Below are 72,089 nucleotides of genomic sequence, written 5' to 3'. Positions count from 1 at the left end.
TACAATTGTTTCCATTCCTAGTATGCAAGTAATAAGTGCAAGGATTTTTGAGACCAAGCCTCAACCTAGCACAAAATTTTTGGGTAAAGGAAAAGAGAAGGAGGAGGATATAGATCTTGATGAGGATATTGTCATTCCTAAATGGGACATCTCAAATTTAAATTCTAATCAAGAAAACTTTTGGAGAACTTCTTCAAAAGAAAGCCAACTAGTAAAGGCTTAGCGATGAGAGAAACAAAGAGTTGAAAATCATTGAGGATGCTAAGAAAATTATAGCAAAGGCTCTAGGAATAAATTTTGATACTTCTCAACCAATTTTGTATCAGTTGGTAGAGGCAGTCGAGAAATATAATGAATATTTGGATGGACAAGATAAATTATTGCAAAAAGTTGAGAAAAAGTTTTGAGAATAGAGTTTTAGAACTTATTGCTCAACAATTTTCCATTCATCAAGTAGAGCTATCTACTATTTTAGGCTCTTTAGAAACCTCTTGCATTAATGTATCTTTACATTTTGGCAAATTATGTGATACATCAATTTTCACAAAAGGGATAAGAGATAAATTATCAAAAATTGATGAAGATCTAAAGGAAAGTGCATAGAAATTGTAACTTGACCTAAGTTATAGCTCTACTCACTTCAATAAGACCATATTTTTGACAAATAAGCAAGCAAAATTGGTCAAAGAAGAAGCATGAATCAAATGAACACTGATAGATATTCAGAATATGATTCTCCCTAACATGGATGCACTGTAGAAGCACATTCCACATTCGAAAATGTTCATCCATCACAATAATTTCTCCATTATAGACCACATGATTGAATTGTTAGTAGAAGTGTAGGTTGCATTGCACACATTAAAGGTCTTGCAAGAGAATTGAGACAAGATTTTGGAGCTTATCCTAAAGGTACATTCAGATTTCTTGTTAGATTTTGGCATTACTGTGTAAAAATATAGCATAAATATTTGGCATTAATGTAAAAAAGGGGGAGAAACTATAAGAAGATATAAAAGGGGGAAAATATTGGATAATATGTAAAAAGAGAAAGGGGAATAAAATTTAAAGAAAATTATAGATTGTAGAGAAAATAGATATTGTATGTATAGTATACTATAAACTATGTATGGGGGAGCATTACCATGTACAAAAAAATATATCTCTTACAAAATCAATTTTAAAAAATCTCAAAAATAGTATACTCTACCGAGTTGGAGACATAAGGTGATGAGTTAAGATGTTCTTGAACATTCTTGAATTCATTTTTTAGTGATAAGTGTTTTTCTCTCTAATGCCAAAGGGGGAGATTGTTGGCATTCCAATCATTTTTGTTATTAGTGACATACACTTACTCAGATTATAAGTTCATACTAAGTATATTGTATAGTTAATAGTGTTAACCAAGCATTTTAGTTGCTAACTGAGTTCTATAGTTGCTAACAAGTCCTTTGGATAGATTTCAATTTGCATTGAGCAGTTACTATTATGGTGATGATCAGTAGTGTAAATCAAGCATCTCAGTGTATGCCAAGTTTACTAGTGCAAAAAAAGTTGTATAGTGCTTACTAAGTTCATAGTTGATGTGATGTGAGTCTAGTATTAACCAAGCTACTCAGTGTTAACCAAGTGCCTCATTTTATACTAAGCTCAAAGTGATAACACTGACCAAGCTATGCAATGAGAATCAAGTGATTTAATTTATATGTTGAGTTTCATAGTATTCACCAATTGACCAGTGCAGACTGAGTTCAAGACTACTTGGAAGTGATTTGTATGGACGAAGCTTCTACATCTACTAAGTGCATGATGATGTTGAGCAATAATAGTGGATGCTAAGTATCAAAACCTCATTGAGCTAGTCTTTAGAACCTAAGTTTCTACACTTTGGCTAACTTTGTAATATTTGTGTAAATTTTTATTGTGTTTGACTTTGTAATTTTGTAATTGGATTGGTATATATGTAATGTATTGTATCACATCTAATGTAATGGTATGGAATGAATATACTAAGTAGAGAAGAGAAAATTACAAAGACTACAATAGTATAAAGAGTAGCAAAGATTTATCAGTCACAGCATGGTGATTTGTACACTCAGATAAATATAATTCATCAAACCAAGTTGCATATCAAAGATCAACTACTACTTTATCCTAATAGTGGCTCAGTCAAATCCTTTAATAAGGTAGACCTAATAGTCTTATGTAAATCTCTTTACCAAGTGCATACTTCATTGTATCTTTGTAAATCCTTTTGCAAGGTGGACCTAACAGTCCTTATTGCTCCTAATAGGGTAGATCATCAAAACTGATCATTGTAAGTGTTAATAGGCCAACTTTATATTGCAGTACTAAAGCTTGTGGGTATCATCCCTACCCCAATTTTACTTTCTATTTGGAAGGTTTCTAGGTCACCAAAATTGTGTGTCAAAAGTGTTATATATGCTTTAATGTTTTTAGTTTCTCATTCACATAATTAGATCAGAATATACATGCAGGATTAATTCCAAATTAAGGATAAATTTTTATTGGTTACTAATTCACCCCTCCCCCTCAGTAACTTAGCCTTTCATAATATTTTCAATAGTAGGAACTAAGTATAAAGAGACTAGTGCACATGAACTATCTCAAATAAAAAATTCACAAATGAATGCTAATATAGGGAACAAAAAAGAAAGTTTCAAGAACCTTGTGGAACATAGGTAATTGAATTGAAGAATCCCATATTTCCCAACCTTTTAGTAGAAACTAATGCAAATTAGGAATGGGGGATAATTGCAAAAATATATCAAGGAGTAGAAAAGGTAAAGAATGCTAAGACACAAGTTTTGAAAAAAAGGTTTAAAATCTTGAAAATGAAGGATACTCAAACTATAGATCACTTCATGTCTCAAGCTATGAATGTAGTGAATCAACTAGGATCTTATGGTGAATATGTCATAGATAGAAAATTTGTGGAGAAAATCCTTAGAAGTCATCCACAGTCATATAATACTATGGTAACTATAATTGAAGAATGTAAAGATCTATCTACATACTCCATTGAAGAGTTGACTATTTAAATGTTGAACCATGAGTCTAGATTACAAAATATAAATGAATCTTTGGAGATTACCCTAAAAACACAAGACACAATTAGTATAGGAAGAGGTAGAGGAAATAGAGGCACATGAAGAAGAGGAAGATGTTCATTTCAATTTGATAGTAGCCATGGTGCTAAAAGTCAAGAAAAGAAACCTCTATTATAGTCACAAAACCAAAGAGGAAGAGAAAGAAGAAATAGAAGAAGAGGAAGATTTGATAAATCAAACATACAATGCTATTATTACAAAAAAAATGGGCATTTTGAGATTGAGTATAGTAATAAATTAGGAGACTGTAATAGAGGAAGAGATAATGTGTCCAACATAGAAGAGGAAACTCATTCAATGTTTCTATTTTTCTCAGCAATAAAAGATAACAACAAATAAGACACATGGTTCTCGGATAGCTGCTATAAAAATTACTTGAAAAGTAACAAAAATCTTTTTACTAGCTTTGATGAAATAGTCAAGACCAAGATAAAGTTGGGAGATGATCATTTGGTTCATGCTGTAGGAAGAGGTATGGTCATAGTTGTAAATAAGAAAAATGAAAAGAAAGATATCCATAATGTTCATTATGTTGAGAATTTAAAGCATAATCTATTGAGTGTATGAAAAATAAGTGAGAATGGGTTTAAAGTTAGTTTCAATGAACTTACTTTCATTATCCTAGACATGACCCCAAGTAAAATGGTCATTGCTAGAGTCCAAAATGACAAGAAATAGATTGTATCTGCTAAATCTTATAAGTAGCAAACAAGATATTGGTTATGAACAATATATTAAAAATTCTTTTGAGACATGGTTATGGAATCTTAGATATGGCCATCTAGCTTTTAATAACATAGATATGTTGCAAAAAAGATCAATGGTTGTAGGTCTGCTAGAAATAGATGTTCACCATAATTGTTGTGAGAGCTGCATAATTGTCAAGCATAAAAGGAATGTCTTTCCAAATGTTGCAACTTGTAGAGCCAGAGACCCTATAGAGTTGGTTCATACTGACAGTTTTGGCCCCATGAAAACTAAGTCTATAGGGGGGAGATTTTATTTCTGGACTTTTATTGATGATTGAAGTAGGGTGATATAAGTATATTACATCAAGAACAAATAATACAGATTTTAGATATTTAAAAAATGTAAGGCATGGATAGAAAGTTAGAGTGGTAGGAGCATTAAATTCTTAAGGTCTAAAGGAGGAGGTGAATATAATTCCAAAGGATTTCCTATATATTATAGAGAACAAGGAATTTATAGACAATTTACTGCCTAATATACTCCGTAGAAAAATGGAGTAGAAGATAGAAAAAAAAAAAACAAATATGAACATGGAAAGAAGCATGCTGGAAGCTAAAACTTTACCAAATGAATAGTTGAATAAGGAATTTTCATGTTCAATCTACATTTTGAATAGATCATCCATACAAATTATAAAGGATAAGATACCCCTAGAAGAATAGAGTGGAGTAAAACTAGATGTATCAAATTTGAGAATTTTTTGAAGTGTAGATTATACACATGTGCCCAAGGAGCTAAGGAATAAACTTGATTATTGAAGTAATAAATGTACATTCATAGGTTATAGTGATGAATCAAAAGCCTAAAAAATTTACAATCTAATCACTAAGAATATAATGATTTTGAGAGATGTCAAATTTCTTGAAGATAAGTCATTGTATGAAAAAGATAACAAAGCAGATCATAGTCAACCCACTCCACATATTTTTGAACCAAAAAAAGTGGATTAGCCAAGAGAAAGACTACCTAGATTAGAGGTTCCAGTAGAATCATGAGATAGTAAGTGGCAATAAGTGCATAATCCTTCTTCTAGTAGTGATTCAGACACTACACTAGCACAAGTAAGGAACCAAATGAGTAGAATAAATAGAGAAATATATGAACAATAGGGAAAAAATGGACACATATTATTTTCTTCTTTGTTGTCTAGTCAACATGTATGCCTTGAAGAAGTGACTAAGAAGAAAGAGTGGGTAGAATTAATCAATAATGAAATTGGGGCCATAGAGAAACATGACACATGGGAGTTAGTATACTTACCACAAGACAAAACAAGAATATGATTTAAATGAGCCTATAAGACAAAGCTTAATGAGAAAGGATAAATTGAGAAGCACAAGACAAGGTTAGTAGCCAAAAGTTATGTACAACAACCCGGTATAGACTATGAAGTAACATTTTCACCAATGGAAAGATTAGACATAACCAATCTATATTAGCAATAAAATAAAAATACCGATGGTCAATTCATTAGTTAGACGTGAAATTAACATTTCTAAATAGAATTCTAAATAAAGAAGTCTATCTTGATCAGCCACATGGGTTTGAGATCAAAGGATAAGAACAAAAGGTATATAAGCTAAGAAAGGCTCTATATGGATTGAAACAAGCACCAAGGGCATGGTACAATGGGATAGATTCCTATATACTAAAAAAAGGGTTCAAGCATAGAAACAATGAGCCAACATTGTACACCAAAAGAAACTTACAGGGTGAAATTTTAATTGTATGTATGATTTATTGTACATTGGTAATTTACATCTTGAAGAATTTAGGCTTGACCTGGAAAGAGAATTTTAAATGACCAATCTTGGTTACATAAAATACTTTCTTTCTTTAGGGATTGAATAGTTGGAAAATAGCATTTTCATCATCCAAAAGAAAAATTCCCAAGATGTGTTGAAAAAATTTAGAATGAATACTTGCAAGCCAATCAGAATGCCTATTATTCTAGGTACAAAATTGAGTGAAAATGATGAAGGTGCAGAAGTAGATTCCACTTTATACAAGTAATTGGTGGGCAACCTAATGTACTTGATAGAAACAAGCCCACAAATTATGTTTTTAGTTTTCCTTCTCTCTTGGTTTCTGCAATTACCAAAGACATCACATTTGATGGTAGGAAAAAGAATACTAAGGTATATGGAAGGAACAATGCAAAATGGTATTTTGTATGCAAGTAATAAAGACAACCAACTAATTGGATTCATATATAGTGACTTTGTTGGAAGTGTAGATGACAAAAGGAGCATGCCAGGTTATGTATTTTATTTGGGTATAAGTATAGTTTCATGGGCATCCAAGAAGAAGCTAATTGTCACCATTTCATCTGCAAAGGTAGAGTATGTAGTAGCCACATCAAAAACTTGTGAAGCATTATGGATGAAGAGATTGTTGTTGAGTGATCTTGAACCAACATTATAGAAAGAATCAATTACATTTTTTTGTGACAACTTAGCAATTGCACTTTCTTGAAATCAAGTCTTTCATCAGAAGAGAAAGCACATTGACACTTGATATCATTTCATCAAAGAGATGGTCAACAATGGAGAAATTAACCTAAAGCATTGAAAATAATAGGATCAATTGGTGAACATTTTCACAAAGCCTTGGCCAAAGAAAATCTCAAATTTCAAAAGAAGCAATTAGGAATTGTTAGTATTGAGAATGTTGTAATGCAAATAGAGTCAAAATTAAGGGGAGGTGTGATGCCTACCCCTAGTTTAGTTTTATCTTTCTTGTAAGCTTCCATGAGTACACCTAGGTCTAGGACGAGTAGATGTAATGCCTACCCCTAGTTGACTTTCCTTCTCATATTGACAGATTCGTTTAGGCTAGTTTTTTTATTGTATTTTATGATTATCGATACTTGGTTACGAGATTTGATTAGATGTGTTTTATACTCAGTTGTTTATATGTGATGAATCACTAGTTATTTAGTGTGTTTATGATTATTTTGATGATGATATATGTATGTTCAAATAGTGATCTTAGTTATTTCATGATGTTAGTTAGAGAAATGATTTATATGCAGTTCTATGGTTACTTACCCCATAGTTGCATGTGTATGTTTTCTTTATATTTGATGTTCTTGATGTGGTTAAGGAAGGGAGTCATAGTCACCTGCTAGTCAAGATCTACACGATGTACCACTTCTCGCCATTTCCTGTTTAGTTTAGAATATATGTGTTTCTAAATATGTGGATTTTATGTAGATTGTAGGTACCAATTATCAACTTCCCTGAATTATCAGGATGAGTGTGCCCTATCGTAGTATTTCAATGGTATAAGTGGGGAGATAACTCTTGAGTCCAAGTCCTAACCTAAGCCAATTGTCTTAGAAAATAGGACAAGTATTTGAGCTAATTTCACCTTTCCAAATTCGTCAAGTGACCTGAATTCCTAATTTTGACCTTGGAGTTTGTTTTGGTATTCTGTACTTTATGATGGGTTTTTGTATTTTGTCTTATGGGCCTGTGATGATTTCTTGCTATAATTAAATAAAATTAAAAGATATTTAATGATTTAATTTAATAGAAATTTTATAAGGTAAAATCCACCATTTAATTATATTTAATTACTTGAGAAATTAATTAAATAATAGATTTAAATTTAAAAGAATAAATTAAAGTTCAAATTTTGGCATATTTATATTTATTTAATTTAATAATTATTATTTAAGAGTTTAATTTTAATAATAAACTTTAAATAATATTATTAATTGAGTAATAAATATTATTTAACTAAAAAGAAAATACTAAAATATGTGAATATTTGATTAATTAAAAACTAATTAAATTTATGCTTTAAATCGAAAGTCTAAAATTAGAAGTCTAAATTTAGAGGTTTAAATTTAGAGGTCCAAACTTTAAAAATTGGTTAAAGAGAAATTAGAATATGATGTTATCTAATTACATTATTAAATATGCATTTGAGTTTAAAATATTTATTTTAGAAGTCTAATTTAAGAAGTTGGATAAAAATAGAATTAAAAGATTAAAAGATTAAAGATTTAATATTGTTTTATTATGATTATTTAAGTAACAGTTATTAAATTAGAGTTATATTTAAATAATAAGCTTTAATTATTCTTATTCATTTAAATATTAAACTATGATTTAAATAGTGCTTGCACTAATTAATAAAGTGGGGGAAAAGAAAATATAAAAGAATATGTTAATTAATAAGTTTTTTAAATGTGCATGAAAGAATTCAATTTAAAAGATTTAATTAATGTTCTAATTTTGGCGTATTTATATTTATTTAGTTTAATAATAATTTATTTGGGAGTTTTATTTTTAATAAACTATAAATAAAATTATTAGTTAAATTAATAAATATTATATTAAAAATGTTGCATGATTTAATAAGGGGGAGAAAACTTTAATTTAATAAAGTTTATTTTAATTAAATTGCATAAAGTGTGTGCATGAAAATTAAAATATAATAATTAAAGACAAAGAGTTTTTGCATGATTGCATGATCAAAGCCCTGATTTGGGGGAAAAAACTCTTGATTAAGGAAATCATAGCTCATTTCTAGATACACATGTTTGGAGGAGCCAATTTTTGAAAAGAGGATTTTCAAAGGAAAAGGAAGATTCTTGCATGTTTGTGCATTCATTGTTTTAGCATCAAATCTAGGTAGGATCCCGTGGGTTTGTGCAGTAGTTGCTTGTTCTTTGAATTCATGTCTTCTCTCTGTCTGTTGTGTTTTCTTTTTAGAATTTCTTTGGGTTGAGACCCTTGTTTGAGAAAGTTGATTTCCATTATAGAATTATCTTTGATTTAATCTGAAACCTTGTTTTGAATTTATTGTTCTTGTGTTTCAAATTCTTGTGTCTTGAACATAAAAAATGAAAACTAAAACATTGTAGTGAAATTAAAAACTTTATAAATAGTAATATTTGGAAAAGAAAATCGACACCCTGGTTGTTTTTTAATCTTTGTCTTTGAAAATGAAGAACAAAACTTTAAAACCTATAAGTGAAAATTAAACCTTTGTGTTTTCATAACCTAAGGTATTGAGAAAGTTATATTGTATGAGCTTTATCTGATGTGTGATTTACTAGTGTTGGGGTTTTTGAGTTTGACTTAGCATTGACCAATCAAGATGTTTACTAGAGGCTTGGGAGTTTTGTTCTATGATTTCATGATAATGTTTTGGTTACGATCTTTTATACCTAACCATGGTGATGTGTCATGTGTGTGCTATGACATGAGTATGATCAGATATTTTGATGTGCTTTCTAGCTCTTGTGTAGAATTGAGGTGGATGATGTGTCTTTCCTAATATAACCTTCGAGTCTTCGAATAGTTATCCTTGATTGCTTCCTAGTTTCTTGTATAGGACTAAGGTCATTATATGATTTATTTTTGGTGATTTCATGTTATGACATGGATTTGGTTTATGTGCACTTAATTTTTTATCAGTCTTGTTAAGATGATCATATTGGTGGAATCTATGATCATGATCAATGATGTTTTAGTTCTTTCCAATTGCTTGTTTAAGAATTGATGTGTGGTTTATGGTCATTTGAGATCTTTTTCTTTTGCTGAGCTTAGGGTAAGTTTTTTGTATGTCATGTTGGGAAGTGGCTTGCAATGGAGGCCTAAGGACCTAAAGAGGCTGATAGTTAACCCATTGTAGGTTATTTTAAAAAGTGATAACATTTCATTAAATGAGTTTAAAATGAATTAATAAGATATTAGTACCACAAAAAGAAACTTGGGGGTTTGAAGTATTAAAAGACTAATGTGGTAACCTTAGAGTTGACTTGTTAGTGTGTCTTATTTGTACGAAAGGATACTTATGCCATATAGAGTTACTAGGGGGTCCAACATATTAAAAGACTAGACCGGTCAACCTTAGAGTTGGCTCATGCAATGACACTTGTCCACTTGCATAGTAGATTTTCTATGTGTCTTTGTTGCCTCTAGGATTAATTGATACTTGTGTCTTGGTACCCTTTGAGATAGTTTATTTTCAGGTGATTCCTTGAACCTAGATGTTGGTTTTGACTTTTGAGTTTCTTATCCTATTTGGGACTTAAATTTATCTCCTCAACATTATGGGAGTGGACCATTTTGGATTTCATGAAGTTGGGTGGTAATGGATTTTCTTATACCACTGAGACCTGACAGTTCAATTTCATGGCTGAAGTTCCATGTTCTGTATTTCTTTTCATTATATTCTTGTGTACTATGATGAATGGTTATACCTACTATATTGTATTTTATTTCATGGATCTTACAAGATGATGTATATTATTTCAGCCTCTCATTCCCTATGACTTGTATAGTGGATGACTGTGCATTTTGTTTACTGCTAAGTGGCATCCTATAATTGTATATTAATTAAATAGATTCATACTTGTAGTTATTCCATGATGTGGAATTGTTATGTATAAGATTTATTATTAATTAAATATAAATGTGATTCAACGTCATGGAACCCTAAGAGATGCAATCTTTTTTTTATGGTAAGTGCTTATGTGTATGTTATTACTTTTGCTATATTTTGTATATAATGTTATTAAGTTGTTATCTTTCAAAAAAAAATGTTTGACAAACTTACAAAAGTTTAGGTTAATTTATTTTGGGTTCCTTGGTGGGGCATTATAGGGTGTGTTAAATTGATGCAGGAGCATCCTAGGTGTAAGAGAAATCTTGCATCACCCAAAAATGTTTTATTTTTGTTTCTTCAATAAGGGTTGTCTTAGTGTAGAACTATTGTTTTTGGAGGCTTTCTAATTACTAAGTCAGTCATATGAGCTCATAATGTGCTAATTTAAGAGGTGGATGTTCATCTTGCATATATCAACCTACCAGTTGAGGCTTCATGCTATATCATGAGTATTCATGGATTTATTGTAGATTTATGGTGTGTAATTTTGGTATAAAAACTTCATCCTCACTATTGAAAGCCTAAAAATTTCCCCATGAGGCCTGAAAACTTGATGGATAGGCGCTTGTGTCAAATTCAAGCTTGTAGATTAGAAGCTAAGGATTCTTAAAAGTGGTTATAAGAGCCAATTAGAGAAACATTTTGAAAGTTATGGCCTTCTAAAGATGGGAAAACCAAAAGTTCCAAAATAAATGTCACAAATATATTAGGCCAACTCTATATGTATTGTTAGGATCTTTTGACCTTAGATATTAAGTTTGAGTGTCTAGAACCTTCCCAGGAAACATTAAATTGCCTATTTAAGAAATGCTTGTGCATTGTTTAGGACAACTCTAGCTGATAGTTGGTAGCTTTTTCTTTCAGATTAGTGTAATGAAGGCACCCATGTGGGTTAGCTTATTGTAATCCATAAAATTATATAATTGTGTATTTGCAACAATAATAAGAAGCCCATAATTTTTTGTGAAAAAAATGTTGTTATTTCTTTATTTCTGTTATGTGTTTAAGGTATTAGAGGGAGCACCCTTCATCATAAATGTAATTGTTGGATCTATTTTTTGTTGTTGTTGACTTTGTCTATTAATCCTGTCAATTCACGTCATGTTAACTATACACATTTTAATTCTTTGAAAGTTAATGTATTTAATATGCTAGGTAAACATCATGATTTCCTACCCAAATTTGAGTCTCAAGTCATGGCACCCTTTTAATAATTTATCTTAGATCCTTTAGATTTATTATGTAAGTAGACCAATGAGGAAGTAATAGATATAACATTTTTTCATGTGGTTTCATGTTTTTATCTATGCTTCCTCTTCTCTAAAAATATCAGATAAACTAAATGTGGTTACTATAATGATGGAGATTAGAACCTGTGGTCCCTCCTACATGACACAAAGAGGCCACTTGCCTTAAAATATCTTTTTTGTAGGTATATTCTATATATGAAACACACATGTTTGGTTTAGCTTATGTTTTCCAACAATCCTAGTATCTAGTTGCACTAAGGATTATAAATTTTTCCTTTTTAAAGTAATAAATTAGTTTCTAATGTAGCTAGTACCTAAGATTTCACAATTAAAAAATACACTAATTCAATATCTATAGTCAACCATATATCACATTGAAAATCAAAACACAATACATACTCAAAAAAATTAAAGTTAGTTTATCAAAAGTCATAGTAGACTAATAAAAAATTAGTTGGAACATAATGATATTTCAAATTTTTTATTTTATGTCTAAATATGTAAAGATATACATAACATTTTATTGCATATAAATGTCACCCTCATTACTTGCATACAAATCTTATTTTTATTTTGTCATTAGAAGAAGATTCTTTCATATTGCTACTCCTTTTTCTCATCTTGTATTTCTTTTTAATTTCTTTCTTTTCATTGAGCCCATCTTGGTGAACATCTAATCTATTGGGTGGTGGGTGCTGACAAATATTTCCATCTTTTTAGAGGAAGTTTGATTCTAAAAATATATTACGGACCTTGGAGAATACCAAAATGGGTAAGAAATGAAATTAATTTGATGGAATATTAGGGACTCAACAACCCAAGAAATTTTTTTTTTTTTAAATCTACTATCAAAGATCATAAGGTAGATATAGTTCTCATTTAGGAAGTTAAGATGAGTAATTTTTTTTAAAATGACCTACTATTTATGACGGGAAGGTAAATATTTTGATAGGAAAACCACTAGTGCATTAGGGGGGATTTCTACTGTACAGAACCCTAATAACCTCAATGGTGTGGAGCTCCATTGCCACCCATATGTCATTGTGGTTTCCTTCAAGGAGGTGGTGAATAATTGGGTGTTATTGAACTTTTGCACTCTAAACACAAGGGTAGGGTGCCTCCACCTTTGGAAAGAAGCCTCTAGATGCATGAAGAACTCAAAGAAATCCCATTTCATATGTGTGGGAGATTTCAATGACCCCTTATCTCCCTCATAAATGAAGGGAAGGATGGATGATTTCTTGAACAACATGTAGGATCTTGAGGGTTTCATAAGTATAAATGACCTCATGGATGTTGAGCTATAGGGAGTCCAATTCACCTAGTCTAATAATAGGATGGGAAACAAACATATCTAGTAAGTCATGATAGAGTGATTATTTTTGTGTGATGGGATATACTATGGTGTACTTCCCTACAGGGATTTTTGAGATCTACATTTGACCACTCTATGCTCTTGTTTACCTTGTGTATCAAAAATTTCCATAAGAAGATACCCTTATGCTCTGAAATAATGTGGAATTTATACCCTCAACTTAGAGACCATATTAATTACTGGTGGAATACTATAATATAGGTGACAACTATATTCCATATAGCTAGAAATATTGGAACAATAAGAAGGGAGGTTATCAAGTGGATTAAAAACTACTTTGGAGATGTCTTCAAATAGAAAAATGAAATTGAAAGTAACCTAGAGGAACTACAAGGGAGTATGGAAGAAGGAGACCTCTTATTGGCTACCCATGAAGAGGAATAGGGGCGGACGAGGGAATGATACCAAGTATTAGGAAGAGAAGAAAACTTCTAGAAATAAAGATGTGGGGTTTAATGGCTCTTAGAGAGAGATAGAAACATGGCCCTTTTTCACCATTCAAATTCTAAGCATAAGAAAAGAATCACTATCATTAAGCTGGTCAACAATGAAAATGAATAGCTTAATGAAGAGGAGGAAATAGGTAGGTGGACTGCCAGTTATTTTCATGATACATACAATCCCTCAATAAAACATGCTAGCTCCTAGATTGAGACAAACTTCCTAGAAGTCCTACACCTAGTTGTTGATGATAGAACTATCTAGGACTTGATAAGGAAGGTGGTTGGTGAAGAAGTCAAGAGGGTTGTCTTCTCCATTAGAGCCATAAAAATCATTGAATTGGATGATTTTACTCTAGTATTCTTCCATGATTTTTGGGAGATCATCATGTATGATCTTGTTAAATGCGTTGTGGGATTTCATTTGAATTGGTAAGATCCTTAGAAATTTGAATGAGACTTTCATAGTCTTATTTTTGAAAATTAATGATTCCACCTAGGTGGAATACTTTAGACTAATAAGTCTTTGTAACACTACATACAATATATTATCCAAAGTGATGATTAACATAATAAAATATATTCTAGATACTACTAGTAGCTTGACTCAAAATGGATTTGATCATGGGAGGGAGATCTTAAATACTATGATCACCTCCCATGAGATCATGCACTCCATGGAAAAATGTGGTAATCCTACTATGGTACTAAAGCTTGGTATTTCGAAGGCTTATGATAAGGTGAGGAGTGAATTTCCTATTAAAATCCTTAGAAAATTTGAATTTCAAAGTATTTTACCACATTGATTAGAAAAATAACAAATACTGTCTACTTCTTTATTCTTCTCAATGGTTGCCTTGATCCTCATTTCCTAATGGAGTAGGGGCTCCGATAGAGAGACTAGTTGTTACCTTATCTCTTCATCATGGTTGTTGAGATCCTTGCTAGGTACCTTTTGACCTTGTTTTCATGGCACAAAATCATGGAGATTGATGAGACCAAAATTTTCTTTTATTTTATGATAGTTTTAAGATACTTTTTTCATACTCTATTTTATCTTTGTCAAAATATTTGTGGACCTATGTTTACCATGTTGGAAATCTAATTGAAAAGTTCATTGTTGTTGAAGATCAAAGAGGGAGATTGTTGTAAAAGAAAATTTTCAGTCATTTTTTTGTCATTGATGTCAAACTTGCTATTTGTAGGGATGATATTTTCTTATAAGATCCAAACACTATCACTTAGTTGATTGATGAAGAGGATTTGATCAACAAGATGTAAATAGAGCACCTAAAGGAAAGATTAAGTTATGATGTTGTAATGAAATGCAAGGATTAGTTAAGATAATGGTTTAGTAATGTATTGATCACATCCTCAAAGATACAGAGGTTGGCCACACTTAGATACATTGGAGGAAGAAGTTGTAACAAGGTTGATTGTAAAGCTTAGACTAAAATCTTTAGTGGGTACGAAGCAAGTTAGTTGAAGCCAAGAAAATTCTCAGTAGGAGTCGAGTAACAGACATTCCTAGTGTGTGTCGAGTGAAGATTATGTGTCAAGCATCAAAAAAAATTTAGTTGATGTTGAGTGATCTTCAAGTGCTGTGCATCAGGAAAAACATAGTTGATGTTAAGTAACACAGCTTGTGTCAAGCACCAATATTTCAATAGTGCAAAGCTATTACATTATTTCAAATGATGAAGATTTTCCAAATGTAAGCTAGCATAGTGGTTGCATTGAATTTTGTGAATGATTTGGAAGATAAGGATGATGAGTTCTTGGCACAGAATTTTATGTAAACCATTTTTGGGTGAATTCTAAAGGATTATTTGAGAAGTTTCTAGAGGAAATTGAATGTGGGTTAGATACAATGAATCCTACCTAATCCATGCAAATTGAAATTGAAAAATGGAAGAATTGAGGGGGAAAAGGAACTCCAAGATTTCTATTTAAGAATTCATAAACCAAGAAGCAAAGAGCTACTAATATTGTTGCTGCTAAAGTGCCAAATCTACGAAGTGGTTGAAAGGGTGTCAAGAAGAAGACATCTAGGAGAAGGAAGAGCATAGAGGTTTTGCTTCTATGAGTGGTCATGAAGAGATGACTATATTTTTACATTGAGTATGGAGACTCAAGGAGACAAAGCTTGAAAGAAAAGGAAAACTATTAAGTGTTGCAGAGATTGAAGGCAAGCAAGGGTATGAGCTGAGAAGTGATATGAGATCTACAAGATAAGTTGTATGTTGTAATCAGGTCAAGATTTTCTAATACTCTTTAGCAATTGTATTAGATTTGAAAATCCTATGGACTTAGGTTGGCCTAACAGCCATTTGTAAATCCTTTAACAGGGTAGCAAATGTTCCAAGTGAATGTTATAAAGTCCTCTAACAAGGCCCACTTCTAACAGGGTGGTTAAATCCTCTAACAAGGTCACATTTAATAGTGTGTTGTAAGCCTTTAACAAGGTAGGCCTTTCACATGGCATCACTTTAGAAGGGTGAAAATTGAGTAGCATGTTACTGCTGGTTTTTCCCAAATTGGGTTTCCACATAAATCACTGTGTCATGTGTTGATTTTTTGTGTGTTTTACTTGCATGTTGATTTATAGTAACTTTTTGATTAGATAAGTTAAAGCCTAGATGGATGGTTGAATGATTTCACTATACTTAGTGAAAAGTTTGAATAGCACATTTGGATCTTGAATAACTGATTCACCTCCACCACTCAATTATTCTAAGGCAATTCTAACAATTGGTATTAGAGCCATCTATTAATTTAGTTTCAAGGTACTAGAAGTAGGAAGATCAAGATGTCCAAGAGAGAAGTTCCCAAGCCCAACAAAGACAACTTTTCTGCATGGTAGAGTTTGATGAAATTTCACCTTGGATCAATAGGTGACTCTGTACAAACTTCAATTGGAATAGAGCATGTAACTCCAACAGGACCCCTCACTACAAATGACTTAAACAAAAAGAAGGAGCATAACCAAGCAATGTTGGAAATTGCATATGCACTTAGCTATGCTAAATATGACAACATCAAAGACTATAACACTACATTCAAAATGTGGAAAAACTTATTAGATATCTATGAAGGTGATCAGAATGTCCAAAGAACAAAGAGAGAAAGCCTAAGAGGGAAGTTTGATGACATGAAGATGGAGGAAGGTAAAAATGTTGCTCAATATGCTGCAATAATAAAAGAAGTGGTGAGTACAATAAGAAGTTTAGGTGGACAACTGGAAGAAGAAACATCCATCAACAAATACTTAAGAAATCTACTCCCTATATATGCTATAAGAGTTTTAGCCATCCAAGAGTTGAGGTGTGCACAAGGGAACACACTAATCTTTGAAGGAATAGTTGGAAGACTTACTACATTTGAGCTATCCAATTTTGACACTACGGACCTGGGAACCTTTAATCTTCTTTCAAGGCCAAGATGACAATAAAAGATACTGAGGAGGACACATCAAGCAAGAGAAGAAGAAAAGGAAAACATGCATCCAGTGATAGCAGCATAGATGAGGAAGATGTGGAACAGTTAGAAGCACTACTAGCCAAGAGATTCCATAGAGGTAAAGGAAAATTCAAAGGTAAGCTCCCTATCATATGTTTCAATTGCAATGAAGTATGTCGTATAGCTACAAGATGTCCACAAAAGAAAAACTATAAAGAAGGAAACAAGTTCAGGAACCAAAGAGAAGATGACAACAAAGATTACAAGGAGAAAGGCAAGAGATGCTACATTGTTGAAGAAGACTCTGACGAAAATGATGATGAAGTAGTCTATGTAGCCATGAAGAATGAATTAAAAAAAGATGAAAATGAAGCAACAACATTAGTTACCTGTGTGAACAAGAATGACAAGTGGATCATAGATAGTGGATGCTCACATCACATGACAAGAGACAAAAGTAAGTTCATTACCTTTACTCAATACGATGGAAATAGTGTTATATTTGGTAATGATGTTCCTTGTCAAATCAAAGAAAAAGGCTCTATCAAGCTTATAGAGAAAACTTCATGTGATAATGCATACTATGTTGAAGGATTGTACTACAACTTATTGAGTGTATCACAATTAGGAAATGTAGGTTGGAAAGTTGAATTTGAAAACAAAACTGCCAAGATTTATGACACTAATGGAAATATGATAGGAAAAGGTGAACAAACTAGGAGTAATCTATTTTACCTAGATTTGGAAGAAGCAATGTGTCTTTTTGTTAGACTTGATGATGTGTAGTTATGGCATAAAAGGTTGTGTCATGTTAACTTTGATAATTTGATTAGTATTAGCAAGAAAAAGAAAGTCAGAGGATTACCCAAGTTGAAGAAACCTAAAAACACAATGTGTAAACAATGTCAACTAGGGAAAATGACTAAGTCTAGTTTCAAAAGAAAAACATGCACTTCCAAAGAAGTACTAGAGTTAGTTCATGCAGATTTATGTGGCCCAATAGAAGTGCAAAGCTACCTAGGAGATAGATACATAATGCTATTTGTAGATTATTATTCTAGGATGATGACTATTATGTTTTTAAAGAAAAAATATGATGCATTCTAAATGTTCAAGTGGTATTTGGTTTGAGTTGAGAAGGAAATAGGAAAGAACCTAAAATTCCTAAGGTCAGATAGAGGAGGTGAGCTCACATCAAGAGAGTTTAAAACATTTTGCAATGAAAAATGTATCAAAAGGAAAAAATCAACACCAAGAACTCCACCATAGAATGGTATTGTTGAAAAGAGAAATAGGTCAGTGATTGATTGTACTAGAACCTTGATGATGGAGAAAAATGTTGCACTAAAATAGTAGAGAGAAGCTATAAGTACTGCAGTCTACACACTGAATAGAGTTCAAGTCAAGAAAGGTACAAATGTAACACCCTTTGAATTGTGGTATGGTCATTCACCTAATGCTAAACATTTCAAAGTGTTTGGTTGTAAATGGTATATTCCAAAAGACACTAGAAATGGCAAGTTTGATGCAAAAAGTGATGAAGGCATATTTCTTGGGTACTCCACCAGAAGTAAGGCATATAAGTGCTTGAATACTAGCACTAACAAACTTGTGGAGAGTGAAAATGTAAATTTTGATGAGCATGTAGAAGTTCAAGTTGATGAGACAAAGAAAATAGAGGATTATAGATCCTTTGTATACTTCTACGAAGGAATGACAGTTGAAGACAATGTTGCAAATCAAGTTGGGAATCAACAAAAAACTTCAGTAATTGCTGAGTCTCAACCAATGAATGTCAAGTTACATTCAGAAGCTGAGCTGCCAAATTTAGAAAATGCACATACTGATTTTGAAAATAGTATGCAAGAAAGAAATGATGAAATGTCAGATGAAGAAGAATGAAATGACTCTAAAGCTGAAGGATCAAATATGGAAAGAAGGACTAAACCTAGATTAGCTAATTATGTAAGGAGACATCACCCTGTAGATCAAATCATTGGTGATAAGGATGCTAAACCAATGACAAGGAATAGACTGAGGAATGAATCATGTTTATAGAGCAAGGTTGAACCCAAAATAGACAAAGATGCACTACAAGATGATGACTAGTATAAGGCCATGAAAGAAGAGATAGATCAAATTAAGAAGAAAAAAACATGGTCTCTAGTTCCCAAACCAGCTGATAAGAATATGATTGGTACCAAATGGGTGTTTAGAAACAAACTTGATGAGAATGGTGAAATAACAAGAAATAAAGGCAGATTAGTTTGCAAAGGCTATGCACAAGAAGAAGGGTTGGATTACGGAGAGACATTTTCCCCTTTTGCAAGAATGGAAGGAGTAAGAACATTACTTGCATATGCTGAATATAAAGGTTTCAAAGTCTACTAGATGGATGTGAAGTCTACTTTTCTGAATGGTAGACTGGAAGAGGAAGTCTACATAGAACAACTAGAGGGATTTGCTGATGAGAAGAATAAGGACATGGTCTGCAAGGTGCACAAAGCACTTTATGGATTAAAGCAAGTACCTAGAGCATGGTATGAAAGGTTGCACAAATATCTTGTAAAGATAGGATTTGAAAGAACAGATGACAACAAAAATTTGTACATCAAAGCTAAGGAAGGTAAAGATATTTTCATATCAGAAATCTTTGTTGATGACATAATATTTGGAGGAAAAGATGTTTTATGCAAAGATTTTGTTGATCAAATGAAGCATGAATTTGAGATGTCAATGTTTGGAGAAATCAAATGCTTTGTTGGATTACAAGTACATCAGTTGAAGCATGGAATATTTGTGACCCACTCCAAATAGATCAAGGAAGTACTCAAAACATTTGGGTTAGAAGTCTCAAAACCAGTTAGCACAACAATGGCAATAGGCCCTAAACTATCCAAGAATGATGAATCTATTGAAGTAAATCAGACATTGTATAGGTCAATGATTGGAAAGCTACAATATGTTGTACATAGTATACTAGACGTTGCATACACTATTGGAATAGTAGCGAGATTTTCTACCAATCTAAAAAAAAAACACTTAATGACAGTGAAGAGTATATTGAGATACCTAAAAGGAACTGATGACTTTGGTCTATACTACAAGAGGAATGAGAAGTTTGAACTGAAAGCTTACACTAATGTAGATTGGGGAGGTAACATTGAGGATAGAAAAAGCACTAGTGGAGGAGCACTTTTCTTAAGAAAGAGGTTGATTACATGGACAAGAAAAAAGAAAAATTGCACCTCACAGTCTACTATTGAAGCTGAATATGTGGTAGCTGCTATAAATTGCACCAATATTGTGTGGATCAAAGATTTATTGCAAGGTATGAAGGAAGAAGTAATTGATCCTATGCCACTTTACTGTGACAATACAAGTGCTATCAATATATCAAAGAACCTAGTAATGCATGTTAACACTAAGCATATTGCAATCAAATATCACTATGCAAGAGTGTTAGGATAAACCATGGATAGAAATAAAAAAACTACATGCAAATATAACCAATAACATAAAATAATAGATCACACAGAGATTAACACAAGGCACTAAGATTTAACATGGTTCACCCAATCCCTGGGCTACATCCACCAAACAACAAGTCCAATATTATTACAATCTAGTGATTAAAACCTGATTACAATCTGTAATCCCTTAAAGCTCAATACCACCGCAAGAACCAATTTTGCATCACACTATAATGAAAATACCCAACCCTAAACCCTTTTATACAAGTATTAAACCACTTTAGGGTTATAACATGTCAGCCATAAATTAGCCATATATATTTGTTCATCCAAATCACCATGAAGAAAGGTTGTTTTAATATCCAACTACTCTAAATGAAAATCTTCAGTAGCCACAAGACTTAAAACAGTACGGATAGAAGTCATTTTAACAACAGGAGAAAATATCTCATCAAAATTAATTTCCTTTTTCTGTGCAAATCCTTTTACTACTAACCTAGCCTTAAATCTTTTCTTACCTCCTTCCTCTTCTTTCAACCTATAAACTCACTTATTTTGTAAAGCCTTTTTACTTGCAGGCAAGTTGTATAGATCCCATGTCTTATTCTTCAGCAAAGAGTCCATTTCATCTTTCATTGCAAACTCCCACTGAATCTTAGTATCCACCTGCACAGCTTCATCATAACTTTCAGGTTCACCAACATTAGTAAGTAAAATAGAATACAAAGAGGGAGAAAATCTTTGTGGAGGTCTTATTTGCTTCATTGACCATCTAACATTCACTGGTGTGTGTGGTATTTTTTGTTGTAGTTGTTGCACATCATGAGGAATGGATGGAACATTAGCTTTTGAAGTATCATCCAACACTACATAATCATCTTCTTTCTTCTCATGTTGCTGCAACAGATCTTTGTACAACACTTTCTCATTGAATATAACATCTTGACTTCTAAAATTTTTATGATTTTCAAAATCCCAAAGCTTATAACCAAATTCATTAATTCCATATCCAACAAAGACACATTTCTTTGATTTAGCTTCTAGCTTGGTTCTATTTTCAGAGTCTATATGAACAAATGCTTCACAACTGAAGGTCTTCAGAAAAGAATAACTCACCTTCTTACCAGTCCATGCCTCCTCTGGAATACCATAGCCCAAAGGAGTAGAGGGACCTCTATTAATCAAATATACTATAGTATTGACAGCCTCTACCCACATGTGTAAGGGCAACCTAGCATGCAACCTCATGCTCCTTGCGTGCTCCATTATAGTCTTGTTCATGCGTCTAGCCACTCCATTTTCCTGTGGAGTCCTTGGAACAATTTTTTGTCTATGAATATCAATAGTGGAGCAGCAATCTTCAAATTCATGATTGCAATACTCACCACCATTATCGGATCTGAGACATTTTAATTTCTTACCAGTCTCGTTTTCAACCAAGCATTCCCATTTCTTAAAAGTTTGATAAATAAGATTTCTGTCTAAGGAAATAAACCCATACTTTTCTAGTTGTGTCATTAATAAATGTAACATAATAATGAGAGCCACCAAGGGAAGATACCTAAGTTGGTCCCCATACATTTTTATGCACAAGTTCTAATTTCTACTTTTTGTTTTCCTTCCCAGTCTTTACAAAACTTACTCTCTCTTTTTTTCCATACACACAACTTCCACAGAAATCCATATTAACACATTTCAGACCTGGTAAATCTTTCTTTGAATGAAGTACTTTCATACCTTTTTCACTCATGTGCCCAAGTCTATTGTCCCATAGTGTTGTATCAGAATCTATAACAGCTATTTGTTCTTCCTGCTCAATTGTAGCAATTGTTCCTAAACATTCATTTTTCTCTGAAACAATCAAAGTAGAAGGAACAATATGACCTGTACAAAGATATAAGGTGCCTAATTTCACACCTTTTGCTACTACAAGGGAACTTTTTAAAACCTTCCAATTTTTATCATTAAAAGTAACTACACAACCCTCACCACTGAGTTGTCCCACTAAAATTAAATTCCTACTCAGCTTTGGAACATGTCTTACCTTATGCAGTAGCCAATGATTCCCATTCTACAACTTAATCTTAATTTTTCCCTTTCTAATAATTTGACAGGGTTCATTATCCCCTAAATAAACAAGCCCAAAATCCCTTTGGACATAATCAATGAAATAACCTCTATGAGATGTAGAATGAAATGAAGCACCAGAATCTAAAACCGATGAATCATCTACACTTTCTAAAGATAAAAGCAAAGCATCCTCTTTGGATTTTTTACTTACCATATTTGCCTCCTTGTCTCCATCTGATTTATCTCCTTCATTTTTCTTTTGATTCCAAAAATCTTTCTTTTTGTGCCCTAGTTTTCCATAGTACCACCAATCATTTGGTCCTCTTGATTGAGACCTCTTCCCCTTTGACTTTCCTTTTGATTTTCCATGATTTCTAGAGTTACTGCCTCTCTTAGTCATTCTGCCCCTGCTTTGTGCATTCAAAGCACTTCCTGATGTAGATCCACCTAAGGATTTCCTATGAGTTTCCTCACTCAAAACAACATCGATCACATCATCATATTTTAGGGTACTAGATCCAGGAACAGAATTACTCGCCGCCATTACCAAGCCATTCCAACTTTCAGTCAAAGAACACAAAATCAAGAGAGCCCTACTTTCTTCATCAAAATTGATACCCACAGAAGATAACTGACTAGTAATAGTATTAAACTCATTTAAATGATCTACAATAGATCCACCTTCTACCATTTTCATATTAAATAAATATTTCATGAGAAATACCTTGTTTGAAGTGGAGGGCTTTTCATATAGTGTCACTAGGGTTTTCATCAAATCCTTTGTCGTCTTTGCTTTTTTAATATTAAATGTCACTGATGGTGCCAACCATAACTGAATGCTTCTGAGTGCCTTTCTGTCCAAAAGATCCTATTCAGCCTCTAACATAGTTCCCTAATTATTGGCTTTGCCTTCCAACACCTTCCATAAATCCTTCTGATATAGATAGTCTTCCATTTGCATCTTCCATAACTAGAAGTTCTGCACATTAAACCTATCAACCCTCAGCTTACCCTCATCTTCCATCACTGCCACTCAACTGTGAGACTCCCACTTAATCATGAGACTTTCCTGCAAAGGATAACTCAAAGACAACCTCGATCTGATACCACTTGTTAGGATAAACCACGAACAAAAATAAAAAAACTACATACAAATATAACCAATAATAAAAAATAATAGATCACATAGAAATGAACACAAGGCACTAAGATTTAACGTGGTTCACCCAATCCTTGGGCTACGTCCAGCAAACAACAAGTCCAATATTATTACAATCCAATGATTACAACTTGATTACAATCTGTAATCCCTCATAGCTCAATACTGCCGCAAGAACCAATTTCGCATCACACTATAATGAAAATACCCAACCCTAAACCCTTTTATACAAGTATTAAACCACTTTAGGGTTATAACATGTCGGCCATAAATTAGCCATAACTTTAGTGGCAAATCTACGAATAGTACCAATTTTTTTTTTTCAACCCCACTAATTATGAAGTATGTACAATACTTTCCTGATCAACCACCACAATCTAACAAAGAGAGCTGATGGAAGACAAACAAGTGAAGATGGAATATGTTAGCTCAAAGGAATATATTATTGATATCTTCACAAAAGCACTACATAAAGATGTTTTTGAGTATCTTAGAGGTAATGTAGGGGTGATACCCTTAGCTAAGGCTACTTGAACCAAAAAGAAAGAATGTCTTACATCAAATAAGCTAAATGTTGAAGATTCTACACATTGGTGCAGAGGATGTTTACTTTAGGATCCATGCCTAAAGTATTAGAAGTGCTGAAACTTCAAATCAATCACAAGCAAGGTGACAGAGGGAGACATTAAATGAACATGTAAGAGCTACATCTACATATTAAGATGCTAATATGTCTTTGGAATTGTTGTCAAAGAGGGAGAAGTGAACAACTAAACAACAACTATTGAAGATAAAGGACCAAAAAAGAAGAGGAAGTTTTCAGAGGTTGATCAGAACAACAAAAGATGAATAATACAGAGGGAGAAAGATAAAGATAAAGGATACAACAACAAAGAGGGAGAAGTGAAATGAAACAATTAGAATAGTAGAAGGAGATGTGATGTTAGAATTTACTTTTGGGCATTTGACTTACTGTTCTAACCTAGTAAGCTTTTGGTAGAATAGTTTCCTTGATCCTTGTTTCCTAATGGAGTAGGGGCTCTGACAGAGAGACCAGTTGATACCTTATCTCTTCATCATGGTTGTCGAGATCCTTGCTAGGTACCTTTTGACCTTTTTTTCATGGTACAAAATCATGGAGATTGATGAGACCAAAATTTTCTTTTATTTTATGATAGTTTTAAGATACTTTGTTAATACTCTGTTTTATCTTTCTCAAAACATTCATGGACTATGTTTACCATGTTGGAAATCTGATTGAAAAGCTCATTGTTGTTGAAGATCAAAGACAAAGATTGTTGTAAAAGAATGTTTTCAATCATTGTTTTGCCATTGATGTCAAACCTACTATTTGTAGGGATGATATTTTCTTATAAGATACAAGCACTATCACTTAGTTAATTGATGAAGAGGATTTGATTAACAAGATGTAACAAGAGCACCTAAAAGAAAGGCTGAGTTATGATATTGTCATGAAATGCAAGGATTAATTAAGACAATGGCTAAGTAATGTATTGATGACATACTCAAAGATATAGAGGTTGGCCACACTTAGATACATTAGAGGAAGAAGTTGTAACAAGATTGATTGCAAAGCTTAGAATAAAATCTTTAGTGGTTGCCGAGCAAGTTAGTTGAAGCCGAGAAAATTCTCAGTAGGAGCCAAGTAACAGACATTTCTAGTGTGTGCTAAGTGATCTTCAAGTCCCGAGTGAATATCAGGTGCCAAGCATAAAAAAAAATTAGTTGATACCAAGTGATCTTCAAGTGCCAAGCAGCAGGGAAAACATAGTTGATGCCAAGTAACATAGTATGTGCCAAGCACCAGTATTTCAATAGTGTCAAGTTGTTACATTATTTCAAATGATGAAGATTTGCCAAATGTAAGCTGACATAGTGGTTGCATTGAATTTTGTGAACAAGTTGGAGGATAAGGATGACGATTTGTTGGCATAGAATCTTATGTAAACTATTTTTGGGTGAATTCTAAAGGATTATTCAAGAAGTTTCTAGAGGAAATAGAATGTGGGTTAGATACAATGAATCCTACCTAATCCATGCAAACTGAAATTGAAAAATGGAAGAATAGAGTAGGAAAAGGAACTCCAAGATTTCTATTTAAGAATTCATAAACCAAGAAGCAAAGAGTTGTTGATATTGTTGCTGCTAAAGTGCCAAATCTGCAAAGTGGTTGAAAGGGTGTCAAGAAGTAGACATCTAGGAGAATGAAGAGCATAGAGGTTCTACTTCTACAAGTGGTCATAAAGAGATGACTACACTGGTACATTGAGTATGGAGACTCAAGGAGAAAAATCTTGAAATAAAAGGCAAGTTGTTAAGTGTTGCAGAGATTGAAGGCTAGGAAAGGGTATGAGCTAAGAAGTGATTTGAGATCTACAAGATAAGTTGTATATTGTAATCAGGTCAAGATTTTCTAATACTATCTAGCAATTGTATTAGATTTGAAAATCCTATGGACTTAGGTTGGCCTAATAGCCATTTCTAAATCCTTTAATAGGGTGGCATTCTAGGTGAATGTTCTAAAGTCCTCTAACCAGGCCCACTTCTAACATGGTGGTTAAATCCTCTAACAAGGTCACATTTAAAAGTGTGTTGTAAGCCTTTAATAAGGTAGGCCTTTCATAGGGCATCACTTCAAAAGGGTGAAAATTGAGTAACATGTTACTGGTGGTTTTTCCCAAATTGGGTTGCCAGGTAAATCACTATGTCATGTGTTGATTTCTTGTGTGTTTTACTTGCATATTGATTTATAGTAACTTGTTGATTATATAAGTTAAAGATTGGATGAATGGTTGAATGATTTCACTATACTTAGTGAAAGGTTTGAATAGGACATTTGGACCTTGAATAACTGATTCACCTCCCACTCTTAGTTATTCTAAAGCAATTCTAACATACCAAACCTATGATAAACCTATAGGTAGAAACTATGCCATCTTTCACTAATATTGTATATACTATGCAATATTTCATATAGTTATCAAAATGTGTGTTCTTATATTTGAATTTAATTTGATAAATGTTTATTTGCAAAAATGTCTTTATATTGAAACCATCCTATTAATGAAGACTAAAAGATGATTGGAGGAATTCAAAAATCAAGCACCAACAACATTCAAGGAGAAGAGAATGCTAAGGAGTAGCCATGGCGGATGAAAGTTACAATGGTTCCAAAAGACATGATAGCAAGTAAGGAGGAGCTATTAAGACTTATTACCTTCTCTACATTTATTCTTTGGTGAATGGATGTTCAGACTTTATTATTCCTACCTTAAGCCATTATTCCCTCTTCCTGCCTTCAGTTGTTATCCTCCTATTTTCTCTCTTGTGGATTTAAAGCTAGGTCATTTACTTTTTTGTTATGGAATAAGTGTTCATTTCCTATATATAGTAATTGACTTGAGTGTGTTTATTTTTTAACCAGTTAGAAGAAATAGTTTAAGAAAATAGACTATTAACTTTTACAGTTGTGTTTTTAAAGTTCTGTGTTATGTAATGAATTTCTGAAATCCAATGAAATAGTTTTTGGCTTCTCTTTTTTTTTAGTAGTTTAGTGAAGCCAACCAAGGGGTCCCACTTGCAAGGTGGATTAAATTAGGATAGAATGGATTTATTTCCAAGCATTCTTAGTTTCATAGTTAGAAGTTGTAAGTTCCTTCTTGTAGCATATGTGAGAATAGTTATAGTGGATGAACCAAGTTGGAATATTTGTCATCCTTTCATTATATTTTCAGCATTTATAGAGGTAAGTGTGTTAGTTTCCTATAGAAATACTATAAGTTCTTTTCGTTCCATTTTACTTTCCTACAGGATAAGCTTAGTGACTCATTAAGAGACCTAGTGCACATATTCTGCCAACCATTTCAAGTATACGTCCCTAGGTTGACAAGATTAAATGCACCTCATAGTGGGTGAAATAATCCTTAGTTCTAATATATTATTCCTAAGCATGGCCTAGAGTATGACTATGATACACCTATTGTGAGGCGGATCATTTTTGGCATCGTTGCCAGGGATGGTGTCAAGCTAGGAGCATTTTTAAGTCATAGTTCTTAAATTTTTTTTTTTTTGGAAATCTCCAGTTTGAAGTTTCTTTCACCAGTGTTAAAAGTTTAATTTCATGCATCGAAGAGGAAGATGACGAGATGAATATGGTAGATTTCTTCCACAAGAGTTTGTTAATTTAAATGAAGAAATTGAAGAAGAAAAAGTTGAGTTACATTTTGAAGATGCAAGCCCTATTTTTCCCACAACATCATCATCAAGATTTGAACCAATAGATATAAACGGTCTTCAACCCTTCACTAAAGTCTTGGCTAGTTTTCTTGATAACACTACTTTGAATCCACTAGTTGTTAATCATCCAGTACCCAATGTCACTTTTCAGAAACAACCTCATAATTTGATACCTCTAGTCATTGCATAGCCTACTTTTCCATTTCCTCTTCCAAGTCTTGTAACCAATGCTAATCTTAAGAACATACCTCCCACTGCTCTTCCAAAATTCTATGGCCTTGCAACTAAAGACCTTGATACTTTCTTGTTTGAATTTGATATCCTTTGTCATAGTTTTGACTACAACACATATGCCAATAAGCTTAAATTTTTTCTAGCAACATTGAAAGAATCAACTCTATGATGGTTCCTAGGCTTAGGAGCCAATGCAGTAGGAAGTTGGGATGAGATGCAAGCTAGAATATTGCAAAGCATCTAGTTCAAGAGGGGATGATATGTTCAAGATATCAAAAAAAGAGGAAGACACATTAGAAGATTATGTTTCATGTTTTTCATATACGTTGCAGAAGAACCCTCAGCACACTTTGTCTAAAGATTCACAAAAGCTAGTTTTTCTGAGAGGTGTGAATGATAACTATTTAGAAGCATTAGACTTGATGGCTAGTGGTGACATATATCAAGCTTCCTAAGATGACCTCAAGAAGATCTGTCAAAACTATTCAAGGTCAACCATGACGAAAGGTTGAGGACCTCGTTCTACAGTCACTAAAGGAATTAGTCAAGGCATTTCAAAGCTTGAGATATCTAAACTATTGTCAAATTTCAAACAAGATATCATCAATGATGTCACTACACATTTGGACACAATAACTGCAAAGAAGAAGCAAGTTGAAGTTGAGTTATAACTAGTTAAATACTGCCCTCATTGCTGGAAGTAGAAGAAGGATTACCAATGTAAATTGGCTGCAAGCATAGAGAACCAACATCTTCCAACTAAGTACGTCAAGATAGACAAAGATGATCAGCAAGTATTCTTTTTTCCTCAACACTAACCATGGGCCCAACATCAAGGTATGCCTTAGGACCCCTTGAAAAATTCAAATTCATATGGTAATCAATGGCAAAACCATAATCCCCAAGTTCCTCCACAAAATCAACCCAATTGGAACAATGCTAGGAAAAACAATCAACAACAATCCCAATGGCCTTGGAATTATCAACCACCTTGGCCTAACCAATGGAGTAACCAATGAAAAAACCAATAGAACTACTGGAAAAACTAGTAGAGTCAATGGTAGCCAGCCCAAATGAATTGGCAGTCTACAAACTAATGGAGAGGATCTCAACAATGACCTAACCAAAATACTAGTGCTCTACAATTACCACCTCCAGTTTAGAAACCTGCTCTAATGCCACCACCTACAAATCCTAGACCTTAAAAGAAAACACAATTTCCTACACAACCTCAACCAAAACCAAATAGCCAACAACCATAGCAGCACATGTATAGTGCTCATGCTTAGTAGTATCTTGCTTACACCCTGAATGTTGCTAATATACATCTAAGATCTGATACAACTTTACCAATGCCTAAACTACCTCTTATAACTGCAATACCTAACTCTCCTACAACAACAGAACCCTTAGTTGTTGAAATTTTTGACTCAATCAATGTTACTATGTCAACCCCATCTCAACTAATAGTAGAACCTCCCTTTCTAGAAAAGTTGATACAAAAGAAACTTTAACAAATAGAGGAACAACCTTTTAATATTGTTGATCAATTGAAAAACATGCATGTCCAAATACCTCTGTTTCAAGCCATCAAAGATGTTCTAGTTTATGGAAAAGATATTAGGGAAGCCTACTTGAAGAAACCTAGAAGGAATAAAAAGGATCCCACCATAATCCATGTTGTGGGACAACTAGCTGACATCATGCTAGGGAAATTAATTACACCAAAATATTCTGATATAGGAAGTCCAGTAGTGAATGTCAATATAAATGGTCAGTTTGTTAAAAATAATTTAATAGATCTTGGAGCTGCTATAAATGTTATGACCAAGGATACCATGAAGAAGTTGAAAATTGAAGGACTAAGGGATACACCAACAGTTTTGCAACTTGCAGATAATTCTACTGTTACCCCTGATGGGATGATAGAAAAAATAGTTGTAACCTTAGATTCTCTAGAATACCCTATAGACTTCATGATTTTATCCCCCAAAGTTAATCTATCTAGTTACCTTGTCATCTTAGGAAGACCATGGTTAGCCACAAATGATGCATACATAAGTTCCAAATTAGGGAATATGACCATAACAAATGGCCAAGCAACAAAGAAATTTGATTTATATCCTCCAACCCAACCATTACTAGACTTAAGTACATCTATTTGGCCAGATCTAGGGGATGAAGAAGAAGAGTTAAACTCTATAGTACAGTGCATGATGTTGCATAGATAGTCTTTTCTAAAATTACAAGAGGAAGATTTAGTAACTCAAAGTATCCTCACCAACAGTTGTGTGGTAGAAAAAAGACATATATGAAAGTTTTGTAGTAGAATTAATAACATATGAGGAATGTGATAAGAATTGTACTTTGACTAAAGGTCATAATCTCCATGTTAATCCTAAGTTAACACCCACACAGATGGAACCGTTAAAAGAATTGCTTCAAAAGAATGAAAAAACCTTTGCATGGGATTATAGTGATATGAAAGGGTTGAGTCCTCCATTGTGCACTCATAGGATATGCATAAATGGAGGTTGTCTACCATTTTTTCAACCCTGGAGAAGGATAAATCAAAGCCTTAGAGAGATAGTTAAAACTAAATTGCAAAAGTTACTTGATGTTGGTTGTATTTATCCTATATCTGATAGAAGATGGGTGTCACCCCTAGTCATAGTGCCTAATAAGGGAGGAAAATGAAGAATTTGTGTAGATTACAGAGAGTTGAACAAAGCTACCAAAAAGGATCACTTTCCTTTACCATTCACAAATCAAGTTCTGGACACACAAGCTAGAAAGAAGTATTTCTCTTTTCTAAATGGGTATAGTGGTTATAATCAAAGTAGTATTGCTCCTAAAGGTCAAGACAAAACCACGTTTACATGTCCATGGGGTACTTTTGCATACTCTATTTTACCATTTGGTCTATGTAATGCTCTTGCAACATTCTAAAGAGCTGTTATTAGCATCTTTGCTGATATATCACATGATTACATAGAAATCTGCATGGATGACTTCACAACATTTGGAGTCACTTTTTAGGAAGAAATGGTGAATCTTGAAAAGATTTTGGTTAGATTTCAAGAACATAATTTGGCACTTAATTGTGAAAATTATTTCATGCTTATGCAGGAAGGTGTAGTACTTGGTCATTTCATATCCACTATAGGAATACAAGTGGATCTAGCTAAGATAGAGGTAATTCAAACATTGCCCATACCTAAAAAGTTAAAAGATGTATGATCTTTTCTAGGTCATGTTGGATATTATAGATGTTTCATAAAAGATTTCAGCAAAATAGCTAATCCCTTGTATAAGTTAGTCACAAAAAGAAGTTGAATTTAGTTGGACATCCAAATGTGATAAAGCCTTGCTACAGCTTAAGAAACTTCTGACTACAACCTCAGTTTACAAGGCCCTGATTGGAATGTACCTTTTCATATATATACAGATGCCTCTGATTATGCCATAGGTGCAGTCCTAGCATAGCAATCCAAAAATCGTAAAAATGCAATCTATTATATCAATAAGAGCCTTCACAGACCAGAGCTAAACTACACTATGACTAAAAAAGAATTGCTAGTAGTAGTATATGTCCTCAACAAATTTTGGCATTACATAACTGGCTATTCCATATTTGTTCATATTGATCATGTAGAAATTAAATATCTCATGAACAAACCTACTATAACAAGTAGGTTAGCAAGATGGTTACTATTGTTACAAGAATTTGATATTACTATTATTGATGAGCCTGGAAAAGCCAATGTTGTAGCTGATTATTTATCAAGAATCCATCATGATGATACTAACACTACTTTGGTAGATGTTGTATTTTTGAATGAACATTTGTTTCATATTGCTGCTCAAACTCCATGGTATGGAGACATTGCTAACTACATTGTAGCCAATAAGATACCAACACATTTTTCTAACAAGGAAAAGAAGCTTCTTGTGGAGAAAAGTTTTTGTTTCTTCTGGATAGATAATCTCTTGTTTTACACTGGACTTAATCAAGTTATGAGAAGATGTGTGAGAGAAGATGAGACATATGACATTCTAAATAAATGTCATAATGAACCATGTGGAGGACACTTTGTAGCAAAAAGAATAGCTTTCAAAATCTTGATAATTGGTTATTATTGGCCTACACTTCACAAGGATACAATCAACTATACAAGGAAATGTGACAAGTGTCAAAGGATGGATCAGCCAACAAGAATAGATGAAATACCTCTTAATCCTCAAATGGCATTAGCACCATTTGAAAAATGGGGCATGGACTTCATTGGACCAATTGATCCTCCATCTAATGGAAAATTGTATATTCTTGTGTACACTAAACACCTAACAAAATAGGTTGAAGTTAAAGCTATGAAGCATGCTTGTGATGAAAAAGTTGCTGAATTTTTGTATGAAAAGATCTTTACTTGCTATAGTGTACCCAAGGAGCTAGTCACTGACCAAGGTGCACAATTCACCTCTAATATGATCTCAGAGTTGATAAAATAGTATAATATTAGGCACCAAAAATCCAATCCTTATCACCCTCAACCTAATGGAAAATCAAAGGTCACAAACTGTGATTTGGAGAATATCTTAACAAAAATAGTCCATTTGCACTGTAGGGATTGGACCAGCAAATTACAAGAAGCTCTTTGGGCTTACAGAACAACTTGGAAGACTACTATAGGATTCACACCATTTGAGCTCTTATATGGTAAGGTAGCAATGCTTCCAATTGAATTTGAACATAAAACTCTAAGGACAACATTCGCATTGGATATTGAACTTCTTGTAGCACAAAGAGAACGTCTTCTGCATCTTAACTCTTTAGATGAGATGCACAAAGCTGATTTGGAACATACTGAACTAATACAGAAATAAATGAAACAATGGCATGATTATCATATTATCAATAAACAATTTCAAGTTGGTGATTGGGAACTCCTATATGATTCCAAATTCAAAGATATGCCAAGAAAGCTACAAACAAGATGGCTAGGACCATATGAGATTTGTCATGTCTTTTATAATGGAGATGTTCAACTTACTACCATTGATCTGGTACCCTTCAAATTGTTAGTCAATGGTCACAGATTGAAATTATACAAGCAACCCCAAACAAAAGCAAACTTCCTATAGCAGTTTCAACATCTGGATTCAAATACAAATCATGTAACTCTTCCTCAAGCCGAAGGTGTCAACCTTTCGACTGTCACTCTTCAGTATTAGTCTCTTTGTTCATGCTCATAATAAAGACTTTATGTTCACATAAATTTCACTTTTCTATTCACTTTTTCTTTCCATCTCAACTCTCTACCTTCCACCCATCCACCTCATCTCCTTTCTTTATCTTCCATCCATCCACTTTCCATGTCATCAATTTTTCATGCTTTCAATAAACCCCACGAGATGCTAACGGACACTATCAATGATGATATCACTTCTACCACCTTTATGGAACCTGGGATAATTAGATCAACAAATATAACATTTTCAAATTCTTATTCACTTATAGTCCATGGATTTCATTAATTATATTTAATATTGCATAATTTATATGATGGTGGCATTATGCCAGTCCCCTACCTGTACGAGGTCTAACAAGTGAGGAAATTTGTCCAAATTTAGTAGGGGGCAGGGGAGGTCACCAATATCCAATGGCATTTCTATTTATCCATAAAGATTTTTCCAAATCTTTGCATTCCCTTCATTAATGAAAATTAATTTCCATAAGTACACAAGTAAGGTGTCATACTCCCTATTTTTTGAATAATTTTTTATCTCAAGCTGTGATGTGACTTATGTTTAATTTTTTTGTGATCCAAGCCCTGTTTTCAAATGATTCTCACACATATTCATGATTTGTCTTCATTAAAAGCCTTATTATTGGGCATAACAATTTTTTATGACATTAATTACATGTTAAAACAAAAGAAGTGTGAGTTGAGTTTGTAAAATAACAAAGCAGTTTGAAGCTTGAATTCAAAAGGTGGAAAATAGAGTAAATAGAGAAAGTGTTAAGAGAATGGGTGGATAGTTGCAAAGGAAGGAACTAGTGGAACACACTACGTTTATCTCAGAGGTAGAAGGCATGAGAAAGTTTAATGCATATAGATGGCTAGGGTATTTTTTGAGTCTGACCACATTTGATGAGGAGGCAACCATAGAATTTACAAGGACATTCAATGAGGTTGAAGCTTTTGTTTGGGGTTTAAAGGTGATTGCAATAGAGGAATGCATTGCTAAAGTGACTGGGTTGCCTGTAGTTAGAGAACATTATCGCAACACGCATGATGTGAGATCAACAAGAGCTCAATTTACCGGACTGCTTGATCCTCAAATGGACATTACAAAGCAAAGTTGCAAGAGAATGTCACTGCCGCCACCATACAATGAATTATCCATGCACATAATTAGGTATTTTACATGTGAAGTTAGATTATCATACTTGCATGCACACCATTTCAAATTACTTAGTTTTGTAAGGCATAATCTTGTAGTAAATATTCCAAATTTTTTGTATAATATGCTTTGTATTAGTGTGGAAGAGACTCAGAAAGGAAAAGATAATTCTATTATTCATCATCCTTTAATCAAGTTATTGATAGAGAGGTCACTTAAGGATGTATCTCCCATGACATGGGAACAATTTGTGCAAGCCAAAACTCTGCAACCCCAAGATACCCCTAGTGAACAACCTGGTGAGGAAAATGTAACTCCAACTAGTGAGCTTGCTAAACAAAATATCCAAGACGCTATAGTTGAAAAGACCCAAAAAAATGTGCAAGAAACTATCTCTATCCAATAAAATTTGCCTTTACTTGTTCAAGAGACTCTAAAACCTACTACTAGCAGAGCTAAAAGGAAACAAAAATCGTAGGAAGAAATCTCAGTTCAGGAAAAGGAAGAGTCGAACCCTACTATTGTAAGACAAAATAGAACAAAGAAAAGTTCTAAAACAACCACTCCTGTAGTAGAGAAACCCAAAGGATATATGAAGACTTATTACCTTATCTATATTTATTCTTTGGTGATTGAATGTTTAGTATTTATTATTCCTACCTTAAGCCGTTATTCCCTCTTCTTGCCTTCAGTTGTTATCCTCTTATTTTCTCTCTTGCAGATTTAAAGCTAGGTCATTTACTTTTTTTTTATGGAATAAGTGTTGATTTCCTATATATATAGGAATCGACTTAAGTGTGTTAAGTTTTTAACCAGTTAGAAGAAATAGTTTAAGAAAATAGATTGTTAACTTTTACAGTTATGTTTTTATAGTTTTGTGTTATATAATGAATTTTTGAAATCTAATGAAATAGTTTTTGGCTTCTCTTTGGTGTTAGTAGTTTAGTGAATCCAACCAAGGGGGCCCTCTTCAAAGGTGGATTAGATTAGGATAGAAAAGATTTATTTCCAAGCATTCTTAGTTTCCTAATTAGAAGTTGTAAGTTCCTTCCTGTAGCATCACTCTTTGTGAATGTTCCTATAGGATATGTGAGAATAGTTATAGTGGATGAACCAAGTTGGAATATTTGTCATCCTTTCATTATATTTCAAAAATTTATAGAGTTTAATGTGTTAGTTTCTTGGAACAATATTTTAAGTTCTTTTTGTTGCATTTTACTTTCCTACAGCATAAGCTTAGTGCCTCATTAAGAGACCTAGTGCACATACTATGCCGACCACTTTAAGTATATATCCCTGGTTTGACAAGATTAAATGAACCTTATATTGAGAAAAATAGTCCTTAGTTTGAATATATTATTCCTAAGCATGGCCTAGAGCATGATTATGATAAACCTATTGTAAGGAAAATCAGAGATTAAACTTACTTTGACCCTCCCTCCTAATGTTCTACAATAGTTTTTTGATGACAACCTTCTCTACAAAATGTATTCCATAAGGGAGATGAAGGCTTGGAAAAAGGCTCTGGATGGGTATGTAAAAGTATCAGGGAAACACATCAATTATCATAAAAGTGAGCTATACTTTTGCAATACTAAGATGACTCTTCAAAAAAGAATTAATAGCTAGTTCCAATGCCAGGTAGGAAACCTTTCCAATACCTATTTGGGTCTTCCCCACATGGTCAAAGAGGTGACCCCCCAATTCTAGAATATGATGGTCAAGAGGATGTAGTTGACATTGGCAAGTTAGAAGGGGGAGGTCCTAAGTAATGTGGGTAAACTTCAATTACTTTCAGCCTCTTTACAAGGTATTCCTATCTATTTTTTATCCCTATTTAAGATATCTAGCAAGTTTAGAGATACCATTGAGAAGATATAGAAAAACTTCCTATGGATGGGATAAGAGGAAAAGAAAAAGCTAATCTTGGTTAGTTAGGATAAGGTGTCTAAACTGTAGTCTCAAGGAGGCTTGAACCTTAGAAGAATTAGAGATCCTAGTAAATCCCTCATGATGAAACTTGGTTGGAGGCCAGCCCATAATTGTGCCCCTTAGTGTCATATTATGACTGCTAATTACTTGAACTCCTGCCCCTTTACTTAGGCTATCTTTAGTGATGTGGTGCTTGTGGGGTCAAGGATATGGAAAAATATAATAAGAATAAGGGAAGACTTGAGAAGGGGCATAAGATGAATTATTGGTGATGAAAAATATACCCAATTCTGGAAGGATAGATGGATCAAAGAAGTTCTCTTAGTTGGAGAAAAGTTTTTTGCACTAAAAAGGAGGGGGGAGATTGAGATGGGAGAAATGGTGAAACACTACATCTATCACAACTAGTGGAAGACCTTTAATACTGCTAACTTCATCAAGATGGATAAAGTCTTACCTAAATAATTTTAATTTCTCTCTTGAAGGAGATATGTATTCCCTCCCTTTGGACGATAGATAAAATAAAATGGGATAAAAATTCAAGTGGTGAATTTAGTTTGAAACTTACTTATTTTTCCTTGGGTGGTGTGGAGGAATCTTTGGAATGGAAGAATGTTTGGCATTCCCACTATCTCTAATAAATTAACTACTTCTAGTGGTCAGTCATGCATAATAGAATTCTCACCATTAACAACCTTAAGAGGCCTAGCTTTTGGATGTGGAATAGGTGTGTGTTGTGTTTTTGAGAAGAAGAGTCTATCCCTCACCTTTTCATTTATTGCCCTTACTCTATTTAGGTTTGGTAGACTATGCTTAGCCACCTTCAAATTTCATGGTTCTTTTATAATATTGTCTCCCAATTTATCCTTGGATAATAGATCTCCTTGCACCACCCCCTAATCAAAATAGTATAGAATGTCATTCCCTTGTATGTATGCTAGAATATATGGAAAGAACAAAATAATCACATCTTTAGAAAAACAAGTACACACTTGGGGATCGTTATACATAAATGTATGGGAGAAATAATTGAGGGGCCCTAAATTGAAAATAGAAGCCTCATCCTCACCCCCACACAAGTCAAGTTGGACTAGGTGAATGTTTGGACCATAAACCAGGTTATTGATAGAGTTGATAATTCTAAGGTCAAGGAGAGATTACAAACTAAATGGAAGCCATCACCCCTAAACTTGTTGAAATTGAACTTTTATGGGTCAAAGTGTGCTAATGGGGCTGTTATAAGATGGGTAATTTGAGATGCTAAAGGTGTTTGTATTAGGGTATACTCTAGAAAATGTGGTAGCATTTCAAGAAATGAGGTGGAAGCTCTTATGGAGAGTGGAGTTAGCCAGTAGCATGGGAATTAAAAATTTGATTGCAAATGGAGATTCTATGATAGCCATTAAAGCTAGAAAGGGGGATATGCGAATAAGTTGCAATTCTATGTCAATCATTAAAAATGCCCACTATATTATGAATGGTGTTGATGATGTCAAAATGCAACACATATATAAGGAGAGAAACTAGGTGGTAGATAGTCTAGTAGGATACAAACATGAAGTCGTTACTACTCATGTCTAGCACAATCAGGAAGCTCTTTCAATAGCAATCAAATCACTCATCCATAGTGTGTTCTTTAAATGATGGTGTACAACATGGTGTATGATATAGAGTGTCTTTTCACAATGGGCCTAGTTAGGGCGAGTTTCATGATCACTAAATATTTCGCTTGTTTAATGGGCCACATTATGATGATGATAAATATAGAGGAGACTTTTATTTATTTTATCATTGCCTCTACTGAACAGTTAGTAGTTATTATTCATTATGGAAATTGGAAAGCCAAATCAATGCAATATTGGGGAGGATATTTTACATCATCGAAGATGTTAGGGTGGATTTACAAATCTTGAGACTAGGTTTCAAAAGGAAATCAAGGATATAATGTGATCTAGAAATTTAAGTTTTATTCTAACTTAATATATTGATGACTGTTGAGTCATTTTAGTCCCTTTCATTTTACTTTCAAAAAAAATTATTGATTGTCAAATTTTTTTTATATGAATAATTTAATTTAAAAAATTAAATTTTAATAAAATTTCACTATAATTTGCAACATATTAAATATTAAAAAAAACTCAAAAGTAAACCATTTAATATTCCAATCTATAAGGAAAAAAATTCAATTAAAATTGGGATACAAAATATAGATTAATAAAAACAAATTAATCAAAGGTTAAGAACTCTTCTTGACTTTGTGTTCTTCCATATTTGATATATTTCATTCCATTTTACATCATTTATTTCACATCTATTTAATGATACTCTCATTAATGCATCTAGTGTATCCAAACCTAGATTTGATTTTCTGACATCTTTGATGATATTTGTTTTGAAAATCCTCTTTCACAATCCATGGTACTTGCAAGAATAGTAAGAACAGCTTGCCATAAGTTCATCATATGAGGATAACTTCTATGCCAATACTCTGTATTGTGAAAGACTCTCCATGCATCTTTCATTTTAAAAGCTTCACAACTTGAATGCAATGCATCAACAAAACAATTTATCTCCCTTTTGCAACTAGTAAAATCAAATGTAGATTCAAGATCATCAACATTGTTTGAATTAGTATGTTTCAAATGTTGAAGAAGCTTATCAAGCCAACGCTTTGACATATTATCTCTAGTCTAACAATCTGATGGATAATAAGAAGGGCTGAAAAGTTTTGTTACATTTAAAAGAGGAAGATCTAGAAATCTTTCATTCAAACAATCAATGAGAGATTGAATATAACCCTTTGTTAGATGTTGACAACTTTCTTGTGTTCCTTCAACATGAGGTTTCATGAAATTCTTCCCTGCATCCCCATACTGAAACCCCTCATCTAGAATAGGAATATATAGTAATTCATGCTTATAAATTACAACATCTTCTTCTTTAACTTCAATAAATCCAAATTGAGAATCAATTAAGAACTTTGAAAGATAATTTGTACCTTCTACAAATGTACCACTTCTCAAAAACCATCTATATAAATTTCCTATAGCTTCATCAAGAGCCAAACCAATAACTGTGATGTCTACATTTTCTTCTTGAAAAACCTTATTCAATTTATTTAGCTCTCCCAAAACATCAGCAAGCATGTGTAAACAATACTAAATAGAGAAAATCCTTGCCTTTTTATATAATGATGAACACTTCTTATCTTTTTTCCACCAAGTTAAAATGGTTGGCATAAGCTTCACAAGTCTTATTATGACTTCTCTTTTGGATAACCATATGATTGCATGGATATGTAAAACACTCAAAATATCAATCTGCATAATTTTAAGTAAATCATTTAGCTCATTATTTCTTTGTGGTGAATTTTGGATCCATGAATGCACTTTATTTGCAATTTTTTCAACACACAATAACTTTGGTATCCTTTTGAAAGCATCAGCCACTACTAATAATTCACGATGAGCTATGTAGTGTATTGAAATAAGATTTGGATCTTTTTTTTTCATAAGAGAAACAAATTCATTTTCATGACCAACCATTGTAGAAGCCCCATTAGTTGAGAAAACTATTAACTTTGTTAATGGAAGCTCTCTATCATTCATTAATTGGTTCACAACATCATATATAGTTTTCACTCTACCATCTGGTGCATTCATTATCTCCATAAACTTAGAAACTAGTATCCCATTACCCTCCAAAGTCAAATATGTTGCATAAACAATAGGATGTTTCTCTAAACTTTGATCAATACTTTATTCAATCATTAGTGAGAAAAAAAAGACTTTTCAACATCTCATGCATTTGAATTTTCTCAAGATATTTTGATATGCAAAAAAGAAACTCATCGGCACCCTTACGATTTGCGTATGCAAAGTAATCTTGATTTTTTGACATATTGGGGTTTTTCAAATCCATGAGAAATTTACATATTTTCTTATATTTAGCTAAAGATAAATCTTCTTGAAAAAAAAAAAAGTTGTTTTCATTGTGGTTATTATTCTGTCTCTATTAACATCTTCAATCTCTAAAACATGATTAGGAATAGACTTTATCTTATTTTCTATTGCATTAATCCATCTTGCTTGAGCATTTTTGTGTATCCATGATTTTCATAAGTAATCAAAGAATCACATTGAAAATTAGTACATCCATCCCCTACACCCCATGATCCTAGCATCCTATACTTCTCACAATAATTGCATTTCATTACTATATTACCATCATTATGAAAATGATTTAGCTACACAAATTTTTCTAGCCATTCCATTCAAAATTTTCTTTTAACTTGAACTTTTTCCTTCCCTTGATTAGAAATATTTGACCTATCTTCAATTTCATCATTAAAACTAAATCCTTCCCTAGTTTGATTTGTTTTTTCATTTAAATCCTCATCTAAAGAAGTCCCAAAAAATTCTTTGAAAGTTTCTTTCAAATTTTTATTGTGAGATTGTTCATCTTGATTTAGTAATGAAATACAAGAAACATCTAAAATTTTTTTCCAGGCCACCTGTACATTTCTCCAATAGTTGCTTGTTTCCTTCTCTTTGAAGACATTTTTTTATATACCTGCAAAAATATATATAACATTAGTAACTATGTATCAAAATAAGAGTTCTGAAAACTACATACAGTTTACCTTATGTGATTCAATATAATGAAGAGAAGAATTTTGAAAAGTACATAAATTTACCTTATGTGATTCAATTGATGAAGAAGAATTTTGAAGCTACAAATAAAATAGAAATACAATTGTTTGACAAAAAATAATATTATTGGTGATATGATTATATAGACACAAATTGAAATAAGTATAATTTAGTAAAATATAAATAAATCTCATATTTACAACAAGTTTCTAATTTTTTCATATTTATTTTGAAAATAATTCTAAAAACAATAATAAAAAATAATTACAAGTCAATCATATGTCAAGCCATCTAGTCATAAGGCTTTTCAGTGCCTGAAAGCTAAGATTGCTAAGAAGAAGAATCCTCCTTCTTCTTCTCAAACAAGGGTGAAGAAAGTTTGGAAAAAGAAGCCTACTAAACAGGTCTAGAAGGGCCTTTCTCCAGTGACCTAGAAAGTAGCAGATGCTCCAAAGATGACTAACCAAGAGCCTCAGGGCATGGCAAGAATAGCAGGGGAGTTAGTCAAATCAGGACAGAGTTCCTCTTTACCTTTAGATGCCTCTCAACAAATTGAGGATGACCAAGTTGAGGAAAGGATCCTCATGCCTGGAGAAGCGGAAGGTAAGGCTACCTTGCAGAAAGGTTTTTAGGAGTCTAGGATGGATGATTTCCCCGGGGAGGAAGAGCCTGAACTGGGTTCCATAGGGGAGGAAAAGGAAAGAGAAAATAAGGAAATTATCATCTTTCAGGACCTAGAGGAAAAGTTGGTTTCCATAAGAAAAAGAGCGAACAGAATAGGAAAAAAGGAGGACTTGGTGAAAGATCTGGACCAAAGGTTAGATCTTCTTAGCACCCCAAAGAATGGTCACAAGGCTTCTAGATCCTTGAAGTTTGAAAAGAAGGGAGAGTCACCCAGGTAGAAACAAATCAGAGACCCATATATGGCCTCTCTTGTAGTGACCAGGAGCAGCTACAAACTAGATGTGGGCTCTACTACCAAATTAGGTAGAAAATCAGAGAGGGAGTCCAGAGAGGAGGAGACCAGAAGAAGCTTGGAGAATGGGGCCAAAGCACTCTGAAGGATTTTTCTAAGAATAAAAAATGAAGATCACCTCATGGAACATTAGGGGCCTAAATGGTTCCCATAAACAAGAAATTATTAGGAATCTGATTAAAGACCAGAGACTAGATATTTTGATGATCCAAGAAACAAAAATGAAAAATGATTCATTGAGAAATATTAAGTTCAGGAACCTAATGAGCGAGAGGCATCAGACTCTGATGGAGCCTCTGGGGGTCTGGTGACCTTATTCAAGACCAAACTTTTTAGGGTGGAATCAGTCTTCAATGAAGGTAACATTCTTTTTTGTAAAGTGTTCCATATCCATTTCAATGAATAATATTTTTTGCTCAATATATATGCTCCCAATAACAAGAGAGATAGAAAGTCCTACTAGTCTAGAGTAGAAGGGCTGGTACAGAATAGCAATATAAAAAAAGGAATCATTATGGGAGACTTCAATACCCCTCTTTTGGACAAGGAGAAGAAGGGTGGTCTGCCTCAAGATTGGGATAACAAGCATGACCTTTCTAACTACATCAATGGATTGGCTTTTCTGGATCTGGACCTAATGGGAGGTGACTTCACTTGGTCCAATAAATACTTAGGAAAGGATTGTATTCAAGTTAGACTAGATAGAGCTCCTATTTCTCCTAATTGGTTGTAGTCTTCCTCTTGCAAGTTAGCTCTTTTGCGTAGAGTGGGTCTGACCACTCCCCTATTTCCCTCTCGATTGTTCCTTCTGATCCCTTTAGACCTCCTCCCTTCCTTTTTGAGAAAATGTGGACTTCCCACCCGGACCTTTTAGAAAGAATTAAGGTCTGGTGGAGTAAAGAAGTGGAAGGCACTGCAATGTACAAGGTTGCTAGAAAACTCATCAATGTTAAAAGGATGGTTAAAGCTTGGAATAAGTCAAATTTTGGTCACATATTCTCTCTTAAAGAGGATCTCTCTTCTATCCAAGCCTCCATTCAGGAAAATGGGTATGATGCCTTGAATAGGGAAGAAGAGTTGTCCATCCTTTCTAATTTACATGACATTATCAACAAAGAGGAAAATTTTTGGAGGCAAAGATCCAGGATCAACTAGCTCAAGGAAGGAGACCAGAACACAAAGTTTTTCCATTTAACTACTCTTAAGCATAGAGCTAATAACAGGATTTCAGGCTTGAAGAAAGACCAATGTGTGCTGAAAAAGGAAGAAGATATATCAAATGAAGCTATTTTATTTTTCTCCTCCCTAATGTCTTGGGATCCTTTGCTCTCTAAAGTGGATCAGGATGATATTGTTTCTTGTATTCCTCAGATCCTCCAATTGCACCATAATAATCTGCTCCTGGCCATTCCTTCTAATTCTGAAGTAAGAGAAGTTCTTTTCTCTCTTCTTGCAGATAAATCACCTGGCCCTAATGGTTTTCCCACCTTCTTTTTCCAAATGTACTAGACTATCATTATGAAGGATGTTGTGAAGGCGGTTCAGGAATCCTTTGGAGCCAGAAGTATTCTGAAGGAGATAAACTCTACATTCTTAGTTCTTATTCCCAAAGTGCTAGGAGCTGACACTTTGGATAAGTTTAGACCCATAAATTTATGCAACTCCTTTTATAAAATCATCTCGAAGGTTCTCACTTCAAGGCTACTCAAGTTTCTCCCCCTGATTATTTCTCAGCAACAATCTGATTTTGTTCTGGGTAGACAAATTTTAGATTCGATTATTATAGTGCATGAAGTGATTCACTCTATGGAAGCTAGAAAGAGAGAAGGGATGTTACTCAAACTAGACATGTCTAAAGCTTACAATCGGGTAGATTGGTCTTTTTTGGATTTGGTGTTGAAGGCTTTTGGCTTTGATGTCAAGTTGTGTAACTTAATCTCCTAGTTGGTCACCACTCCCTCTCTAACTATTTTAGTTAATGGATCCCCCTCTAATTTCTTCAAACCTACTAGTGACCTATGTTAGGGGTATCCTCTATCACCTATTCTCTTTATTATCCTAGCAAAATGCATTGGTGGACTCATGGAGAAGAAAAAGAAAGGAGGGAGGATCAAAGGTTTTAAACCTTCTTCCAAATGCACCCTCTTTACGCATTAGCAATTTTTTGATGACACTATTATGGGTGGAGAGGCCTCAGTCAAGGAGGCAAAGGCTATGAAAGACACCTTGGACACCTATTCTAGAGGGTCAGGGCAGCTCATCAATTGGGACAAAAGTTCTATTTTCTTTATCAATACTCTAGAGGATAGAGAGAAGAGAATCTCCAGAATCTTGGGATGTCAAGTGGGGAAGCTTCCTTCTACCTACCTTGGTCTCCCCTTGGGAATGATCCCTTTAGATTCCTTTTGGAATGGCATCATGGAAAGGTTCAGTAAGAAACTGGTAGGCTGAAAAGGAGCCTTTCTTAGCCAAGCTGGAAAATGTCAACTAGTTAAATCCATCCTTCAGAACTTGTCGATATATGCTCTGAGCCTTTTTACCATACCGGTGAAATATGCTGAGAGGATGGAGAAAATTTAGAGATATTTTTTATGGATGGGAGCTAAAAGGAATAAAAGGTACCCCCTTGTTGCATTAGAAAAAGTTTGCCTCCCAAGAAGAATGGAGGTTTGGGAATCAAGAAGCTCATTTACCTCAATAAGGCCCTCCTGGCAAAGCAAATCTGGCGCATCTTTAGTAGCACAGGAGAATGGAGAGACACTGTAGTAAATAAGTATATAAAGAGGCCCTCTATTCAGTTCACCCTCTTCAGTGAGGATATCCCAAGAGGTTCTATTGTTTGGAATGGTTTCTTAAAAGCTAGGGACTTGGCTAACTCAAAAGTCTCCTGAAAGCTAGGTAATGGGGAGGATATTTTATTCTGGTCTGATAGTTGGCTTTCTCAGGGCCCCCTTATGAACAACCCTAGCTATGGGTTTTGGGATAATGATTGCATCTACCTTTATGGGCACAAAGTTAGCAATTATAGGATCAAACAGGGTTGGAGGGACCTTTCTATTATCTCAGATGACCTCAAACCAATCATGATCATGCTTAATTCCTTGTCCCTTAGCAACAATAAGGACGAACTGGTTTGAAGGGATAATGCCAATGGGCTCTATTCTGTTGCCACTGGGTACTCTACTTTATGAAGCTTAAAAGAGGCTCCCCTTTGGTTGAGGGCTTGGATTTCTAGCCTCACGCCAAAAGTCAATATATTTTTTTGGTTGGTTCTTCAGGACAAAACTCTAACCAAAGAAAATCTTATCAAAAGAGGTCATATCTTGTCCAAAAATTTTTTTTGTGTAAAGAAGAGGTGGAGATAGGCAACCATATGTTCATCCACTGTTCTTGCTCCAGGATAGTTTGGGGCATCCTCACCCAGGACCTAGGCCATAGCTAGTGTGTTCCTTTTAACCTTCTAGACTTTTTCTATCAATGGCATGGCTTGTTCAATGGGACTATCTTGCAAGAAATTAGCTCCTAGATCCTACCCCATTTTTTTTGGAGCATATGGAAGGAGAGAAACAATCAAATTTTTAGAGATAGGGAGGAAGCGGCTTTAGTTATTGGGAGGAAGATTTTTAGTAGCATAAAGGAAAACTTTTCTATGAGGAAGGGGGGAGAATTTGAGACAGGAGGCAGGAAAAAGTAGAAGGTAAAAGATAGATTGAGGAAAAGACAGGAAGCCAAGTGGCTTCTCCCCCCTGAAGGATGGCACAAAGCCAACTTCGAGGGAGCCTCCAAGGGCAACCCTGGCTCCTTGAGTAGTGGAGGTGTGATAAGGAATGAAAATAGAGATAATATTGTGGCTTTTTCTCTCCTGCAAGGATTCCAAACTAATCATTTTGCGGAAGTGAACACCACGTGCAATGTTGTAAAATTGGCTTTTGAAATTGGTGTTACCAATTTATGGCTTGAAGGGGACTCAAATAACATTATAAAATGCATCATAGGCAACTCACATCCATCATGGATGATTGCAAATCTAATTGATGAGAGACGTGAGACCCTAATGAAATTTAATAGAATCCATGTCACTCATATCTTTTGGGAAGCAAACCCAGTTGCTGATAGGTTTGCGAACATTGGGGTCAGTGCAGAACAAAAAATGACTTGGCATCCCAAAATTTGTTTGCCAGCAGATGTTAAAATTTTGATTGACTTGGACAAGATCCAAGGAAGTATAGAGAAAATTAAGCTATAATTATGATTATGAAGGTTTTAAGAAATAAGGGTACTTTTCAAAATGGAAGCATGGGAAATCGTAATTACAGCGATTCATTATTGATTAATCGACATGCTTTGTGGGATGTTTTTCACACTCACTTCTAGAGCAATAGCAAGGCTATTTTTCTCTATTTATTTCTTACTCTCAGAGGTCACTTTTAGTCACAAAGTGAGGAGCACATGAGTAAAGAGGGTGTGTAGTGTGTAGAAATGGTAGGTGAAAGGTGCAAAAAGGAGCCAATGGGAGATTTTGAGAAATGGAGAAGTAGGTAAAAAGTGTGGGAAAAGCGAGAAGAGGGTGGGGTTACCAATTATATCATGAAGCTGCATGGATTTGATCAGGAGGTGACCTAAAGTATGGTGGGGTCCTAGAAGGATGGCAAGGTGAAGGTGAATGGGGTCTACTTCTGGATAACAGAGGAGGTGATTGTGAGTGTCACCAAAATTCCTATCAAGGGTTTTAAATTCTTCAAGGATAAGAAGCTCTCAGCCAATGCGGTTAGGGACTTTGTGGAGAGTGAGAAGGAACTAAAGGCACTGAGAAAGATTGACACCTACTATGTCCTCGACTCCATGAAGAAGCAATGGAGGTATGTTCTGAGAGTTATTACCGAGTACATCACATTGGACCCTAGGTTTGATAGAGCTCGTACGCACCACTTTTTTATATTGAATCATTTCTAGCATACTTCTTATATTTCCTTTCCATATTATCTGTTAACCTCTATGAGAAAGGTAGTGGATAGCTTCAAAAAGAAGCCCACCACAAATATGGCTTTGCACGAGGGGCTGCCACTGCTTATCCATGAGCACTTCAAGGCTCAGACTATAAGCATTACTCCCCCTGAAGCAGAGAATGTGGAGTCTAGTAGTTCTATTTACTCCTCTAATTTGGAAGATATACAAAGCATCAACTCTAAGGAAGGCGAGATCTCTTCATCGAGGAAATTAGCGACCCACCAAGCTAATAAATTGCCCTCCCCCATAACCCCTAGCAGAAAAAGCCCTAGTAATCATGGGCAGAAGCCTCCTAAGAAGGATGAGGAGGGAGACAATGATGATAAGGAGGAGCCAGAGTTTGAAGAGGTGGTTAAGGAGATGCAGGAGGAAATTAAGGATGAAAGTGGAAGGAAGAGACACGAGAGGGAGAATTTGGAGGAAGTGCACTCTCAGTTTGAGAAGGCGTCAGTGCTGCCCCTATATCATGTCCACCTCCAAGCCCAACCTGAGGAGAAAAAAGAGAAGAATGCAGGAAATGTGAAAGGGGAAGTGCAGATCAATGATAGGAGTAAAGCTTGGAAAAACTTTAATGTCAGGACTTCAAAGATGGGCATCTTTAGGGAGGCCATGAATCCCCAAATCCTTGTGGAAAATCAAGATGAACCACAGCTGGAAGAACTCATTGACCTGGTGATAGTGGCTATTTCAAATAGAGCCAGGGAGACAGGGATGAACCTCTTGAATAATGCTCATAATAGTATGATTGACAATTTTAGATCAATCAAATGGCTTTTCCATGAGCTGGAGGAGGTCAAAGAATAGGTGAGACATTTTGAGGCAACAAGGAATGGGATGGATGCTAACAGGAGGATGGATTCGGCTGATAGGCTTAGTCTAGCAAAAAGAAGGATACACAACCTGGAGAACTACAATCACAACCTTGCAAATCAGATGTTCTCTTTGTTAAGCTCCATTAACAACAACATCATCTCTCTTATAGGCTAGAATCAAAGATAGAGAAATGCAGGATGATGAGGAAGGAAAAGAAAGGGCAGAAGCCAGAACAGAGGACGACTCTACAAAGGACAACACCATTCCTAATCAGGACCAAGGGGACCAAAGGGTGCAATAGCTGGAAGCGAAGGAGAATCAACTGGCCTTCGAGGCTTCTTAGGTTATGCAAGAGCTAGAGTGAAAGAATGAGGAATAACTCTCGCCTGTTCTATTATTTTTCTATGTCTTTTGGCTTTTGTTCTGGCTTTAGGCCATGGTAATACTTGTCTTTTTTCCTGGTCTTTTCTCAGAACTTTACTTTTTGGCTGAGCTTTATGCCTATTATTACCCTATAAACTTATACTTTTTTGGCTGGGCTTTCATGCTTATTATCAACCTTATATGTTTTAACTATTGGGTTTCAAGATCCCTGTAAAACCTGTTTATCTAATAAAAAAACAATCAAAGTTGTTTCTAAATTAATATAAGAAAATGTTAACACATAGAAGATTTCATTTATAAGATTAAAAATATAAAATCATAAAAATATTAAAGAAACTTGGCAACTTTCTAAAATTAATATATTTAATTTTAAATATGTTAAATCAATACAAATATTAACAAGTTTCTAAAATCACATGCTTTATAAAAAAGTTTCTAAAATAACAATAATTATAAATTACAATGAATTAAGCTAAAAATATAGAAATAGAAATATATAACTAATAATATAAAATATGTTAACAATAAAATCATAGTATTATTTATTAGTAAGTTGAGTTTCTAAAATTCATATATTTTAGATTCTAAATTACTATTAATATAGAAAATATATACTATATATTAATTAAAATATCTTATGTTTTATTATACATATATTACATATATTTTAATATAATGTTATATCTATATTAGTAAGGGAAGTATTATATTATCCCTATAAGAGATTTTGACAGTTTATTAAGAAATATAATTGTAAAATTTACGATTTAAAAAAAATTTAACCTATCAATGTGTATGGTCTTTAAAAAAATTAGCCTATCATATAAGGTTAAAATATCAAAAAATGACCAATATGGCCATCAATTTCCAGGCCTGGAAGCAACCCCAACATTGGCCCATTGACACTCTACTATTGACAAAATTTAGAAACAATTCACCCATTTACATATCAACTATATCCTTGCACCCATGCTCCGTGGAACTGCCACTATAGCTCTAATTGACATTTAAACTACTTATCAAAGAAAGAAAATGGTCTTGTCAAGCACTTCGGTGCAATAAAAAAAATTGGTGGAATATTTTAATAAAAAATTGATATAGAAACTAATTATTAAAGAAATAAGTGTTGAGAATTGTGTCTCAACCTTGCAAGCCTTTTTATGAATTTTTTTTAGAAAATTCTATAATTTTTTTTGGGTAGTTTTCCATATGTTTATGAGTTGGAAAAGGTGTACGAGTTGTTAAAAATGTGTCTAGTCTCTAGAACAATGTAGAAGGGCTATTTTTAGAGAGTAAACAACTCATTATATGACTTTTATGAGGGTCTAAACTAGAGGGCAAAATTATGGATGAAAATTGTATTCTTGGAGTTACAAATTACAAGTGGGTAACATGTGGCATGGTTGTGTTGCCTATAGTTTTGGCTCATGGTTTTCAAGTGCAAAATCTCTATAAAAGGAAGGCTTGGGGAGGTGTTTGAATCATCGAGTTAAGTTTACAAGATTGGTACTAAATGGAGCACCTATTTGAGTTCAAGTCTGAGTTCGAGTTGTGGTGATGTGTTCATGTAAGAACTTGCATTGCAAGTGTATTGTAATCTTCCAAATTTGAGAATACATTATGTAGATTTTTGAGGGTGAGATTTTTCTCTCAGAAGGGTTTCCCCATAGTAATCATTGTGTTATGAGTTTATTGTTATTTTGATTTCTTGAGATATCTACAATAGTTAGTTGAATTGACATAATTGACCTCTCAAGATTAGTGTAGGAAGTAATTCTGTGCACCTTTGCTTCCTTACAATAAGATGGTCTTATCATCTATTCTTTTGTTGCTTATCATTTAGGTACAATAAGAGTTTATTTTAAAACAATAAAAACTTAATTGTTATTTTTAAAATATTTTAATATATTTTAAACATAAAATATATTAAAATCAAAGATGAGAAGATGAAATATGAGTCATTTTTACAGCCTAGTGATGGGTGAGGAGTTATAGGTGAAGAGCTATTTTCTACTATTCATAAAATACAAACTGAACACAAAGATTTATATATAATTTGTTGTCATATTCTTCTTTGAAAATAAATTGTATAGCTTTTCTTTTAATTTTTCCAAATTGTTTGTTTTTAATATTGTCATATAATTTAAACATATATTGTTATAAAAAATTATATTGTTTAGATATTATACTTTTAATTTTTTTAATTTTAAAAATAGTTTTTGTTATTCATAATTTTATTTAATCACTAGAGCAATTTGACCAAATTTCTAAGATGGGGATTATAGAGGGCCCTTCATTCTCCTCTCCTCCTTTATTCTCCTCTCCTTTAGTAGTATAATTGGTTATAGCCTATCTAAGTCTCATTGATGGGCTTGTATGTAATTACCTTCATAAAATAAAGTTATTGAAAGTTAATGGGTGTGAACCTCTTACTTAACAAGGATTACCTAGAGTTTTTGAGCAATGGTTATGTGTATTCAAAATACCTATAAAATTTGATTTAATTTGTGAGGTCAATTTCATTAGAATGTTTATAATTAATAACTTGTTGCTAACCAATAGTTTGTTAAGCTAGGTTTCTCTCCTTTTTTGGATGATATGCAAATAGTATCATATGCGATATCATTTTTGAATATAAGATTTTTATTCATCGAAATTTATCTTGTCTTGTAATCTTTTGAAGCTCTTTTCTCATGGGGCATACCTTTTTCTATCTTTCCAAGCATAGCACTACAATGAATTCTTCTACCATGCAAAGTATTGGAATGTAAGTAGGTTTAAGATTTTTCTCTATAAATATGATCTTACTTTTTTTTCTCTCAGTTCTTTCTTGATGGTATGTTGTCCTAAACTAAGATTCAATGCATACTCCTCTTGATAATCAACAAAAATGGATATTAAAATGTTTTACCCTAAAAAAAAATATGTATTAGACCTTCAAAAATAAATTAAAATGAAATAAGTGCTTTTAATTGTTTTATTAAATTAATATTGAAATCTTGTTATTAAGTTATTTTTTTTAAATATTATAAATCTTTTGTGATGCATAACTTATTTCTTTATGCCATTTTTACAATCCTTATCCATACTTTTCTAGTTGCATCATCAATAAATGTAACATAATAATGAGAGCCACCAAGGGAAGATACCTAAGCCGGTCTCCATACATCAGCATGCACAAGCTCTAATTTCTCCTTTTTGTTTTCCTTCCCAAACTTCACAAAACTCACTCTCTTTTATTTTCCATACGCACAACTTTCAAAATAAACCATATCAACACATTTTAGACCTAGTAAAACTTTCCTTTAATGAAGTATTTTCATACCGTTCTCACTCATGTGCCCAAGTCTATTGTGCTACAGCACTGTATCAGAATTTACAGTAGCTATTTTTTCTCCTTGCTTAACTACAATAATTATTCTTGAAAATTCATTTTTATCCAAAACAATCAAAGTAGAAGGAACACTATGACCTGTACAAAGATATTAGGTGCCTACTTTCACACCTTTTTCTACTACAAGGGAACCTTTTGAAACCTTCCAATTTTTATCATTAAAAGTAACTACACAACCTTCATCACCGAGTTGCCCTGCTGAAATTAAATTCCTACTTAGTTTTGGAACATGTCTTACCTCATGTAGTAGCCAATGATTCCCATTCTGCAACTTAATCTTAATTTTTCCCTTTCCAACAATTTGATAGGGTTCATTATCCCCCAAATAAACAAGCCCAAAATCCCCTTGGACATAATCAATGAAATAACCTCTATGAGGTGTAGCATGAAATGAAGCACTAGAATCTAAAACCCATGAATCATCAACACTTTCTAAAGATAGAAGCAAAGCATCCTCTTTGGATTTTTTACTTACCACATTTTCCTCCTTGTCTCCATCTAATTTATCTCCTTCATTTTTCTTTCGATTCCAACAATCTTTCCTTTTGTGCCCTGGTTTCCCATAATACTAGTAGTCGTTCGGTCCTCTCAATTGAGACCTCCTCCCCTTTGACTTTTCTCTTGATTTTCCACAATTTCTAGAGTTACTTCCTCTCTTAATCATTCTACCCCTACTTTGTGCATTCAAAGTACTTCCTAATGTAGATCCACCTAAGATTTTCCTACGAGTTTCCTCACTCAAAACAACACCAATCACATCTTCACATTTTAGGGTACTAGATCTAGGAATATACTTACTCACAACCATTACCAAGCCATTCCAACTTTTAGGCAAAGAACACAAAATCAAGAGAGCCCTAATTTATTCACCAAAATTGATACCCATAGAAGATAACTAACTAGTAATAGTATTAAACTCATTTAAATGATCTGCAAAAAATCCACCTTTTTCCATTTTCATATTAAATTAAAATCTTCATGAGAAATACCTTGTTTGAAGTGGAGGGCTTTTCATATAGTTTCTCTATGTTTCGCATCAATTCTTTTGTAGTCTTTTCTTTTGTAATATTAAATGCAATTGATGGTGCTAGGCATAACCAAATGCTTTCGAGTGTCTTTCTATCTAAAAGATCCCATTTGTCATTTGACATAGATCCCTGATTCTTGGCTTTGCCTTCTAATGGCTTCCATAAATCCTTCTGATAAAGATAGTCTTCCATTTGCATTTTCCATAACTAGAAGTTCTACCCATTTTACCTATCAACCCTCAGCTTATCCTTGTCTACCATCACTCCCACTCAACTATGAGACTTTCCTGTAGAGGATAACTAAAAAACAACCTCACTCTGATACCACTTCTTGGGATTAAACCACAAACATAAATAACAATTACAAGAAAATATAACCAATAACAAAAAATAATAAATCACACAAAAAAGCACACAAGACACCAAGAGTTAACGTGGTTCACCCAATCCCTGGGCTATGTCCACCAAATAGCAAGTCTGATATTATTATGATCCAGTGATTATAACCTAATTACAATCTGTAATTCCTTACAGCTCAACACTGCTACAAGAACCAATTTCACATCACAACTTAGTGAAAATACCTAACCCTAAGCCCTTATATACAAGTAATTTTATGTCATTTTAGGGTTACAACATGTTAGCCATATATCGGCCACAATGTTGGCCACATCCCAAAAATATTTTTTTGGGGCAATGCCTCGAACCCTAAAGAGTTTATGAAGTATGTAGAGTACTTTCTTGATCAGTCACCACAAATGAACACCACCCTACCCCGCCCCCCCACCCCTTCAGATTTTACATCCACATTGTTATTTCCAACTGTTGGTGTCAAAGCTTTGTTCTCTACAAAGGAAAGTTTTACAACTTTGGAGGTAAGATCTCAAAGATGGAAGTCTACAAGTTGGGAAAGACTATTGAGAAACAAAAGATTGAAGTACAAATTTCCCTACACCAACTCTAGGAAGCAAGAGATGAACTATAATGTTCATTGCAGAGAAGAAAGAAACTAGCTATTCCATAAAATTACACTCATTAGCAAGAAGAAGACACTACTAGATTGTTTGAGAATGGAAACTCAAGTGAGTTTTATGTATTAGTTGCAGATCTAATGGAAAAGAACATGCCCCAACTAAAGAGGTTATAAATCATAAGATAGAACAAGAAGTCCAATTAGTATTGCTATCTAAGGTAAGCAAATAGAAAAATAAAGTTGAGGAAGATAAAGTCATGATTGAAGATGACAAAAGGACACTGATCAATAGACTAGAATAGAAGACATTAGATGTGCAAAAGCTTCCTAACATGCAATTGGATACAATGAATCAATTGATGATTATAAACCATGAATTGAATTGAAAGGACATTGAAATCACAACCTTGAAGTTACATAATGATCAAATGAGAAATGAACTTAGGACAGAGAAGGAATTCGTTGAAATTTTCAAAAAACCTAGTGAAGCCATCAAATACTTTAAGAAATTGATGAAATGTCCAAGACCTAACAATGATATTGTTGGATTGGGATACACTAGTACTAAGCAAGGAGAATCATCTAATAGTGGTGAGAAAAAGAGAAAAAAAGGTAAGAACTACAAACCCACTTGTCATAATTATGGAAAGAGAGGTTATACAACAAATATCTATAGGAGCAACAATGTAAATCCGAACCTTAAGCATAAATTCAAAGGTTACTGTCATACGTGCAACAAGCAAGGACATCAGGCACATGAATAAAATTCCAAGACCATAATCACTCTAAGATTTGAAGGATAGTACCACAATTGTCAAAAGTATGGACACAAAGAATATGAATGTAGATCTAAGCTCAAGTGGAAATCAAGCAAGTAGACAAAGGTACAACAAAATAGAAAATCCTATGAATGGGATTACAACACGAGGTATAGTTGTCACTATTGTCATTAATATGAACATGTTCCTAAGAATTACATTAGAACACATTTCAAAGGAAACTAAAATAGATGGTAGAGTGAAACTACATGCTTTAGTTGTCTCAAAATTGGCCATGTCAACATAAACTATCCAACTAGGTCACCAATGTCAAGTAATGAAACCGGAAAAGGAAAAGAAAAGGTCAATGTTGAGAAGGTAAAGGTGAAAATGAAAAATACATGGAAGAAGAAAGAATATCGCATCACATCAAGCTTAGAGGAAGTCACTTCATCCAATGGATCAGGTGATCACATCACCCCCAACTAGGTAATCAAGAGGTATGCATAAGACTAATATTTCAAAAGTTATATTATGCATCAGTTCCAAGAATATAAGACCTGAAAGATCATATATGCATTAATTAAGATGAAAAGGAGTGATTAGAACCTAGAAGAAATCTTTAGTTTTGGGTATGTATAGGATCATGGTCAACCAAACTATGCCCTTATGTGGCAATGAAAAATCAACAAATTAGGGATATATCAACTTGATGCACAATTTTAAACTTGTTATGAACTTTCAATCAATTTTTTTTGAGAAAATAATCTATAGGAAATTGAATTTAGTTTCTAAACTACTAAGCCTTATCTAATGAAAGAAAAAATTGATTGGTCAAATTTTTTAATTTTAATAAAATAGTACAAAAAATTTAGGGCAAAAATAAGTAGGTATATGTTTGAATACCTTAATCAAAATCAAATGATGATATTTTTTAATAATATTATAGAAATAAGAAGTAGAATCATGCCTAAATGTGACACATATTTTTGGTTATTTTTAATTCAAATAAATAATTAATTATGAATTTTCTAATATAGTATTTTTAGAATTAGAAAACTCCCATGTCTAACCACCTTAACTAATTCAAAACATATAATTTAATTTTTATTTTATTTTTCTTATAGTAGAAGTATATAATGTGATGCATCTTTTGGATTTTAAAAATATTATACCATTTGAAAAAAAAAAAATTTCAATCAGTGTGTCAATCAACACTTTATGCATAATTCCATTAGAAAATGAATAATAATTACTGAACTTGTAATTTGACAGACATTACATTTATGGAAAGATAAGAACACGCATAAGAAACTATTTTCATTTCATCAAATTTGGGTGAAAGAAGTCATTAGACACATGTTTGAAGTAAAATATCCAAAAGAATAGGCCAAAAACATGTTTTGGGGACTTTTTTTAAGTTGACCATGTAGGTTTCATATCAAAAGAAATACTAGGCCTTATAAAGGTATTAATATTTTGGTTTGGTATCAAGATTGGTGGGAAAAAAGTTAGAATTGATTTTGAAATGCTTTGAGGCATTTCAAAACTACATATTTTTTAGATCACCACTTTTTGGCACACCATGATCCTGGACATACCCTTTTGTTATTTTCTATGTTGTTGCCGACCATGGAAAGTTTCACTATTTCTACCGAGTATGAGAGATATTATAGTTATGGATGAGCATATTGGAAATCATGTGTTAGTTGAGTGAGTTGAAAGTCCTATGATAGTTGAGCTTACAATAGTGTAAGCACTAAGCATTTATTGCCAAATATGAAGGGTTATATAGCCAATATTTGACTCATTTTCACTTACTAGAGATTATAGAGTGCACAAAGAGCATTAAGGAAAATTGAGAAAGAAGATTCAAGTTTTTGTTAATTGGATTCAATTGCTACTCATCATCAATCATCAAATTCAAAAGGTATTTAGCTATTGTCGAGTTACATTGTTTAAATTTTTGCAAACCCTAGATATTTGAGATGGCATCTAGCTCTTCTACAAGTGTTAGGAAAGAGGGGAAAGAGGTTTTCAATGTTCAATTGATAAGTAATGATTTTAGTTAGCCCCCTTTCCAAGCTATTCTTGAGATAGCATATAAAGGAGACCCATCCAATGTGTTGTCAATGATACTACAAAAAGTATTGTTGATACAAGATTTTAGATATTGTTATACAAGAAAGGTTGGAGAAGTAGATGACATAGAGATAAGAGATGCCTATAACAAAGTTTTTGATAATGGAGTCTTTAAGGGAAGACTTTAAGATCATTGAATGAAAAGGGTTAAACCATGCCCTAGATTTTCCTCAAGTGATTAAGACTAAATGGATTAGAATTATTTTGAGCTGCATACATGATAACTATATCTAGTTGGAAGGTGGACCAATTAAGCTCAATAAGAGGATCATAAATCGAGTATCAGGATACCCTACCCTTGATCGACCTAAGAGAATGCAAGGAAACTATTGAAATGAATATAGGTGTAGTATGGAACAAAAGAGGGATGTCTATTGACACAATTTCAAATCCCCTAATTGCCTTTGTAGTGAGACAGATTGTTCATAGGATCTTTCATTCTAGCCAACTCAACAATGTATCATGTATGGTTGCTGATTTGGGTTACAAGATAGTCATTCCTATGACCTTGTCGAGTTGTAACTACAACAACTATTAGAAAACTTGAAGGCCATCAGGAAAGAAAAAAATGCATCATGCAAGTTTACTTCTTTATTTGTTTGCATATTCTTTTATGTGCAAAGCACCTTCCCCACCTCTTGCAAAATTTCTTAGAAGACCAATAAGCCAATTGCACAACATATTTTAGAATTCATAAAACAACTTGGAGATAAATTTGAGTTAGTAATGACTAGCTACATTGAGGATTTTAAAAATCCATGAAACAAAGGTTGAGGATCCCCATATCCCTAGTGGAAAAACATCATGATGTTTTTTTTTTCCTAGTGGATGTGGACCATACATATGTGCAATTAGCAATACCTAGGGTCTAATGGCTGAAGCCCTTTCCATATGAGATAAATGTAGATGAGGCCTCTGCAACTATTACATCTCTACTAGAAAATTATATTGATAAGAGCGCCACCTCATTTGGTAATCATGAGGAAGCCAAATCAAGGATCACAATAGACCTAAAGACAACTACAATTCTTAGAAAGAAGAAAAAACTGGTGAAAAAGTTGAAGGAAAGATTTGGTGAAGGAGATGAAGAAGAAAAAGAAGAAGAAGAGAAAGAAGAAGAACAAGGCCAAGCCCCATTGACATTAACTCAAGGCCTAGGAGAAGATCAAAGAGAAGAAGAAAAAGGTGTTAAGGGAGAAGAAGCTGAGGAAGTGCCTTAACCAGCTAAGAAGAAGAGAAAGGCAAAGGAGTCAAAAGTGGATAAACCTGCAAAGAATCTTGTGAATCAACCACAACAGAAGCCATCAGTACCTACTACTAGGTTTAGCACAAGGGAAACCACCACAAAAGAAAAAGAAGTTGTGAAACCTAAGGGCAAGAGGACACCTGACATAATAGAGCTGAGTGAGCTTATTAAGAGGACATACAAAAAAATTGAAAAAGAATTTAGTGCCTCAACCAGATTTAGATGAGGAGAAGACTGAGTCAGATGACTTGAGTCAATACAAGGTGGTAAGCCACAATCCCTCTTTTGACATAGATAATTTGTGTGAAAATATTATTACAAATGCAAATTTTTTAGGGTTCACACATCTTGATTTAGATAAGTTAGGGAGTGTAGATAAAAATAAGGTTGAAGAATCCATAAATGAGATGATGGCTACATTTAAATCTACTCCACTAGAGATTGTCGGCTCTTTACATAAAAGTTTATATAACCAAGTTGAGAAAAAGTGGCAATATAGTTTGACCACTAAGAGGCAAATTAGAGAAGCTCAATCAGGGATAAATTTAAGGAACCCCCCCTCCCAAAATTTATAAAATTGTGGCAAATCAGATGTCATTTGGGTGAAAAAAAATTAATAGTGTTGGCGAATTATGCATCAATCAATGGATATTTGGTGGCAAATTTTTTAATAGTTTAGACAATTTTTATAAAATAATGGTGATTATAATTTTTGTTTTTAATAAAATTATTAATATTGATGGCGAATTATGTTCTGAAATGTAATTATGTTAAATGTATTATTTGAGAACTCAAACCGTCTGATGATCCAAGATCAATGGCTGAGGTTTAATTTCGGCCAACAGTTCTTGAAGGAAGAAGAATTGTCAAGGTAGTCACCAAAATGTTGACACGTATCAAGGTAAGTTGTCTATGGAGTACAGTGTCACTCATAAAAAAAAATCACATAGGAAAATGGGAATTTGGCAAATGATGATCGTCAAAAGAGACACTCAATTAATTCTGTGGTGAATAAGAGTAAACATTAAAGAGAAATATGGGTGAATAACCCAACTACCAAACTAAAATTATGTAATAATAGTGGCAAATGTTTCAACCACTGTATGAGTATTTTATAAAATCTAGGCAAACTGGTCAACTAGTATACAATGTTTTTTTAGCCAATTTTTATAGCCCAATCGGGACATATTAGCCAATTGGTGAATAATAGCCACTAAAAAAATCCTTGAGCTCAATTAGCCCAAGTTATTCCTTCTTTGGACATGTAGACGATGGCTAAAGCCATGAAAAAATACAAGGGGAGATTTTCCTCCAAATATAGAGCTTTTAAAATTTTGAGGAATAAAATAGAAGAAGTTGTAACTCAAAGTACATTACTTTGGAAGGACATTTATGGTTTATCCACCAAGGTCACAACAAAGAAAGTAGAAGAAGGGAAAAAGGTAATTGAGAAAGGTGAACAAGAGGCAGCAAATACTATAAATGAGGTCCAAGTCAAGGATGGTCATGGGGAAAGCATTGAGGAGACATCAACAGAGGGGGCCACAACTGATGAAGAGTAGCAAAATATTCAAGATGAAGAAGTGTCGAGTGCTAGTCCTCCATATATAGACCTAGTGAGTCAATAGGACTCAGTATAAATAAAGGATGTTCTTGATAATTTAGCTTAGAGTATCAATCCCTTGACTGAAGAATATTTGAAAAAGATATTGAAGGACTCCACCACAGTAGCACAACTATGCTCAAAACCCATATTGGTGAGATATGATGACATCTATAATGTAGAAGTTGCATTAGCAGGGGAACAACCAAAAGAAACATCTAATTTGCCCCCTCAATCCATAAAAGCAAAGGAGAAAGAAAAACATGATCTACAAATAGATCAAAGTGCAAATCTAGAACAGACAATTGTTACAACTAAGACTCAATCTATAATGCCTATAATTGTATTTTTAGATAAAAGAGGCTAAGGAAAAATAGATAGATACATCATTGCCTAGCCTAAATAGATAAGGTATCTCAACTATATTAACTATTGAAAAAGATGGAAGTGAGGTTCACATAGATAAGGAAGCAAGTCCTGCACCTATTTCACAAATGCAAGGTGAAGCACAACAAAAAGAGAATAAAGATGATACAACTGAAGATTTGAAGGTGACTAATGCACAATAAGAATAAATTACCATATACACTTTGGTTATCCTAACAACTTCTATTATTCCTCCTAATAGTCAAGCTCTTAAGAGGCCAAGCACACATGTTACACCTTTACAAATAAAAATATCATGGCCTAGTTCTAGTATATCAAGGAGCACATATGACACATCATATAAGGATGTCAATTTAGATGAGGTGATTGATTTGCCAAATTTTTATTTAAACACAATCACCATAGATAATATGAGAATTCTACAAGAAGCTCTACAATGAAAGAAGAGACAAGAGTTGTTGAGAAGGGAGAGAAATAAAAAGAAAGTTTTGCATGACATCAAAGATAAATTTCTTGATGCTTTCAACTTTCCCAAGCCACATGAATCCTAACCTATCATAGAGAAACTTGTTGATCTATAGTTGATAATATTAGAGATGAAGACCTAGATTATAATGTGAAACTTTTAGAATGGTTTGAAAGAAAATTTTATTCAAATGTACTTGAAAAGATATCTAGTGCTATTCCACCTAGATAGGTTGCTCTAGCAACCAAAGTGGAAAGTGTGAAGAAGGTGTTAAAGAATATTTTCTCTCTCCACACCAAGTTATGTAGAGAATATTTTCTCTCTCCAAACCAAGTTATGTGATGTAAATATATTGACATAAGAAGTTCAAAGGGATATTGACCAACTACAAGGAGATCTATAGCTTATAGGTAATACCTTACAACTATCTCCTTGTCAAAATCAGTCTCATTTGTAGAGGTTACTATCCACATAAGGTAGGCTTGCCAAGTTGCAAGCACATGATGCTACTATTAGTGCTACCTTCACAATTATCCAATCCATGTTGACCCCACACATGGAACTATTGCATAAGGAACTAGCCTATGTTGAGATAGTGTTGAAGAAAGATCACCAAATTTCAACTCATGATGGCTTAGTTGACTTTGCTATCCAACTATATATTCAATATCAATATCTAGAGGTAGCATGAAACAATTGGGATACAACATTGAAAATTATCATGGAGATGCATAAATCATTTTTGGATAAATACACTATCAATGTACCACCCATGACATAAGTGTCAAAAAGGGGAGAAATGAATATGATGGAGAAATGAGAATAATTTATAGTTCTGATAGGGGATAAAAAATCTACTCAACAAGAGTATCAGATTTAGATATAGAAAGGAAACATTTACTCATGAGGAGTAATGGAGAAATAAGGTATGATAGTTAGTCATAAGTTTTTCAATTTTACAATTTTTTATATTTCATATGAGAGCCGAGTAATGTATACATATTGTCTAAGTTATGCTCATGATAAGGATTGTATATACATGAAAAAGTGTTTTCTCCACTCATGTCAAAGGGGGAGATTGTTAATCTTAGATTAGTTTTGACAAGGTAGTGACAAAAAACTTAGTCATTTTCTATTAGTATTATAGTGCAAGAAGAGTGACAAAGCAAGTCGAGCAATCAGTATGAGAGGAGTGATCAAAGCATGCTGAGCATTAGTTGCTAGATTATACATGTTGAGAAATATACCTAGTTAGTGCCTAGTCACTCATGAGTCGAGAAATCTATACAGGTTGAGTGATTTAGGAGCTGAGTAAACAAAGAGAGCCAAGGAGCCTTCAGTTGCCGAGTGAATAGTTTTGGACATAGTTGTTTGTAATGGCACAACATTCTATGTAAACTATTTTTGAGCCAACATAATGATTGTTTTACGATTCAAGAAGATAAGTATGAAGGTATATTATGAATCCCTATGAAGTAAATGAAATCAATCAAATTAATGAATGAATTAAGTGGAAATATGGATCAACCAAAGTTGTTGATTCTTACCTAACCCATTCGACCTATGTTTATTTAACAAGGAAAACCCTAAAGAGTTTGTATGTGTGGAAGTAGATGAATGCTAAGTACAAAAAAGAGAATTCATGGTGGCTATGGAGGTTATGAAAATGTTCTAAATTGCAAAATCAATTAGAGAGAACAGAGGAAAACTAAGATAGGACATAAGAGACATATCTGATCAAAAGGATCAAGGATTTATCATCAAAGAGAAGATCTGACATCTAGCAACAGTGTGCTAACTGAAGGATAATTGAGTTGAATCATTTTAACAAATGATGTAGAGAAAATTTCCTAACAGAGTAGTCTTAACAAACTTATGTAACTCTCTTAACTAAGTTCTTCCTTTATTGTAAGTTTAAGTCCTCTAACTAGGCACTCTTTTAATAGTGTGTTGGAATACTCTAAGAAGGTGAGACCCAATAGTCTGTGTAAGCCTTTAACAAGGAAAACCCCTCTAGGGTAGATCATAGTTATGGTCAAACTCATTTTAACCACAATTTGCTACACTTTACAGATGTAATAGTGAAGATTTGTGGGTATCAATACGTAGTTAGCTATTTCATTTTATATGCTACTTTCCCATTGTTATTTCCAACACTACCCAACTCGCTCTTCCTTCTTTCTAGACTAGATAATCTCCAACTTTCTCTCCTAAGGTTATTTTTAATTAGTCTCACATCAAGCTATTAAGCAAGATATCTTTTAGTTGTTTATCTCATTCACACTTTAGAGAAAATAAAGACTTAGTCCTATTTCCTATCATTTTCTTCTTCTCTTTCTTACGATATATTTAGTTTTGTTAATAGCTTTCCAGAGGCAAAAGAAACTAATAACATTGCTTTTCTCCAACATAGTACTACATATAGAGTGAGGCATATACTTAGCTTGCATGATGTTAGTCCAATATTATTTTACTTCAATGAGCTATCAACTTATCTTATAAATAAGGGCTTTGTTCAATTCCTCTAATTTCCTTATTCCTAGACCACCTTGGGCAAGGGGTTTACAAATCATCTCCAATTTGATCAGGGACATTTTCCTCTTGTCCTCTATACATGCCAACAAGAAATGTTTTTATATTTTTTTCCAAGATTTTGGCAATTTTGTTTGGCATAACCACCATATAAATGAAGTAAACATTAGCTCTCTAGAGACATGCTTTAATGAATTGTATTCCTCCCCACCTTAACTAAGGAGTTTTCATTTCCATATCACAATTTTTTTTTGGAATCTATCCACAATCTTGCTCCAAAAGGCTAAGGGAGGCTTCTTACGAACAAGGGGGAGGCCAAGGTAGATGTCTAGGACAAAAGATATCACTTAGTTAAGGGTGTTGGAAATTTCATCTTGAAGGGCATAATTGGTATTGTAAAAGAACATCTTACTATTTTGCAGGTTGATTTTTTTCTCTGACACAATGGCATAATCCATTAAGAACAATATTACACCTTTTAGCTTCCCTCTTCTAGGCTTCCCCAAACATGACAAAATCATCCAAAAATTATTGGTATGTCAAGTCCAGGAAAAAGTAGGAGCAAATTTGATACCTTTTAGGGCTTGACTATCATTCAAAATGGAAATATTTCTACCAATGACCCTAGACAGAAAAACAAAAAGATAGAGGGATAATGATGCAGGAGCATCTTGCATGGGAAAATTAAATTATTAAAAAAAAAAAAAAAAAAAGAGAAAAAAGAGGGAAAAAAAAAAAAATTGTGGAGGAGAGAGAAAGTGATGAAAATGGAAGGAAAATAATAAAAAATAGAAAAATAGGAAAAAAGGAGAAAAGAGGAATTTCTATTTTCAAGGTGCATGGGTGGCATAAATAGAAAATAATAAAAATAGTTGTCATTCCATTAATCGAGGTGTGTAGGTGGCATCTTAGAAGTTTGTGGAAAGATCTTAAATCATGTATTTAATATTTGTTGGGTGCTTAGTTGTATTTGGGTGGGAATTTAATATTTATTTAAAAGTAGTTTTATTTACCTTTTATCCCACATTGGTTGTGTTTGTAATGTCTTGGGTTAGAAGTGCCTATTTAAGCAAGGCTTATGTTCATTTGTAATCAAGCTCCTTGGATGTAAAAGCTCTTCAAGTAGAAGCTCTTCAAGTGCAAGCTCTTCGAGTAGAAGCTCTTCAAGTGCAAGCTCTTCAAGTAGAAGCTCTTCAAGTGTAAGCTCTTTGGATGTAATTTCTTGTAGAAGCTCTTAAAGAGAAATATCTCTTATATTGTAAGAATTTGGAGTCCTTTCATTTGGAGAATATTGTAATGAATTTTCAAGTATTAATGGATGCTTAATGAAGCATTTTTGTCATCTCTCTATCTCCGTCTTGTTGTGATTTTGGTTGTGATTTGGTAAGGGTGGTTTTGGCCCTTCATCAATGGTATCAGAGCAGGAGTTCCTGAGCGTGCGGACAGATCATCGAAAGTGAGGCAGTTTGCACCAGGACCTTGAGTTGGGTGAATTTTGTGAAGAAGTTCTTGATTGTGTAGATAGAGCACCGACTGTGAGGCAGTTTGTAAGAGGTTCTTGTTTTGGACAAGATTTGTCTTCTAAAGACTTGATTATGGAGAAGAGAAAGAAGAAGATGACTTTTGTGATTGGATGGATTCTGAGGATTCCTTGACTAGAGAAAATTAGGGCAAGAAATCAAGGGGCATTACTAGTTGATTTGCAAAAGCAAGTGAATGAATTAGAAGCTGAGTTGCGGAAACAAAAAGCACATCATCAAAAAAGAGATGTTGAGGATTGTGCGAATGCAAAAAAGAAAGATGATCTAGTGGAAGAGCAAGCGGATGAAGAGGAAATCATTTGCGAACCTAAAGTTGAGGAAGATGAAAGAGAAGAGGAAGAGCATCAAGATGACAAGATTTATGAACCAAAAGTAGATCAAGATGATTTTAAAATTGTAGCAATAGACAAAAAGTATAGTGCCTTCGTTGGAGATCAAGAAAGTGGAGTAGTTACGTGCATTGGTGACGACATGAAAGAGGCAAGTAAAGATGAGGATGTCAAATAGGTAAATTCTTATGTATCATGGGATGTTTTCTTTGAGATGAGTTTAAAAGATATTGATGATGGTTTGCATGAGAATCTTGTTAGTTATGTGTGGTATGCAAAGGAAGATTGGTATGGTGTTGTTGGGTTTATTACAGGTGTGATTAATTCAACAAAATTGGATGAGGATGAGAGTTATACTTGGTTAGAGTTCATTGCGAAGGAGTATTTTCAGCAGCAAACACTTGTTCCAGCCAGGTTTTGGAAAAGAAGAAAGAAGGAAATATATCGGCACCGGGCACTTGTTCCAGCTATGTGTTGGAGGAAGAGAAAAAAAAAAAAAAAACTATCAATAGTGGCTACTTCATTTTGTGAATCCATATTCACAAAAAAAATTTTACCATGGGAATCGGATGCAAGAGCATCATGCATCAGCAAAAAAAATGTGGAAGATTTGCATGTTGGTTTTCTTGTCCCTATCAAGGTGGAAGCTTGTGGTGAAGATGAATATGGTTCTATATCTTTCTTTTGACATCAAAGTGTGGGACACACTTTTCTATCTACCAAGGAAGTCTGATGCAGGAGCATCTTGCATGGGAAAATTAAATTATTAGAGAAAAAAAAAAAGAGAAAAAAAAAAGGGAAAAAAAAATGTGGAGGAGAGAGAAAGTGACGAAAATGGAAGGAAAATAATAAAAAATAGAAAAATAGAAAAAAAGGAGAAAAGAGGAATTTCTATTTTCAAGGTGCATGGGTGGCATAAATAGAAAATAATAAAAATAGTTGTCATTCCATTAATTGAGGTGTGTAGGTGGCATCTTAGAAGTTTGTGGAAAGATCTTAAATCATGTATTTAATATTTGTTGGGTGCTTAGTTGTATTTGGGTGGGAATTTAATATTTATTTAAAAGTAGTTGTATTTACCTTTTATCCCACATTGGTTGTGTTTGTAATGTCTTGGGTTAGAAGTGCCTATTTAAGCAAGGCTTATTATCATTTGTAATCAAGTTGGAGAAATAGAAGCTCTTCAAGTAGAAGCTCTTTGTATGTAATCTCTTGTAAGGAAGTCCGAGAAATAGAAGTTCTTGCATTGTAAGCTCTTCAAATGTAATCTCTTCTAATGGATTTCAAGTATCAATGGATGCTTTATGAAGCATTTTTTGTCATCTCTCTATCTCCATATTGTTGCATTTTTGGCATCAGATAAAGGGTCACATATTCTAAGGCCTATACTCGCAAAAAAAAATCTCCTAGGTACTCTATTTATTAGAACATCACACTTTATAGTTTTGACACAATTCATAATCATATCAAGGAAATTTCCCTTAAATCCAAATCTTGTAGAACTTCCTCTAGAAAAATCCATCTAAATATATCATAGGCCTTAGAAATTTCCAACTTGAGAGCCATCAAGGGTAAACCTTTTGAATCTATAGTATAAAAAAATTCATGAGTCATAATCACTACATCCATAATATTGGTCTTTGTCACAAAGCCTTTTTATAATTTAGAAACTAGTTTACCAAGGATAGGTTTTAGTCTATTAACCATCAATTATATATGATCTTAAGTAGTATTATAGAGTCTAATGGGCCTAAAATCTATGAGGAAAGAGGGGTCATCTTTTTTATGGATTAAGGAAATATAGGTGGTGTTCATGTTAGCATGAATGTTGATGGTATTTCTTTGAGGGAGTATCCTAAGCATTGGTAAAACTCTTGGGGAGATTGTTAACATGATTGACATGTTGCATTAATGACTATATTTGTCATTGATGTCAACATAGTATTATTTTTGTGAAGACTAGAAGAATAGAAGACAAAGAACTAGGTCATATAGCCAAAGCTTTGATGACCAGGTCAAGCATAGGAAAGGAAAATGGGTTATATTTTTTGGGGATTAAAACAATGTAGGTGTTGTTTATTCCTTTAGCAAGCTGACTAATTCTAGAAAAAATGACATACAACCTTGAAGACCACATTAGGGACAATGCCCTAGTACTCTTGGAAGAAAGTAGGAGGGAATCCATCTAGGCTAGGGTATTTGAAGGCTTGGAAGGAGAAGGCAGCTAGTTTCACTTCTTCTATAGAAACTCTTTTCATAAATTTTTGGTTATCTACTTCAGATACTATCTCAAAAATATAGTACAACACATTCCTAGGGTCTTTCAGAGAGCTAGTTGAACCTTTGTTCATAAAGTAATTGTTTGCCTCCCTATTAAAGTCCTTTTCCTCTATCACTATTGTGTCATCTTCTTTAGTTAGATATATTATTTTATTTCTACATATGAGTTTTAGAGTGAATTTGTGAAAAAAATGAGTATTCATGTCTCCTTCAATAAGTCATTGAATCCTATACTTATGCTTTCTTAGCACCTCTTCTTGTTTGGAAACATTTAACCATCGTTCTTTGAGGATTCATTTACTTCTTGTCTTTTCTTCATCTTCATAGTCTATTTCATTCTAATTTTGATCTTTTTCCTTTTTTCACTACTAGATCTTTTTTTCCTTTCAAATAGGTTGTGAAAAGAGATTTTGTTCTAGCTCTTAACTTTAACTTTTATCTCATAGAGTTTGGTGCAAAGGTTGATCATAAGAGAGCTAATTTCCCTAGCATTCCACTAGTCTTGTGTTAGGTCTTTAATATTACAGTTGAAGAACCACATGGTTTCAAATGTGAAGGGGGATACCACTCTTTTTTCCATTTTCCATTCCAGTAGTAAAGCTTTGTGATCAGAATCAATTCTTATTTTCGGAATAAGGACAAAGTCATCTAGATTGTTCTAGTTAGGAGAAATGATGAATTTATCATGTTTGACCTATATCAACCTACTACCTTATCTCCTATTAATCCAAGAAAATCTAGACCCAACTAGATCTTAATAAATGAGGCCCTAATCTAGCAAAAAATAATGTAGGCTAGCCATATGTTTTGAGTGTTCCTCATTATCCCCTATCTTCTTTGAAGGATAAAGGGTAGTGTTAAAATAAATTTCTACCATCCATTTAGTATTATGGTTTTTTACCATCTGGTTAGCTAGGGAGGAAAAAAACTACTTCCTTTGGCCACTGTTAATAGGAGCATAAATGTTCACTAGATTCTAAGACTACCCAAATAAAATATCATCATAATATAGAACTATAGAGTTAGAAGAGTAAAAGATCATACTAGCTGATGTCTTACTTTGTTCCATATTATATATAATCCTCTCGATGGCCCTTGAGAGTCCATAGAGATGCAATCTACCATAGGCAAAACCTAACCTATCATTCTATCAAAATCCTCTTGTTGCATCTTAGTTTCTTGTTAAAGTATCATATTGACTTTGGTTACTTGAAGGGAACACTTTAAGACATGTTTCTTCACATAGCTATTTAGACCTCTTGTATTGCAAGAAAATACTCTCATTAAAAACAAGATAAATTTTGGGACCAACATTTGATACACTGAACTAAGGAGAACTTACAGGAACTCTCGTTCCACCTTTAACTTTATGCAACCCTTTTTTGTTCTCATTCTCTTTCCTTTTACTGTTGTTTCTAGTATGGTTGGAGGAAGATAGGGTTGGGCCTTTGAAAACTTTTAAGTCCCTTTGTAAGTATAATTTATTCTTTTTTTTGTTCTTTCTATCCACAATATTCCATTTGTAATCTTCAAAATATTCTTCATTGTCTTTTAGCTCCTCAATTGCAAAAGGGGCAAAAAGAATTTCTAGCATTCTAAGATGCTCTCTAGATCTAAAAGTACTAACATCTTCATGTTAAAAAGGGGACTTAGGACCATAGATAGGTTTAATTTAAGGGTTAGAATAGGGCTTCTAGACAGAGAGGGGGAGCATAAAATAGAGCAAGGCAGGTAAACTAGGGCCTTCCTAACTACCTCATCTAGGATGTTTTTCTACACTAGATTCAAAAGGGGGTTAGTAAGAAGCACCATGACATGAATCTTCAAAGGGCCAACTAAAGAGACATTAGGGATCACATGGGGTGGCTCACTCAAGAAAGGGAGGCAAGAGAGAGGCCTATCCCTCTCAGGGTCAAAGAGGCCAAGAAGGAAATACTCATTTGACTAAACCTTTTACTTTACGAGTAGTACAATTTTGCATTCTCATACTTCATTGTTTGGATAAATATTTCCAACTTAGATTCTAGGGAGACAAAGGAAGGAAGAAATTTATTGACTTTGACATTCAAGAAAATCCTCGAAAATACAAGACTCAATTTCTTTTGAGTGATTCTATCAATCTAGAGAAGGGTACCAAAGGATTGTGCTATACTATTAAAAGCTTCATAGTTCTAGAACATCAAGGGATGTATAGGAAGATGAACCTAGGTCAAGGCTTTGGCTCCTAAGTTAGTTGTAGGATCTAGTTGAAGTTTCCATTTACAAATGGCTGGCATATTTTTTGCATTTTTCCCAAGAGACCAAGGTCCATTGTGAGAACATAAGTAAATATCTTTAGTGTTTTAGAAGGAGAACATAAACATGCCAAATTAATTAGAGCACTAGTCTTGATGCTTCCTTTTAAAGACCATGTCTTGGAAGCCCACTTCCTTGGCATTTCAATGGATGGCCTATAGAGGAGGAATTTCCCAATCGGAGTAGGTTCCATGTCATGCCCAAACTATGGGGGCAAAACACACACACACACACACACACTTTTTTTTAGTTAATAATTAAAATTTATTAAGTAGATAAGTTTGCGATCATAGTCAAAGTAAAGGTTCTCTACATTTCATCTCAAATAAGGTTAACATAATAAAAAGAAATTTTAATCAAGTTCAACTAGATCAAGTTCAATTACAATTCTCTTAGACAATTATCAATTGACAATCTAATCGATATTGAAAATTCACTTAAGAAAAACAATCAACTAGAATTAAAACATAACATATATATATAATTTATTAACTTAGAATTATTTCGACTACTTTAACATATTAATAAACCATCACAATCTTACTAAATTTAAATTTAATGAAATAAAAACTAACTAAATATAAATCAATAATACATTTAAACTAGTTAAAATCATATCAGTATAGCACTAACGTTACACTAATTTAAAAGATGGTAGGACCTATAAATCAATATTAATTTAACATGATACCTAATTCATAACAAAACTAAACTTTTTAATAAAATGCTAATACAATCATAAATCAAATACCAAAATTCAAAGATCACTAAAATAAAAACTATATATAAAAATACTAACTAATTTAAAGTCCAACTATATTATAATTTAAAATAATTTAATACTAAACTAACTTAATTTACAACTAACTTGCTTATTAACAATAACAAAATTAATAACTAATTTAAAACTTAAATAAGTTAAACTAACTATTAATTTAAACTAATCTTTCTAACAATGCTATACTCTCAAAATTAATTACATTTTAAACTAACTAATTTAATCTAACTAACATCTATTTCTAACTAATCTAAAATCTAACATTAACTTAATTTAAACATTAAATAAAACACAATTACTAATACAAATTTAAATCTAACTAAAAACTTAACTAACAAAAAAAAAAAAAAACAAAAACTAACTAACCTAACATTCTAACACCTATTCTAACCCTACATCCTCCTATGCCCAACTACACCTTGGGCAAGTGCTTCCCAAGTGCTGTCCTTGGGAGAGCACTCTGCCCGAGGGGATGTTGGCAGGGCTGCCCTCCACCTATGAAACCTGCAGCCACTTACAAGGTCTCTGCCCTATGCAAAAAAAAAAACAAATTAAATCCCTTACTTGGTAAAGTAAACCCCTTAATCAACTCCCATCCAAGCAAAAAGGTGAGCGCTAGAAGAAAGAATGGTGGGGAGAAAACTTAAAACAAGTTTGCCCTTAAACATAAAGTAAGTGAGTGCTTCCAAAAGTAGATGGGGATGGGATGTGGTGACAAGTGATGTCACCCTCCCATCATAGCAAATTGACTTTGCTAAAACAAAAACAATAAAAAATGAACAACCAAAAAGCTGACGCCCAAGGGGACTTGGGTAAGAATTTAAGGCATAAAGTTTATTAGGTAGATGATAGATGTTTAGGATATTTAAGTTATAAAGGTTTAATAACTTAAGCATTTTACTAGATATCATTTATATTTTTTTAATTTCTAATTTTAAACACCAAAAGATTCTCAGAATATTCTCTGTTATGAAAGGGGCATTTTTAAATTTTTCTCATACAAAATCCAAAGAGTTTTTACTCTCTTGGAAACTTTTTTTTTTTTGAAAATTTTTCTAAGTAAGAATTACAAGGCCAAGTGTATATATATATTTTTTGTCTAAATTTTTTTTTAAGTATAAAATTTTTAGTTGATTAATAACCAAGAGGGAGATTAAATTTTTCTTTTCAAAGAAAATCCATAAGGACTTGTTACAACTTAATATACCAAAAATTTGAATTATTCATTTTTTTCAATCATGCAATAATTGCTTTATTCTAATAATCATTAAAACTGATCAACATACAAGAAAACTTGAAATTTTCCAAATTAAAACAACATCAATTCCATCCTATTTTGATATACATCCATCCAATTTAAAATTTACGATTAAATCACAAGACAAGCAATTATACTTAACACCAATTTTATTGGCCAACCTGATTCAAAGGCTCAGCTGGGAAAGAATTAGGAAGAAAACCTGGCTTCGTTGCCAATCCAACAAAGTTTTGAGATACAATTTACATAGGATTTCAATCCTAAACTACAACACTTAAATGAAATTTCCTTCATGACCCTCAAAAAGGGTTCCATATCCAATTCTGCAACACATTTCTAGAACCATGGAGGGAACAAAAATCTGATCGGGTGACAACCAAGCATAACCAAGAGACAATCAAACAAGCATAATCATACATGGTTTACACAATAGGATTCACAATGAATCAAAACTAGGGAAAGGTGGATTCTTCCAACCAGGAGAAGTCAAGCACAACACCAAACAGATGCCTAATCGGGGCTATATACCAAGAACTTCCATTCTTCCATTTCAACATACCATAATCATACAAAGTTTGTGCTGATAGGTAGGGGCCCATAACACCCTACCCTTTCTCCCTCTTCTCATCCTGAAAAGAGACTCTACACTGGTTGGAGTCTGACTAAACAGACCTTTCCCAAAATTGGTCACTTCTGCCCTCTCCAAGGGTGAGTAATACCAAAACACCCATGCAAGAAAGTCTCAAAATTTTCAAACATAAACAAGAAACAAAATCATCCAAAATAACATGGTTTTCAAATCTTCCCAACATACCCACAACCATACAAACATTCAAACAACAACAAGGTAGCATAAGCATGAAACAAGAATGAAACCTGAACAAGGGAGATGAGAATTCCAACCTTC

This window comes from Cupressus sempervirens, chromosome 3 (assembly GCF_028749045.1).
Source record: "Cupressus sempervirens isolate cs-2001-9-10 chromosome 3, ASM2874904v1, whole genome shotgun sequence".
NCBI classification, from domain to species: domain Eukaryota; kingdom Viridiplantae; phylum Streptophyta; class Pinopsida; order Cupressales; family Cupressaceae; genus Cupressus; species Cupressus sempervirens.
The sequence above is the reverse complement of the archived record's forward strand: the minus strand, read 5'-3'. Positions refer to the sequence as shown.